General features: G+C 44.6%; 4 long non-coding RNA genes across 4 annotated transcripts; 3 read left to right on the top strand and 1 right to left on the bottom strand.

Annotated features, from left to right (window-relative positions):
* The first annotated feature begins 11,826 nt into the window (after positions 1-11,826).
* LOC308057389 lies at positions 11,827-16,457 on the top strand. Its single transcript, XR_013925247.1, has 2 exons — positions 11,827-12,182; positions 15,963-16,457. It is a non-coding gene; the product is annotated as an uncharacterized lncRNA (long non-coding RNA).
* Positions 16,458-26,643: 10,186 nt separating this feature from the next.
* LOC308057388 lies at positions 26,644-32,211 on the bottom strand. Its single transcript, XR_013925246.1, has 2 exons — positions 31,822-32,211; positions 26,644-27,253 (listed from the first exon to the last, which is right to left on the bottom strand). It is a non-coding gene; the product is annotated as an uncharacterized lncRNA (long non-coding RNA).
* A 6,107-nt stretch (positions 32,212-38,318) lies between these two features.
* LOC308057376 lies at positions 38,319-44,736 on the top strand. Its single transcript, XR_013925238.1, has 3 exons — positions 38,319-39,110; positions 41,064-41,277; positions 43,441-44,736. It is a non-coding gene; the product is annotated as an uncharacterized lncRNA (long non-coding RNA).
* Positions 44,737-52,156: 7,420 nt separating this feature from the next.
* On the top strand, positions 52,157-56,063 carry LOC308057373. The gene is made up of 3 exons (XR_013925237.1): positions 52,157-52,318; positions 52,998-53,233; positions 53,992-56,063. It is a non-coding gene; the product is annotated as an uncharacterized lncRNA (long non-coding RNA).
* The last annotated feature ends 11,675 nt before the right edge of the window (positions 56,064-67,738 follow it).

Below are 67,738 nucleotides of genomic sequence, written 5' to 3'. Positions count from 1 at the left end.
CTTTTCTTCTGACATATCTAAATATCTGCTGTGGATCTTTGGCACTGAAAAAAAACCCTGCCAATTTTGATAAAAGGTTTATGATTTTTTTCCTTCAGATGCTTTTAAGAAAATGAAGTACTTGTTGGAGTAGTGGAACTTGTTTTGAGGCTTTCAGAACATATCTGCCACTGAAAAAATAACAAGAAAAATGATTGTTTAATTATTTTTTAAAGTGTTTAAAGATGTTTGGTTCTGTTCCTGCACAGATAACTAGAACTTTCTCAGTATTCATTAGGGAAGAACATTCAAGGAAAAGAGATTGAATATTTCTCCACAATTTGACTCCAAATGGTAGCTCTTCAAGGAAATAATCATGGCACACTGGCAGGTCTCGAGGGGAAGAGTTTGACCCTGTCATGGCCTTAGCCATGTTTTCTCATGAAAAAATAATTCTCTGTTCCTAGCATTTTTTCATCAAGAGAATGTATTTAAAGAAAAAAAATACAAGTTTTTCTATACATACAGAAAGTACGATTGTGTAAAGTGTAGTAGAAATTCATTGTCCTATAAGAACTGTGCATGTGAAAGTTCTGATGTTCTAATGCTTACAATCCTTATAATTATTTTTTTCTTAAATCTAAAACTTACAGAAAACCATCTCCAAGAATGATTCCACATTTTTGTCAAAAATATTCATAAGAGTTTTTCTTCTGTTGAAATATAGGGGGTATATCTACCATATCTACTAGCCTGGTTTTTGAAGAATGTAATGTGATTGAAGCACTCTTTGGTCATTTTCAAAACTGTTTTTTTCTTCATTGAGGAAGGCCTCAGGCCCATTTTTCAACCTGATAAGGAATTCCTATTGTCTTTTTGGGATGGGGGGATAATAGGCTGTTGAAAAAATTGCATTAGACCTGCAGAAATCTTACAGACATTGATGTACTGATAGGCAAGACCATCTAAACTCTGCCTGGCACCTTCATTACTCTTGATTTGTCTGGGTCTCGCCCAGCAGGATTGATACTTTAGCTTGACAAATATTTGAGTAATTTGCTAAAACTATCACCTGTATCTGTTGAGAAGAATCTTGCTTTCTGTTTGCAAATATTGCTGTAAAGATGGATAGCTGCATAAGATCTCAATGTACAACAAATCCTATAGATTTATAACAGTGCAAAATTGGATGTAACTAATCCATGGGAATGAGGAGGCTCAGAAACTCTAGAGGAAATCCCTACAGAAACTTTCCAAAATTACGTTTAAATAGCATGAGGGAACCTAGAGCCGTAAAACCAAAAAGGGATGGAAAAAGGAATTTTTTGCAACCTGTGGAAAAAATTTAAAATATTTCTTGTGCCAACTTTGCTATTAGTACTGACTCATGTTGACAGCCATTAGTAGATCAGAATTTGTAGATGCTTACAGGGTTACTTGCTGTTATATTAACATTTGTATGTCAGGCTGTAATTCTGTGTGACATGGTATTAAAGCTGAAAGTCCTGATAGGAAGCTTACAAACTCACTAAAAACATTGGGAAAAAATAATACAAATTGACAGTAGTCCAATATTGTGTGTGTGTCTGCCACGAAAGTTGAAAGGCTTTCTTTGCCAGCCAGTAAAGCTTCTACTTTAATTCTAATAACTGAGAGAACCGGAGTACCTGGATTCTGGTTTCGGTAGTGACCTTACTGTTTCCCTGCTTATATATAGCACACGGAGCTCTTGCCTACAGAGGTAGTAACTGGAGGCAGATGAAGATTAGAGAGGCCCTTGTTACGGGGACTGTTGTCCTCTAATAAGCAGAAGTGACTCTGATATAATATGTTTCAGAAAATTTGTTTTATAAAGATCTCTGGTAGCTCACTGAGGTAAAAAACTACAGGTAATAAACAAAAGGGATTTTGGGGGGGGAATTCTTCCCCCAGAAATGGGGGAGACATAAATATCACATACAGAAGCCTAATCAAGAAAGTTGACCTTTTAATTTTCAAATTTTCAAGCCCCAATAATCTGAGTTTGATGAAAACTATTTTGGAATTCTTTCAGTCAAGCAAATTATGTTCCCATGGTATGTACGTCAGCATGTTATAGGATCTTGCATTAGAAGCTAGAAGACGGCTAAGGATTTGTTGGTTCAGGAAGATCCTTTGTCAGTGCCATTATAATCTGGCCTGAAGAGCATCCATGGTTTGACAGAAAGTTCATATTGGGTGAAATGCCCATAAGGTTCCTTGACAGCGAGCATGGCTATAAGATGTGGGATTTTTTTGAGGGGGGAGAAGGGGACCACGTGAAAACCATCTTTACCTCAGAAGCAATTTCAAAGTCAAGCAAGCAAGTGCTGCAGTCTCCACGTCTTGGTATCTGAGTAGGCGGAATAAGCATTTCCTAAAGTGATTTTATGTGAAGGCTATCTTCCGGTTTGGTGTCTTTCTCATATATTGTTTTCACAAGTTAAGACTAGTGAAAACTTACTGTGTGACACCCTTGCCCTCATGAAAGAGGAGGCAGAGACTCGCCGGGCCGACCCTGTCTGTGATGCGGTGGATGTCTCTGTCCTGCAGGGCAATGGGTGGGAGTGAGCCATCACCACCCCCCCGCCCCCGCCCCCATCCCCCCTGGGCAGCAGGCAGTGAGCACAGGAGCAAAGGCATCTGGAGGGGCAGGAGAGGAGCGGCAGCGAACTGCTCTCCCTGCCTGAAATCCTGAGGCTGCAGAGCAGGCACAGAGGCTCTGCAGGAGAGTTTTACTGCAGGTCGATGCTTGAGCGTATTCAGGTGAGGGAACAGCTGGGGAAATGGGAGGTGAAGAACTAATTGCTTAGTGAAAAGGCTGCTTATTCCGTCTGACGTGTGGTAACTCGGGGTAAGTTATAAAGCGGGGTGGTTATTGCGGTGCCGGGTGCAAGGGGGGTCGCTCCTCCTAACTTGCACGCGTAGTTTTACTCACGATACATATTTACACAGTGAAGTTGGTTAGTTCTGCCCAAAGCCTACACCTACGAGCTACTTATCGGTTAGTTGCCTTCTCGCTGCAGTTTAAAGGTAGAGTTCATTTTAAATTTCCTCCGCATGCTCCCCGGGCGGGGGGGTTCACTCTCTTCGGGGGGCCATTTGAGTAGGAGGTCGGGATCTCCCCCACCACAGTGATTGTACCCCGGTGTCCTTGAGCCTTACCCCTTCAGCAGCCCGTTTTCTTCCAGCAGCTCGCAGGCCCCTGCCAGAGGCTCCGTATTCACAGGCCGGTGGGGCTCAGCTCCCCCTGCCCTGGCTGCCCCCCGAGGCGCTGAGCGGGCGAGCCCCAGCCCCTCTCTGCAGGCAGGGAGGCTCCTGCCCGCCTGCCGGTGGCTGCTGGCCCCGGGGCGGCTCCTGCCTGCAGCCCGGCTTTCGGGGGGCACCGCGCTGTCTGGGGTCGGGGGGGCACAGCCCTGAGCGCTACAGCTTGCCTACCGGCAGGCAGAGCCGCTCGGCGTTAAGGCCAGCGTAGTTTTTGTGTGTGTTTGGTCGTGATTTGGCTTCCGGAGAATAATGCTTTTGAGGTATGATGGCATGAAATCATGATTGAAACAGAGCAGGCATCTGCAGGAGAAATACCAGCTTGGGTGTAAGTCGGTGAACCGTTTTGCCTCTCCCCAGCATTACCTTTAGTGTTCGTTGTTGGAGGGAAATCTGTCGTGCCAGAGGTATTGTTATAGTTTAGCTGTCCAATGAAATGACAGAGACTGGCCAGTCAGAAAATGTGATTTATTAAAGCAAGCGACAAGTAAGCAAAACAGCGCTGGGCGGCCGGGGAGTCTCCTGCTCCACCAACGGCGCGCAAATTCAAGCAAGCTGAGCAGCTCTTTTTCTCTTCCCCGAGGTCGCTTCTGACACCCTCAGTAGCCCCTCTGCTGCTTCTGTTGTGGTGGTTTCTTGTCAGACAGGACGTTCCCATGTTTGGTGTAGCAAGATCACATTGTGGACATGTCTCTTCTTGTTAAATAGGAAGTTCTTAAGACCACCACAATGGGTTTGTTCCTCTTGCTTACCTTGGTCGATCGGCAAATTACCTTTAGTTACTTATTACAATTCCCCCCTTCTTTTATTTGTAAGTAATTTGCTGATCAAACCTAGACAATACCTCACAAGCTGCATCTAATTCAGGATTTTCATTTGGTATGATTTTCATCTCTAGTTCCGATTGCTTCATCACCATTAGCTGCACTTTTTCCAACCTGTTTTTCACAAAAGTTACAAATTTATTAATGATACAGGGTCCGAAAGTCAGAACCAATAACAACATTATGAGGGGTCCCACCAAAGTAGAAATTAAAGTAGTCAGCCAGGGTGACTGTGGCTGTAAAATTCTTTACCTTTTGCTTTTTCTTGTTACCTTTTTTGTTCTTTAATAACTCTGTTGGGTCCCACTGCTTGTGGCGTTTTTAGTTCATGTTTCTGAATAAATATTAAGACCCCTCTATCAGCTCCAGGTTCCCAATATCTTATTCCCCAGGTTCGTCCTAATAGCCACCCGTGGTCATTAGGCTGCAGGATTTCTAGTACATAACAAGCTTACAGTTGCCAAGATGGGGGTCCTCTACGTGTCTATCCCAGCTAGGAGCTGGCGGATTGCATCCTCTGGGTCCCCATGTTATAGTTAAGAATCTATTTTTAATGGCTACGTCCCAGTTTGAAGCTATGGTTTCACATCCCCAATATGCACAGTAATAGTGATTAGGGAAATTGCAGTAGCTTTTCCCTGGATTCGAACTGGGGCAGAGATAAAAAGGTTTTATTGTTCTTTCTCGTCAACTGGGTGGGTCTAGTTCATAAAAGACTAAATCTTCCAATTTAACTTGGAATTTTGGGGATCTGGCTGTCACGTTATACCGAACTTCTATTGAATCTTCCCATCAACCTAAGGTCCAATTGAAGGGTAATGCTCATTTTCTTTTTTTTTTAAAGTCATGGTAATCAATACCATTAATAGGATACCAGCTTTCATTTCCCCACTGTTCAGTACCTCTCTGCCTTCCTCGTCTACTCTTTTGCAGAGAGCAACGGGATATCAATATCTTCTCAGCAGCAGCAGGTAGTCTTCAGGGGAATTTTGCTGTTATCCTGTCAATAATTTCCAAGGTCTAAAGAGTTAGTTATCTCTTAAATATATTTCCACCTGTTTGGTTGTTCTGTCCATTTCCAGGCGAATCTTATAGTACGCTGTCTTAAAACTCTGTACCAGTCTGTTTCATGTACTTCCCAAAGTTCAGGTACTGACAGTTCCCATCCACAAAATAATTTACAAATTTCCACTTGATCCTCTGGTCCCCTGGTACGTATTGAATCATTGTGACATTTCATACAGTAAGGTTGTCTCTTAAATGAAACACAGGACCAATCTCTATTACAATTTAGACATCGGCAAACAACCCAACATACATGTCTGGAAGTGGGGTGTTTTAAGCAGCGTATTCCCCGGAGATCTCCTATTCTGGGTGATTCGGGTATCTCCGTCTCTGTGTTGTTTTGCTGTCAGCCAGCAATGTTGAGACAGATAGCGATGTCCCAATAACATCCTTCACACCGTCCCGTGGCTCAACATTGCTGCTCCGTGGGTGGCATAGATAGAGAGAGAGAAAAGATTCTGCCAACTATACAAAGGAGGTTAACAATCTTTATCTAAGCATTAAACCCATTTACCATTATCAATAAACAATAACAGGCAATAACTACAAATGACTAACAAGAACTATAAATCCCTAACAAACGTTAGCTAACAACTCAAAACTCAAACATGTCATAAGCTAATTTCAAAACATTATCATAACAGGATGACATAACAAAACACAATAAAACATTTCTTAGCATATATAAGGTTTGTTTGTGGGGGTTAAGAATCAAGAGCCAAGAGGTGGGCATTTAAAGGGGTAAATTTTCATGCCCCTTTAAGGTTAGGCTGCGCATGCATTTTCATTGTGCAGTTTTGGTCAGGGCATTAGCCTGAATCTTGACCAGGAGGGTCACGGACCAATTTGTTTGTCTCGCCACAAACAGTCCTTATCATTTTGGAAAAGATGGGAGCAGGAGACGACACAGTCTGTACGGTTTTGCTGTTCAGCCTTTGTCCCATCGTGACTACAGTACCCATCAGTATGTGCTTTTGTGAGTGTTTTTGGTCACGCCGGTACAGAAGAGTGCGATCTCTTCCTCGCAATCCGCCCTGAGAAGTGGAACCCGTGGGATACCAAAGCAGAGTGCGAGAGACTGTTATATAAACAAAAGAAAACTGTTGACCTCCAGCAGTTACCATGTGACTTGTTATTTGTTTCTGTTCATTTTCGTTACCTCGTGAAGAAAAATACCAAGGACCAGACACAGACTATCGTGGAGGGAACAGATGGAGTTACCACCCCGACATTATTCAGGACTGTGCTGGACTCACGAGTGAAGAAGCCTGTTTTCCACCTCACATGAGACTTTGCTGGACTGTTATTCTGTTATTCAACTTCTAGTTCATGTTTGTTAAGAAATTGTTATTTGTTGTTTACTGGCTGTCAAATGATTCATTGAATTTACTTTACATCTAACACACGGTTTTCAAAATAAATCAAAAGGGTTGGGTAATACATATAATAATAACCTACAAAAACAAAACCTAAAACCAACACTTAAAACTATACATTCCACTTAAGTAATAAATGAACTATAAATACTATAGTTTCTATAAACATTCTTTTTTTGTTGTTTTTATATATATCTATGCGTCACTATCATGGCTAGACTATAGGGATTTCACATGTGCGGTCTTTCCAGATTGTTCCAGTACATTCTGTGGGGTTTAAAATTGCGCATGCGCATGTTCAAAGGCATACACGATAAAAGATGGCTGCTGAGTGTCCAGATGAAGTCCTGGACCCATTTCCCGAGCTTACCACTCCGGTAAGTTTGTTAATGGTGACATTTATGGCACTATGGCCAAATGACAGGTCCTTGCTTTCAATGCAATGTTTTCTCACCATCAGACCGCCACGTCACCTGCCAGGGAGGAAGGGTCTGGAGTGCGCATTTCCCCCTCTGAACATCCCGTAAGGTGAGTGTTTTTTAAACGTCTAACCTGTATGGTTCATTATAAAGGGGAATCAAACCCCTTTTTTTTTTCTCGTTGTTTAGGCACAGGGTGCGTTTTTCTACTGTCACACGTCAAGAACTTATGGTGGAGGTGGAAAAGTATAAAAGACGTTACCACATCCCCGTCTGTGCGTTCCTGATGGTTGTTTTCTTTGCTATTCTATGTGTATTCTTAATCGGCCTACATTGTTGTATGAATTGTTAATAGTTACTTATTCCCAGATTCCTGTTTGCTATTAAATTGTTATTGTGTTAACTATATAATCTGTATTGTTGACTGTACATTTTGGCGTACTACTCAAATTTGTTTAATGCCATTGGGTGAAATCATAGTAGCAAATTGCATGTTAGTTATAACGCGTTGAATTAATCTTACAAAACATGGAACAGCACATGGCAAAAACAATAAGGTGGCTAATCCACATAACAAATAAAATAGGATTTGTTTTACCCAGGGGCTCCCAAGAAGCCAGGAAAACAAGTCAATATTCCAGTCTTTCCAAGTTCGGATGTGAACATGGGCTAACTTCCCTGTCTCTGATGTGATTTGTTTAACTACCTCACCATTGCCATCAATTTTCAAGTAACAATTGGAAACATTTCATTTACCACAAACACTTCCTTCTTTGGCTAGCAGGTAATCGAGAATCATTAGAATAGTTTGGCTCCTGATCTGTACTTACAGTTTGGATTTTACCATCTGGTATTAAGGATGATTCCTCCTTTCCTACCTCCTCTGCTGCTGCAGAGTTTCATCTGCACATCCCCTAACAAGTCACTGTGATGGTAAAACACACAGATTTACATTAGTAGAACTGCTACAGAGTGTATTTTATTTCAGTTTTTCTGCCAATATCCCCCATAGCCCTGCTGACCAAGGGATATTGTTTTACCTGAACTAGGCAGGCCTTCCCCTATCATTTTTACTGGAACAGGTAAAGCATTTTTTCCTTACCTGGAATTTATTTCCAGATATACCTGGTTAAAGATTTCTTTTACTTCAGGGAGGTCCTCTTTTCCACTTAAAGATTTTGGTGAATTTGGCATTCTTACTTGTTTTCTTAGTTTGTACTTTAAAGGTTTCAGGATGTTTTCCTGGTGGCCAGCAGCTCCCACAACTGTAACAAATTATTTTCACTGAAGTTTAACACCAAATAAGTTGGGTTTGTATTCACTAAAAATTCCACCTCAGTTTTCCTAGTCCCTAGTTCACCAGAACCCCTTGCTGGTTCTTTAGCTCAGGGCAATCTCGCTTCCAGTGTCCACTTGCCCTACAATATGCTCATTCACCTCTGCCTGATATTCCTCCTCGGTCTCTGCTTCATCTCCTCTACCAGTTCAGCACGACCCAGCTCTTCTTCTCTTACCTTCTGTACACGTCCTCTGTTCCTTCTATCAACTTTTCTACATCACGATTACCTTGGTAAAAATGAACTCGAACCTTTATCCAGTCCTATTCACAACCAACTTTCCAACATCTAGATTTCCCCATCAGAGATTCACCTTTACTCTCCTCAGACCCGCTGCCTGCCCTAGAGGGGCCGTTACCGGTCCTGTTGTGCTGCAAATGCTGCAGCAATCGGGGTGACATTGTCAGGTCCTTCTGCTCAATCCTCAGCAACAGCAACCCCCTCCTCCCCACCATCGGAAGGGTTCGGGGCAGGAGATGCTCTTCCTGCTCTGCAGGTTACACAAGCCTGCCTCTGCTACAGCACTTCTGTTTTAACTCTTTCTTACCCTGAATGCAAATCTGCTCCTTGTTGCTTTAAGTCTGCGTTCTTACATACCATGCCTTCGCAGGCAAACAGCAAACACCCTGCCATGCGTCCCGCAGGACTCAGCCGCCCCTTCGAGGGGCTACGGGGCTTTGTACAAACTCACCCCAATACCCTAACACTTTCACAGGGTCTAGATAGCAGCGGGAGGGGAGTGAGGGAGGTGGTAAGGGCTGGGGGGGGGGAGGGCGGTGGAGGTATATACGGAGGGGGAGAGGTAGGGATCTCATCCTCACTTCTATTCTTCTTCTTCTTTCCCCCCCTTTGTTTTCTTTTAACGGGAACAAAAGGGCCCTAGTTTCAGACCCTACCCATAAGGAAGCATACTCACTTTCCTCCAGGCAAAAGGGGTCTTTTGAATTCACATATATATTCAAAGCCTGGCATATCCAGTCTTCAGATGCCCCGAAGACCGGTCAGTAGAGGTGGTCGCCCCTAATTTGTTTCCCACCCCAAACTTCCATACAGTAGTGTATCAATCTTACTTTACTCTTACCCTGCCTAGAAGGGTACGCATCCCAAAATTTTATCATTAGTCCTAGCAGACTCTCCGGTGGTATCTGTGGGAGCCTAATCTGGACCCCAGAACCACCCATGGGATCACAGGGCTTTGCTTTTCCTCTGTCCCGTCTTCCGAGGCGCCTTCTTTCACTCACGCACTCGCTTCCCCTGGTTCGTGGCGCAGCCCCCCGCGGGGTCTGGAAAGCGCACTACTGAGGGTCTGCACTCACTTCGCCCTCCCTGGGCGTCTCACACAAGCCCGCTTCAGGATACCCAACCCCAACCGAACGGTTAACCGGCCTATACTCACGCGTCCTGCGTCTTCATTCGGGCTTCGTGCACAGAGGTTACGGGGTAACCGGTTTTATTTGCTCACTGTCACATTTGAGGTTCGTCGGTAAAGGATTTGGCGTAGAAGCACCCCGACAAGGGCCGCTTATCCAGTGGGGCGACTCCCCTGCCACGGACCTCAGGGCAGATTGCCTTTATCCGAGTCACAGCACCAAAATTGTTATAGTTTAGCTGTCCAATGAAATGACAGAGACTGGCCAATTAGAAAATGTGATTTATTAAAGCAAGCGACAAGTAAGCAAAACAGCGCTGGGCGGCTGGGGAGTCTCCTGCTCCACCAACGGCGCGCAAATTCAAGCAAGCTGAGCAGCTCTTCTTGTCTTCCCCGAGGTCACTTCTGACACCCTCAGTAGCCCCTCTGCTGCTTCTGTTGTGGTGGTTTCTTGCCAGACAGGACGTTCCCATGTTTGGTGTAGCAAGATCACATTGTGGACATGTCTCTTCTTGTTAAACAGGAAGTTCTTAAGACCACCACAACGGGTTCGTTCCTCTTGCTTGCCTTGGTCGATCAGCAAATTACCTTTAGTTACTTATTACAGTACCAGCCCAGGAGAGAGGGGAGGCTGCTGCAGCCCCCGCCCCGGCTGCGGCCAAGGAAGTGTGTTCCAGTGGGCACACGCGTGCCGAGCGGGCATGCCCACCGCACACACGTGTGCATGCAGTTCGGGTCAGCGCTAGGTTATGCGGTGTGCATACCCGCACAGGCAGGCAGAGGCAGCCCCCAGCCCCCGGTGCCTGTAAGCACGCTGCAGGGGGCTGCGCTTTTCCAGCCCCGAGTGGGCACCGGGGCCCGGGGGGCAGCGATCTCCCTCGGGCTCTCGGCAGAGGAGCTCGGCAGCAGCCCGGGCTGCGAGAGGGGGGCGGCTCGGGGGGCGGGGGGCCACCCGGGGCGGGGTGCCACCCCTCCCGGCCGGCGGGCGGTCCGGCAGGCGGTGCCGCGGGCTGGAGCGACCCCGCCCGCCCCTCCCTCGGGGACAGCCGGCGGCTGGAACCCGGTGGCCGCCCCCCGCCCCCCCGCGCCGCGGTGCGCTCGCTGCGGGGTGCGCCGGCGGGGCCGCTGTGCCCGGGCCGCAGACCCCGCACGGCAGCCGGGGAGGGCTCCGCCGTCCCCCCCCGCCCTGCCCGGGGGCGGCTGCGGGAGCGGCGCGGGCGAGCCGGGGGAGCTGCGGGTGACGGGCGCCCCCCGAGCGGTTGCGGAGGACGGGAACGGCCGCGGCAGAGGCCGCGAGTGCGGCGTGAAGGTGCCGGTCAGCCGGAGCCGCCTCCCGCGGGGGGCCCGGGCTCGCTGCCGGGTCTCCGCGCGGTCGGGGCTGTCGCTGCCGAGGTTCGAGACGTTTCGCCGCCGCCCCTCGCCCCGGCACGCTCCTGCGACGGCGGCGCTGGCCGTGCCCGGCTCGGGGCAGGCGTTTGCCAGCCGGAGACCGGACCCCTTTTCCGGGAGAGGCCGGAGCGAGGCGGCGAGCGCCGGGGAGCGCGCAGGGAAGGGAGCGGGCAGCCCTCCGCAGGGGGCGAGCCCGGGGGCTGCGCTGCGGCTCCGCACTCGCGGCTCCGCCTCAGCCGCAGGCAGCCCCCGCAGAGCCGCCCCCGGCCCCGCGCCGCGCCGCAGGCAGCCCCCGGCGCCCCGGGAGGCACTGCGGACCGACGGCTTGCACATCGGTGGTCAGCATGTAAGAAACTATGGACTAGGATATTGTTTATTAAGATTTATGTTAAGCATAATGTAAAGACTAGGCGCCAGATATCCAGGATGCCTCTTGTGAAAAATAAGATAACTGCCAGATGTCCAGGATGCTGCTTGTAAAAGAGAAGATAACCGCCAGACAGAAACAAGACAGACGACCCCATATAAAGATATATGAGTAAGGGGTTAACACCTCCACTACATCCAGGATGCTGCTTGTAAAAGAGAAGATAACCGCCAGACAGAAACAAGACAGACGACCCCATATAAAGATATATGAGTAAGGGGTTAACACCTCCACTACATCCAGGATGCTGCTTGTAAAAGAGAAGATAACCGCCAGACAGAAACAAGACAGACAACCCCCTATAAAGATATATGAGTAAGGGGTTAACACCTCCACTACTTCATAAACACGAAAGTAAAAAGTATAAAAAAGGACTGTTTAAACTGCTCAGGGCGGCAGTTGGTGGAGCGCAGACTCCCCTGCCGTCCAGCGCTGTTTTTGCTCATATTCTACTTGCTATAATTAATACAATTTTAATTGGATTATGATCCGTTGTGGTCTCAATTTATAACAATTCCTGGTGCCGTGACTCGGATAAGGAACAGTGGGCTTTGGTCCTCCGGGGAGGCACCCCGCGACATTTCGCGGCCCCGCGACCAACAGCTTACTCCAACCTTACCGACGAACCTAAATTCTAGAATAATGAGCAAAGGAGAAACCGGTAAAATCCCATAAAAATTCTGTGCACGGGAGTCCGGACGAAGACGCAGGACGCGTAAGTATATTGCGAATTTGTTCGCAAGGTTTGCCGTTCAGGCGGGATTGGGTTTCCTGGAATATAACGAGTGAGAGGTTCGATATACTGAACCAAGCGAGTGTGGACTCTTAAGTACTGCGTTTCCCATCTCCCGCGAGGGACTGGGCCAGGAACAAGGGGAGCGAGTGAGTGTATGTTTGTGGATATTCCAGAAGATGGGGGCGAAGGGCAGCAAGCCTTCGACTCCCATGGGAAGGGTACCCACTGTACCTAAGAATACCCCTCTGGCATATATCTTGGACAATTGGAGATATTTCCCTGGAACCCTAGGGAAAGATAAGCAGAAAGTGATAGAATATTGTACTAAGATATGGGGAGGGAAGAGGATTTCTAAAAATGTCTTTTGGCCAGTCTATGGGTCAGAAGAAGATTGGGTAAGACAGCAATTAAACCTCTGGGTTAATAATAAAAAAACCCCTTAACCCGGAGGAGAGTCAATATGTGGAGGTGTGGCTAAAAAACCGGGAGCTAGACTTTACCCGCTGAATAAAATAAAAAAACTAAACAAAAGAAAAAGAAGGGAGAGTTAGACGAAACCCTTCTAACCCCCCCTCCTTACATTCCTCCTCCTGCTCCTGCAGAGGTCCCCAGAGCGCCCATTCCCCCACCAGAGTCGGAACAAGGGTCTCCCCCTCTTCCTAGACGCGTAACTAGAAGTCAAAAAGGGGCAGCTCAAATATACCCCCTAAGAGAAAAGCCCATGGGGGGGGACCTCAACCTGTGATCGGATATATTTCTGTGCCTCTAAATTCGGCTGACCTACGAGATTTTAAAAGGACCGAGATGGGAAACTTAATTGAGGACCCACTCGGAGTGGCAGAAAGATTAGATCAATTTCTGGGACCAAACCTTTATACTTGGGATAAGATGCAATCTATCCTTTGTCAATTATTTACTACCGAGGAAACCCAGGGACCCCAAGCAGATATTAAATGGCCACTCCAAAGACCTAATTGGGATAATCAGGATCCGGCGCATAGAACTCATATGCAGGACCTGAGAACTATAGTAATTCAGCGGATTAGAGAAGCAGTACCCTAATTGTTACTGTGATTTTGGCTATATTTTTTATAATAATAGTGAGCTCTTGGTGTTGCTGTAGAAAGATACCTGTGTGTTGCATTTTGTAAGTAGTAATTCTGTAAGTGATAAGTGTGTTCTGTGAGTGTAAGCTGGAATGTGGAGAAAAGTGGCCTTTTAATTAATAATTACAAGGTTATTAATAATTGTTATACTCATTTATGCTGGAAATGTGAGAACATTTCTGTATTCAGTATATTACAAATGTTGGTATGTGGTTATTGTCTTGAACATCCAAGGGGTGAATGTGAACCTCTGTATGTTTTAAAGTGTATATGGTGTAAAGAATTATTATATGTATGGTGGCGACAAGAAATTGAATGCCCTGACTGTAAGGTTTGGACGCCTTGGGATAAGAGAGAGAGCTGTAAGTGAAATTAGAGTCTCTGTGGCTGGGATAGCGATTGAGATAATAGTAAGAAAGGTCACTGGAAGGAAATGGGGGGGGCAGCTGGGGGAAGCGTGAATAAGAGAACTTTGGCTAAGTACTGCAATCAGTGGTGGCCCCTGTATAAGTTAGGGGACAGAGAAAATGGCCCTTAAACGGCACACTGAATTATAATGTTTTGCTAAAATTAATGTTATTTTTAAGGCGAGAGGAAAAATGGGATGAAGTAATGTATGCTGGTATGTTTTTCACTCTGAGGAATCACCCAGAGTGGCAAAAGAGTGTGGTATTAACCTAGCTCCACAAGATCCCTTAATATTAGCAATGGAAAAGGATCAGAGGGGAGGTTGTGGTTCCTTCTATGGAGCAACCAGAATGAAACACGTTGTAAGATAAAAAAACTTGTGCTAATGTATGTAAGATCTGAAGCCGGGGGGGGGGGTGGAGAGTCAAAAAACCCTGTGAAAGTGTTAAAGTATTGGGGTGAGTTTGTACAAAGCCCCGTATCCCCTCGAAGGTGCGGCTGAGTCACGCTGGATGCATGGCAGGGTGTTTGCTATTTGCCTGCGAAGGCTGATACGTAATAACACAGACTTAAAGCAACAAGGAGCAGATTTGCATTCAGGGTAAGAAAGAGTTAAAACAGAAGTGCTGTAGCAGAGGCAGGCTTGTGTAACCTGCAGAGCAGGAACAGCATCTCCTGCCCCGAACCCTTCCGATGGTGGGGAGGAGGGGGTTGCTGTTGCTGACGATTGAGCAGAAGGACCTGACAATGTCACCCCGATTGCTGCAGCATTTGCAGCACAACAGGACCGGTAACGGCCCCTCTAGGGCAGGCAGCGGGTCTGAGGAGAGTAAAGGTGAATCTCTGATGAGGAAATTTAGATGTTTGAAAGTTAGTTGTGAATAGGACTGGATAAAGGTTCGAGTTGATTTTTACTAAGGTAATCGTGATGTAGAAAAGTTGGTGAATACAAAACCAACTTATTTGGTGTTAAACTTCAGTGAAAAGAATTTGTTACAGTTGTGGGAGCTGCTGGCCGCCAGGAAAATATCCTGAAACCTTTAAAGTACAAACTAAGAAAACAAATAAGAATGCCAAATTCACCAAAATCTTTGTTGGGAAGAGATTTATTAGAACATCTAGACGTTTAAAGAAGGGGAAATGAATCCAAAAGTTAAAAATGATCAATTAACTAAAATGTTGAGCTTATCTTTAATTCAACAGAAAAGTGGAAGAGAAGACCTCCCTGAAGTAAAAGAAATCTTTAACCAGGTATATCTGAAAGTAAATTCCAAGTAAAGGGAAAAATGCTTTCCCTGTTACAGTAAAAATGATAAACAGGAGGCCTGCCTAGTTCAGGTAAAACAATATCCCTTGGTCAGCAAGGCTGTGGGGAATACTGCATAAAAAAAAACTAAAATAAAATACACTCTGTAGTAGTTCTACTAATGTAAATCTGTGTTTTACCATGACTGTGACTTGTTATGGGATGTGCAGATGAAGCTTTGCATTGACAACAAAGTACAAAGAATAAGGCTGGTCAAGTGCCTCCTACCACAATCAAGGGCAAGACTGGGTTGGCCTCTGTGTTTGCCACCAAGAAGGATCTTGAGCTCTGCTGCTGGCTGCAACCCAGTAGGCGTTGAGCGGTGGGGACATATGCCATGCCAGACCTTGATGTGAGGAAGGGCCCCCTCTGTTATAAGAGGGTCGTCCAGGAAGGAAGAACATAAGATGGCCCATTAAGGCACTGATTTGGAAATTGGAAACCGCCTGGCCGACCATGAAGCCATACAAGTAGCAGAGGAGGTAGGAAAAGAGGAATTATCCTTAATATCAGACGGTAAAATCCAAACTGTAAGTACAGATCAGGAGCCAAATTATTCTAACTTATTTGAGGGATGGTCGTATAGTGGTACCATCCAATTTAATATGGACCACAGCCGTAATAGAACATAATAAGATGCATTGGGGAGCTGATAATTTATATAAAAGTCTAAATCAGAAATTGATAGGGCAGAACTTGTATACTGTAATAAAACAGGTGACTCAGCGATGTGAAATGTGTTTGAAAATTAGCCAGGGCAACAGTGGCAAGTTGATTTTTCCAGACTCCCAAGAATTGAGGGGGTACCAATATTTATTAAATGAATGGACACCACAACGTATCATACAGTATTATAAACCTGCAACTTGGAATCCTAATGAACTTATTAACGGCGCTCGAGAACCTATCTACAATCTGAATCATATCATTCATCTACAGGCTGTCTTGGAAATTATTACTAATCAAACAGCTAAAGCTTTTGATGTTAAATGCAATTTATCAACACAGGATGGTTCTGGACTACCTGCTAGCCAAAGAAAGAGGTGTTTGTGGTAAAGTAAATGTTTCCAATTGTTGTTTGAAAATTGATGACAATGGTGAGGTAGTTAAACAAATCACATCAGAGACAGGGAAGTTAGCCCATGTTCCCGTCTGAACTTGGAAAGACGAATATTGACTTGTTTTCCTGGCTTCTCGGGAGCCCCTGGGTAAAACGAATCCTATTTTATTTGTTATGTGGATTAGCCACCTTATTGTTTTTGCCATGTGCTGTTCCATGTTTTATAAGATTAATTCAACACGTTATAACTAATATGCAATTTGCTATTATGGTTTCACCCGATGGCGTTAAACAAATGCGAGTAGTATGACAAAATGTACACACAAAATAACATTTTAATAGCCAACAAGAATTTGGAAACAATTGACTCTTAACAATTCAGATAACAATGTAAGCTGAGTAAAAAAAAAAATAGAATAGCAATAAAAACAAGCGCCAGGAACGCAAAGACGAGGATATGGAAACGCCTTTTATACTTTTTCACCTCCGCCATAAGTTCTTGACGTGAGACAACTGAAAAACGCACCCTCTGCCTAAACAGCAACAGGAAAAAAAAAAAAAAAAAAAAAAAAAAAATTTTGATCTTCTTTCTAATGAACCATATAGGTTAAACGTTTTGAGAACACTCACCTTACAGAATGTTCAGAGGGCGAAATGTCCACTCTAGACCCTTCTTCTCTGGCAGGTGACGTGGTGGTCTGGTGGTGAGAAAACCTTACATTGAAAACTGGGACCTGTCATTTGGCCATAGTGCCATAAATGTTACCATTAACAGACTTACCGGAGTGGTAAGCTCGGGAAAGGGGTTTGGGACTTCATCTGGGCACGCAGTAGCCATTGTTGATCATGCGAATGGTCCGTGTATACCTTTGAACATGCGCATGCGCGATTTTAAAGCCCCACAGAATGTGCTGGAAAAATCTGGAAAGACCGCGCATGCGAAATCCCTATAGTCTAGCCATGATAGTGACGCATTAAAAAAAAAAAAAAAAAAAAAAAAAAAGAACGTGTTAAGAAAAAGTGTTATTTTTAAGTTTTGGTTTTGTATGTTATTATTATATGTATTACCCAACTACGCCTATTGTAATTGTGACGTATTACCTTGTGAGTGTTATGATAAATGTTGGGATTGTGGAAAAAGGTTTATTTGCAGTGCCAAGAATGAAAGTAGCGTCTAATAAACAATAATAGGATAAAAAGAAAAAGGGGGGATTGTAAGAAACTATGGACTAGGATATTGTTTATTAAGATTTATGTTAAGCATAATGTAAAGACTAGGCGCCAGATATCCAGGATGCCTCTTGTGAAAAATAAGATAACTGCCAGATGTCCAGGATGCTGCTTGTAAAAGAGAAGATAACCGCCAGACAGAAACAAGACAGACGACCCCATATAAAGATATATGAGTAAGGGGTTAACACCTCCACTACATCCAGGATGCTGCTTGTAAAAGAGAAGATAACCGCCAGACAGAAACAAGACAGACAACCCCCTATAAAGATATATGAGTAAGGGGTTAACACCTCCACTACTTCATAAACACGAAAGTAAAAAGTATAAAAAAGGACTGTTTAAACTGCTCAGGGCGGCAGTTGGTGGAGCGCAGACTCCCCTGCCGTCCAGCGCTGTTTTTGCTCATATTCTACTTGCTATAATTAATACAATTTTAATTGGATTATGATCCGTTGTGGTCTCAATTTATAACAAGCAGAAGGCAGCTCTGCGCCTTAAGTGGCGACGTAGAGAAAAGATGTGTCTGCAGCGAAGCACGGGAGAGGGTCCGGAGGACAGAGCGTGTTGCAGGCACTTGGCAGCACACGGCCTCGGGAGGGGGAACAGACGCCATGGGTCAAGCTGGGGCATAAGGTAAGCTCAAGGAGAACCAGTTGGTTAATGGGACCAAACAGAAATGACTTGAACTGTACATGAACACTTGAGTGAAAGTTAAGACCGCTGTGCCTTTAAATGGGGACGAGGCTCGTAAGACCCAGTGAGGATTAAGTGTGACTAAAGGTCATCGTAAACGGTTTTTCCAGGTGTATAAAGTATTTTCCTGTCGCGACGAGCTGTGCTAGCTTTGTGGGTTTGCCCCCCAGCTCCCGTCCCCGCAGAGACGCGTGCCTGGTCCCTCGGCCGTGCGGATGCTCGATCCGTTGCACGGTGGGCGACGGGATCCGGCCGTTCGACGGCAGCATCAGGTCCCGAGGAGACGGTCGCTGCCAGCCCCGGCCGGCCTCGGCGCTCGGCGGGGCTGCGCGACGTCCCGGTGCGACATGTCCCTTCCCGGGGCTCGCCCCCCGTCTGGGTGCGAGGGGGGTGGCGTCCCGGCGGGTGGCGGGCCTGCCGGGGTGGGAGATGCGGCTCCAGGTGCTTTGCCCGCCGGCCCGGACGGTGCTTTCGCCTCTCGTTACGCGTTCGGGGGAGGCAGGAGGGTCGCCGTTACCGTCAGCGAGCCCGTGCTGCTGCCGCTGCCCGGCGTCGGGGCTGTGTGGCATCCCGGGGTGGCGGGGAGCGGAGCGATGCGCCTCGTCCTTGCAGGGTGCTGAGCTGCCCTTCCCCGGGGCCAGGGCTCGCTGCCACTTCCAGCTGCACAGGATTTGGTCCCGCAGCCTCAGTGTGAGGGCTGGATTTTCGCGAAACGAGGAGGAGCTGCTGGCACCTTCTGTACTGACGGGCGGCTTGATTTCTTGCTGTGCTTTTCGTACATCTTTAATAGCCCGGTGGAGTACAAATTGTAAAGGAAACTTCATACGCAGAGTTTTAAAGTTTGAAGAGAGATTATTCACCCTCTAGCTGTCATGAGGTTTCACCTCTCTTCCTGGCAGGACTGATCTTCCAGTTAGAAGTGAAACAAGGTCAAACGGTTAAAAAAAAAGGCTTCCTTCTGTCAGGGCGAATCTAAATCAATCAAATTCCCAGGCACCAAAGTGTGTTGTGTAACAAATGGGAGTGCAAAGGTAAGCACGTAGCTTTGCGTGTGCGAGAGCGGTTGTGGGACTTCTCTGTAAGTTCTAACACCTTGCTCTTTGCGCTGTTCTGCAAATTTGCCTGGATTTTAAGTATGGACAGAAGAGGGAGAGAACGAACATATGCATTTGATTTGCTTAATAGAAAATATCTTGGCAGAAACACATGCTTGTGCTGTGTATTCTGTTAGAGCTTGGCTTTTTAAAATACTCATGTGTTCTGTCTAATGAAAAGCTGGTAGTATCTCCCATTCACCTAAGAATATGTTCAAACATAGCTTGAGATATGCTGCTAATCACGGTAAGAAAAATGTATAGCTTAATATCAAACTAGCTAAAGTGCAGTCACTGGGGAATATCTCGGTGCTTGTAAACTTTAATTTAAAGAGTGCTGTGAGGCTGGATTACCCGATAACCAGTACAATTGAAACAGCAGTATACCCCCTCTTTTTTGAAGGAAGACTGTAGGTCGTTTTGAACAGCATAGAATCATAGAATCATTTAGGTTGGAAAAGTCCTTTAAGATCATTGAGTCCAGCCATTAACCTGACACTGCCAAGTCCATCACTAAACTGTGTCCCTGAGCACCACATCTACACATCTTTGAAATGCCTCCAGGGATGGTGAGGCCACCCTGAAACTTCCCTGGGCAGCTGGTTCCAGTCCTTGACAACCCTTTCAGTGAAGAATTTTTTCCTAATGTCCAATCTAAACCTCCCCTGGGGCAACCTGAAGCTGTTTCCTCTTGTCCTATCCCTTGTATCCTTGTTGGATCTGGTAGAAATGATCCCCTGATGGCAGTGTGTAAAGGATTAATTTAAATTCCAGATTCTGGTTGCCTGGCATTAGCAAAAATAAAGCTTTTCTGTTATTTCTCTTAACAGTTAAAAATTAGATGCAGGAAAAATAAAGAGAAACACCAAGTACTGAATTCCTCCCCCCCCCCCCCCCCCTCCATTTACATTTTGGTAAGAGGGAACTAATTTGCTCTCCTATCTGTTGTGCATCCTGGTGCTGAGCTAATCTTTTCTATGCCCTAGATTGTTATTAGCCTTGCTTGCTTATTACTGAAAGATTTACTTTCTAGGACTCCTTTTAATTCCGTTTGCTGCTACACTGCCTTTTGTCTTAAATGTTATTTTTTTGTAGTGTCCTTTGAAAGATTCTTGGCCTTTTCTAACCCGGGACAAATTTATAGTAGCCTGATCGAGTTTTCCTAATCATGAATGATCTTCCCAGCAGGATATGTTCTTTGTCTTCTTCCTAACGTGATTCAGGACACACTCTGTTTTAAAGTGCCCTTACCCTTGAACCATTATGCTGGGATTTAGTGTATTGACCCAAACTCTAGTAGATTTTTCTTGAGGCTTTTCTGTGTCACTTTGCACAGCACTCGTAAGATACCCGCTGTCAAAGTGCTTGCACTTTAGTAATAACACCTTGGCATTGTTAAAGTAAGTATGTTTAAATTTTCCTTTGGCCGACTCATCTGTTTTAATTCCTTAAGTATTCAGATTTGTTCTGAGACTGACGCGTGGAAAGCAGACTCCACAATCTGTAAGATTGTAAAGTAGGTATGTTTATTCAGCGCTGGGCAGCACGGGGACGGGGGGTGGGTGTGGGTGGGTTAGTCCTGCCAAAACCGTGTGCGCCTGACACGAAAACTTGCTCTGTTTTTATAAGGCATCTCATTACATATTCATAATGTGTTGTAATGCGCCTATACATATGCATTACCTATCCCCGCTTCATATTAAAATTAGTTCTGCGAGCTATTTCCATATTTTTTTCTCGACTGAGTTTGCGCAGTGTCCCCTGGTGGTGGTCGTCAGGGGTCCTGAGGATGAAGGCAGGCGAGTCTTGCTAGTTACCCCCACATCTGGCGCAGGCTCAGTAGCGTCCTGGTTTTTGTCCAAACCGCAGAACTGGCTTTAGCTTGTTCTTGCAAGGTTGTAATTGTTCTTTTGACTTATGTGGTCATAAAGCTGGACTTATAAGGTCATAAGGCTCTTTACTCCTGTATACCTTATCACAACACCCAAACAAACCATGTAAGATCTGGCAAACAGCTAAGCAGACTATTATAATCGTTAAAACTTTACCCTAAACGGCCAAGCAGACTATCATTACCCTAAACAGCTAAGCAGACTATCATAATAATCATTAAACTTTACTCTGTCTCTTAACCTCTTCTCTCTCAGTCCCCCCTTTTCAAAGAAATTAGTAAATTCTTTTACTCAGACTCGAAGTATTGATTAGATTCTAATTTTTGTCGCAGTTGATTTCTCTTCCATTCACTATAGGAATTTCCAGTTCCCTTAAGCCACCAAAATCCACAACGGATAGCTATACCAATAATTAAAAGTAGAAAGACAATCACAATGATCATTACAAATAATTGTTTTAACCATGTTAGATTGGGCAACCAGGATGTCAATTTCTCCCATAATTCAGAAAAGCCCCAAGAAGTGTTATCTTGTGTCACTTTATGTAGAATATTTACTTGTTTCCTAATTTCTTGGAGGTCCTCTGTAATTCGCCCGCTTTGATCTGCATACATGCAACAATCTACATTGATCACAGTGCATACCCCCCCTTGGAAGGCTAATAGCAAATCTAAAGCCATACGATTCTGTGACACTATTTTTGATAAGTCAGTAACTTCCTTCTGAAGTGCCAGGAGAGCATCAACTGTCCTATTTTCCACTGTTTCTATTATAGCTGAGATGTTTATTATTGCCTTTTCCAACTCACTAACCCCTAAAAACGGAATGAACCATCGCGCAAAACTGTGGAAACTCGTTGGTCTGTTTATGAGGGGGTTATTTACAATGTTCCGTTTTTTCCTTATGGGGGGTCGTGTTGACCCGTCAATGATAGTAATATTGGGGACCAGACCTCCCAGAGTGCATGCTCCTCGCCATCCTATGGGCAAGACTTTACGAGCCATTGTGCCGCACAACCAATACCACCCTGTCCCTCGTGGGGTCGGGAGACCGGTATAGTTCAATTTCAAAAATCCCAAATCTCTACCTGTCATATTTAATGTATGACTTCGGTTACAATTTGGGTGTTCTCCCACGAACAGTCCTTTTCCCGAACTTACCAGGCAGTTATCCCCCAGTGTGCTGGTCTCTTTGACAGTGATTTTTAATTCTCGTCCCCACTTAACCTGAGGGTCTGTGCTCCAGATTGTATTTCCCCAAAAGGAGCCGTCTTGGCGGTTCGTCAGGGGAACTGGCAGTGGGATGCCTATTAACGGTATCTCATAACCAGAATGTCTTGGCATTTGGGTACAGATCCAACAATCTGTCTTATTTAAAATTTTGGTGATGTTTTGAATCGCCTGAACATACCAGTTCTCTCGCCAGGCCGCTGTGTCTATCACCTGTGAAATTATCAGAATCATATTAAATTTAACCCACATCCTATCTTTTTAGCTTGAGCTTTAACGGCCCTTGAATTTCTGATGTCCAAAGCTTTTGTGGCGACTTCTTCACACGGGTATGATGAATCCAGGCATTCTGTTCTTTAATTTTGACTGCTGTGAAGGAGGTGAGGAGTACTTGGTATGGTCCTTCCCACTGTGGTTTCAAGGTTTTTTCTGCAAGAGACTTTACATATACATAATCTCCAGGTTGGATATCATGTACAGGCCCATCCAGGCCCCTTCCTCGGGTCCCAGTTACATGTTTTCCAGTTTTATTGAGCTGCTTGCTCAATGCCACCATATAGGAAGTCATAATTTCATCCCCAATTTGCATTGATGTCCCCTTTTGTATTCCATAGGGGCGTCCATACAGAATTTCAAAAGGGCTCAGTCCTTCCCTCGCCCTCGGTCTTGTCCGTATACGCAAAAGGGCTAAAGGGAGAGACTGAGGCCATGGCGAGTTTGCTTCTTGTCCCAACTTTACAATTTGCTGTTTGATTAAGTGGTTCATTTTCTCCACTTGGCCACTCGACTGAGGGCGATATGGGGTGTGAAGTTGCCAATCTATACCTAAATGGTGGGTGGTTTGTTGCACTATTTTTGAAACAAAGTGTGGTCCTCTGTCAGAGGATATGGTTGCTGGAACCCCAAAACGCGGTATTATTTCTTGTATTAGTATTTTAGTTACCTCCCGAGCCTTGGCAGTTCTGGTTGGGAATGCTTCTGGCCAACCTGAAAAGGTATCAGTTAATACCAGCAAATATCGGTACCCCCCTTTTCTTGGAAGTTCTGTGAAATCAACCTGCCATTGTTGTCCAGGCCCATTACCCTTTCCAATCTGGCCCATTTCTAATTTGGGAGTATTCTTTGGATTAGTCTGGAGGCAAAGGTCACACTGTTGAGTCACCTGTCTCACTATGGTATATAAGTTTCTAGCTACAATATCTTTTATCAGATGTTTATACAGAGCCTCCATTCCCCAATGTCTCTTCCTATGTTCTTCCCGTATTAAGTGCCACAGTAAATATGAGGGGACAATTAACTTTCCCTGTGGGGTATAAGCCCATCCCTCTTTATTATATGATCCTTCTAAGTCTGAAATAAGTTTCTGATCTTCCCTAGTGTATTTTGGTTTATCTTGTAGGGAAATATGCCTATCGGGGATTAAAGCCCCTGCTACTTTTATTTTTGTTTTGGCTACTTGTTTTGCCTCTCTGTCCGCCAGTTCATTCCCTTTTTCCAAATCTGAGCTCACTTTCTGGTGTGCCTTAATATGCATAATTGCCACTTTCTCAGGGAGTTGGACAGCTTCTAGTAACTTCAGAATTTCTTCTGCATGTTTGATATTCTTTCCTTGGGAGTTCAATAAACGTCTTTCTTTTCAAATTGCTCCATGTGCGTGTACAACTCCAAAGGCATATTTTGTGTCTGTGTAAATGTTTACAGTTTTGCTCTGAGCCAACTCCAGGGCTCGAGTTAGGGCAATTATTTCTGCCTTTTGTGCGGAGGTGTTCATGGGCAAAGGTCCTGACTCTATTACCTCTTGACTGGTGGTGATGGCGTATCCTGCGTGTCGATTGCCATTCAGGACATAGCTGCTCCCGTCTGTGAACCAGTTTTCTCCGTTTTCTATGGGGCTATCCTTCAAGTCTGGGCGACTTGCGTATGTCGCTTCAATAGTTTCCAAGCAGTCATGATGCACTGGTTCTCCTGTGTTTCCGCTGAGAAAAGAAGCTGGGTTGACAATGTTAGTAACCACGATTTCCACATCATCCTGTTCCACTATTACAGCTTGATATCGCAGGAATCTTTGTGGAGATAGCCAGTGTCCACCCTTTGCTTCCAATACTGCCGACACTGCATGGGACACAAAAACAGTCATTTTCTGGCCCAGGGTGAATTTTCGGGCTTCCTGTATATTTAGTATCACAGCCGCAACTGCCCTTAGGCATCCAGGCCAGCCCTTTGCAGTCGCGTCTAACTGTTTAGAGAGGTAGCCAACTGCCTGACGATACAGACCTAGCTCCTGTGCCAATATTCCTAGGGCAATGCCCTGTTTCTCGTGAGAAAAAAGGAGGAACGGCTTACCCACATCTGGGAGTCCTAAAGCCGGGGCTGACATCAGAGCCTTCTTTAGTTGTTCAAAAGCTTGTTCAGCCTCTTTATTCCATTCGAGGTGTTTCTGCTCAGTCGCTGTCAGCGCATATAATGGTTTAACAAGCCGTCCATAATTGTAGATCCACAATCGACACCACCCTGTCATTCCCAGAAAGGTTCGCAATTCCTTTACCGTCTGGGGTTTTTTAGTTTGGCATATCACCTCTTTGCGGGCCTGCCCCAAAGTTCTCTGTCCCGCACTGATCTCATAGCCCAAATAATTCACTTTACGCTGCATTACCTGGGCCTTCTTCTTGGACACCCTGTATCCTTGAAGCCCTAAGAAATTCAACAGACTCACCGTCCACGCCATACAATCTTCCTCTGTGTTGGTAGCGATCAGAATGTCATCCACATACTGTAACGATTTTCCTTTCTCGGACGGGGCTTCCCAGGATTCCAGGTCTCTCGCAAGCTGATTGCCGAAGATGGTAGGACTATTCTTAAATCCTTGCGGCAACACCGTCCAAGTGAGCTGGGTCTTTCGACCACTTTTAGGATTTTCCCACTCGAATGCAAACAACTTTTGACTGGCTTCGTGGAGAGGGAGGCAAAAGAAAGCATCCCTTAAATCTAGAACAGTAAACCAGATTAATTCAGGTGCCAATACAGTCAGTAGGGTATACGGGTTTGCCACGACTGGGTAGAGATCCTCAGTAATCCTGTTCACTGCGCGCAAGTCTTGAACCACCCTATATGACCCATCGGACTTCTGAATAGGTAATATAGGGGTATTGAATTCAGACTCACATTCCTTTAATAGTCCTAGCTGCAAAAATTTTTCTATCACCGGCCGGATTCCCTCCCTGTCCTCTTTCTTTAGAGGATATTGTTTAATCCTTACCGGTCGTTGACCTTCCTTTATCTTAACTTCAACAGGTGGAGCATTTTTCGCTCTTCCAGGCACATCAGTAGCCCAGACTCCTGGATACACTTGGTTCAGAATTTCCTCATCAATTTTCCCTTCCGAGGGGAGACTAGTTAGGACTAGACTTAATGCCTGTGTATATTGTCGATCCTTTACCTCCAGAGTAATTTCCCCTTTTTCAAACGTGATCTTTGCTCCTAATTGTTCCAACAAATCTCTCCCCAAAAGTGCCTTTGGGGAGTTGGGCATGTATAAGAACTTGTGGATACCCCATTGTTTTCCCAATTTATACTTTAAAGGTTCGCAAAAATACGCCTTTTCACTTTGACCAGTTGCTCCCTGTACTACAACGTAATCATCTCCTAAAGGCATTAAGGCTTGTTTCAAAACCGAATATGTCGCTCCTGTATCTATCAAAAACTCCACTTGTTGCTGCTTTTCCCCTAGCTTAATTATAACCAGTGGATCCGCTAGAGTAGATTCCCCAGGTTCCCATCAGTCTTCTATTACATTGGCTATCTTCACGTTCGCCGAGGTTTTCCGACCCCCTTCCCTGTTTCTAGGACATTCCCTTTTCCAATGACCAAAGCCCCTGCATATAGCGCACTGATCCTTTTCTAATCGAGACGAATCTCGCCTACCACCTCTCCGTTCCCCTTTTTCTTGAATGGCAGCTATCAATTTCCTTTGTCCCCGCCGATATTCTTCTTCTCTATTACTAAACACCCTCCATGCTTCATCCAACAATATTTCCAAATTTCTACCTTCTGTAGAACGCAGCTTTTGAAGTTTTCGCCTTATGTCCCCTGCAGATTGACCCAGGAATAAAGAAACTAATTGCTGGATCCCTACCTCAGACCCAGGGTCCAGCGGCGTGTTACGGCGCATCACATCCCTCAGCCGATCCAGGAACTCAGACGGGGACTCAGAAGGAGTTTGCTTAACTGCATATAAAGCTGACCAGTTTATAGTTTTGGGAATTGCTCTCTCCATTCCCTTCGAAATCCATTCCTGATATTCCTGTAATCTATGCATATGTGCCGATCTATTAGCATCCCACTTTGGGTCTTGGAGGGGGAAATGTTCCTTAACATCCCCTCCTGTAATTTTATAATGGTCTTCGGCCAAATTTCCTGCTGTTTTCAAAACTAGCTGTTTTTCAGTTTCAGTCAAATATTCCAATACTAATTGTATATCATTCCAATCGGGATTGTGTTGTTTTACGATAAATTGGAAATGCCTGGCTACACTTATCAGGTCACTTCTATAATCCTTTGCAATCTTTCTCCACTCTCCCAAATCAGCAGTGGAGAAAGGCACTTTAATTAGCATTGTTCCACCATCTGGCCCCACTGCCTCTCGGAGGGGTGCTTGTAAAATAGTCAGGGCAGACTTCTGCCGAGTGTGGGAAGATACAGGGCTATCAGGAGGATTTGAAGCTCCTTCCGAGTCCGCATCCTGGTCCCGTGCCCGGGGGGGAGGTTTAAACAAGTCATTTAAGTCTTGTTCTGGGGCTTGGTGAACTTTGTCTGCCTTTGTACACCTCTGCCCAATGCTGCAGGAAGAACAGCATCTTTTTAGTTTACTTCTACCCCCTTTATTTTCTCGCTCCAATGCGAGTACCATAGGGTCCTGTGGGGGTGTTATCCCACAGTCCCTTTGCCACTCCGGATGGTTTCGCAGCGTGAAAAACATATCTGCATATGACACTTCATCCCATTTCCCTTCTCTTCTCAAGAACAGCATAAGCTGTAACTGCGGCGAATGAAGAGACGGGACGCAGCTTGATGCAAGCAAATGTCAATTTATTGTACAGAAGCACGAGGTTTTATAGACTTTCAGAAGCTGCGCTTTTAAACTAATTGGTTTTGAAGCTAAGCCTTGCATACTAGGCAATCCCTGATTGGTGGTTAGCTGCCAGCGATTAACAGCAAGGTGTTATCTTTCCTTGGCGCCATCCATCTCCCACTCCCCTGTGCTCTGCAAACATGCCTCATCATGTTAATTGTTGTCTAGACAAGCTCGAGCACATTCCCCTCAGCTAACTGATTGCCACGCGTGGTCCTGGTTTCGAGACCGCTCCTGCATCTCCCCCTTCCTGTTGCATAAAAAGAACCTTTGAAACCGAATGAGTAAAAACAAGGTATAAGTAATAGAACAAATAAAAAAGCAACTAAGACATATTATCAATGTCAAAATAACCCGCTGTCTCTGTTCCGTACAATTTTACAATTTCCCCTTTTTGTTTTTGAACAGCTAGTACCAGGTTTGCCATGTTCTGCAGGGCCCTTGCAAACATGACAGCAACCAAGGTAATAGCAAACAAACAATACTGCCAATTGAGTGAATGGATGCCAAAAAGGCTGACATTTTCAAAGATTTTCATAACATGTTAATGCAGTGGGGCACCTAAAATCCACGCAGCACATACCATCAAAATCCTCACAGCCATGTCCTTGAACCAACAACAAAAAGCAGTGGCAATTTTGACTCACATTCTTAACTGCCTACCAAACAAGGTGATTTAACTCTTTAATGCTTTCCCTGCTGTTACTCTGGATAAGAGAAGAACCGCTGCGACACGTTCCCATCATAGCCTCCTACTACATTAGCATCTACAGAAAGACAATGATCGACATTCAAAGTGTAAACAGTATCATCTTCTTTTGGATTAACATTATACATAGGTGGAAGGGCACACCAAACAAGAACTGGTTCAGTCAAAAAATTCGAAACATAGTGTGCCTTCTCTGAACATACCTCTGGGGTCATTCCCTTCGTTCCCTCTTTTTTTATGCAAAGAGAAACACTTTTACCATAACAGAGAAGCCCCTATTTACATCTCTGAGCCCGGACACAGACCGCAGCTGTATGCTCCACCAGGCTCAGGGCAGAAATCATTCATGTAGTTACATAGCTATATATCTCTACAAGCATGCAGACACCTATTAAACACTAGATAATCATGTTTATCTTTCCTCTTCTCCTTCACAATACCTAGCTGTTCTCTCATCTCTTGTTAGGTCACATATTCTCCAGCTTCCTCTCCTATCTCTCTCTTCAGACATTCTCTAACCTCTTTTTTGCTTGTTAATTGCGACGAGGCAAAGAGGGTGTGTAGCTGGGTGACCATGACCTGCTTTATGTTACAATCAACTAAACACTGAATACAGGAAAAAAAAGGCATGGGAGACATAAGGCAAACATCAATAAGGTGGTTAAAGATAATTATAATAAATCCTGTAATACTTTTGAGTCATGGCCCAAAGTTTCCCAGCCGTGAGAAGAGACCAAAGGCATCCCACCCCTGGCTCTGTTGCAGATCTTTGTTTTAAGGCTTTTGAGTTTTGTATACTTTTGTAAATTAATTCACAGTGGTCACTCAGATTCACGTAATACATCCTATCAAAGTCTTCACACTTGTGTCCCTGTGCTAATAATAAAAATCAATAGCAACTCGGTTCTGAAGCAACATATGATGGACAGAATCAACATCTGTTAATAAGCCAGAAAAAAAATAGTATTTGTAGTATTACTTTGTTTAGCAAGCTAGCAGCCTAATTTGCTAAGCAAGTTAAAAGCGTGTACTATTCTTACAGAAGAGATTAGAGAAGCAAAAATCTGTTATGCTGCATTCCAGAACTCGGCCTCAGAATTAGTCTGCTGTGAGTTCCGCGTTACAATCATTTGACACATGTTGGGGTTGCGATTGTGAAAGTTGCCCATTTACAATTTTCATTGGCATTATCACAGCTAGTTGTTTTAAAAGCAACCCTTGAGCTTCCTGATGTTCAACTTGCTGCAAAATATTCTGAAGCCAATCAATCAAGTTAGTATTAAAGTTAGTGACTCTCTAGGACCCTGCAAGACTGTGGCAAGACTCCCGCATCCGGACTGCCTTAATAGCCATTCCTTCATTTGCAAACAGTTGTCCCTGGGATACCTTGCCTGAGTCACAGAATCGGCACAATTAATTTCTCCAGCCAACTGCTCATAGTTAACAGCAATTCCCCGATTAAGGTTTTCAGTCAAGGCCACTACACGTAGCTCACAAAAATCAAATAACCACATCATATACTGTATCAGTTAGTACCATACAAAGCAATGACTTCCAATCATGCAGTGTGAGCGTATAAGGCTCTGCCATCACTTCAAGAAGGGACATAGCAAATGTATTATGAATCCTCCCTTCCCGCACTGCTTTGCTTAACTCTTTAACAGCCTCGTATTGCACAGGCTGCCACTCTGCAGGTTGATTTGTCTGACAAAATACTGAACATGCCATAGCGACTCCCAAAACCCATCACTGAAGTGTTTCCCGCTTGCATTCCTGTCACCAATCCCTCAGACTCCCTTTCACCCTCCCCAAAAATACAATCAATGCATCAGGAGAGACAAGGGGGTGGGGGAAAGGTCTAGCTCCTTTTCCAGATCTATAGGACCTGGATCAAAAGGTTTATCAGTGTCAATGGAATCATTGTCCAAGTTGTCCTGTTCCCGTGCTTGCTCCTGTGTTGTGAGGGTCGCTGCAATCAGTGACAGAAGCTTTGGGGGCAGAGGAGGTGTGGACGGAATCGCCATCACTGACGGTGTCTTGAGAAGAGTCGTGCTGTCGGTGGAATTTACAGCTTCCTCTGGTTTAGCACCGTTAGTAGAATTAGTCCACACTTGGCAAAGAGTAGTCAGAATTTGCCACCAAGATGCTAAATGCATTCCCGACACGGAGCTCCCCTCCGCGGCAGCATCATACAATTGGCTGCTGTATGTACACACTTTCATTCTTTCAAAGTCTCTAAAGTTTCTTGGCTGCTCACCTGTCTCGATGAGTACAGGTGTTATCCTCGGGGTTTAGGTTGTCCGCCTGGTCCAGCCAGCCAGACGATCGTTCAGCCAAGCCGTCTCCTCCGGAACGCAGCCCTCTTCCACGAGCTGTCTTTTTTATCAACCAGCTCCGTCCTTATTCTTCCAAGGCTTCGGAACACCACCATAGGGGTCACCATTTGAGGAGACTGAGGCACGGACTCCCGGATCTGACTAGAAGACCCTTCATGAGTCCATATACGTCTCTTTCTGGGGACGAAGCCTGATTCCCCGTTACGGATTTCCCACAGCTCACCTCTCAACTCCGGAGGGATTTCAGGCCGGCTCCCGCTTCCTTTCAGCGGATCATTCAAAGTTCTGTGGGATTTGCTGCATGTCGCTCAGATAGGCGATTCGAGAGCCCTTCACGTCAGATCCTTAAACGCATCACGTCGGGGTCACCAATTTGCGGCGAATGAAGAGACGGGACGCAGCTTGATGCAAGCAAATGTCAATTTATTGTACAGAAGCACGAGGTTTTATACACTTTCAGAAGCTGCGCGTTTTAAACAGATTGGTTCTTGAAGCTAAGCCTTGCATACTAGGCAATCCCTGATTGGTGGTTAGCTGCCATCAATTAACAGCAAGGTGTTATCTTTCCTTGGCGCCATCCATCTCCCACTCCCCTGTGCTCTGCAAACGTGCCTCATCATGTTAATTGTTGTGTAGACAAGCTCGAGCACATTCCCCTCAGCTAACTGATTGCCACGCGTGGTCCTAGTTTCCAGACCGCTCCTGCATGTAACAAAGTATTATAATCCAATGTTCCATTAAATGGCCACTTAACTTCGCCCTCTAACTTATACAATGGCCACCACTGATTACAATATTTAATGAGGGTCTTTTTACTTTCTGTGCTTCCCTTCCCAACAATATCCTTCCAATGGGCGAGTATACAACCCAGAGGACTCTTTTTTAGTATCCCTCCTTGGGTGTTACCCATTTTCAATATACTCTTAAGGAATTTAAACTGACTTTTAAATTCTCTTTTCACGCCTGTCAGCCACAGTCTCACTTATTCTCACTCAATTCCACTCTCACGGACGTCCATGCACTCAGAGAAAATCACACACACATCACTTCACACAAACACTATGGTTCGACAAATTCAAATTGGTAGTCTATTCCAAATGCCTTTATTGCCATAACCAAAATCAATACCAAAAGAAATCTAACATAGCATCGCTCCAGTTAACAACCTTTTAGCAGCTGTAAATATTTTGTGAATTACCAGAGGTCCGCTTACCCCTCTCCTGCTTCTCCTGGTTACCTCGAACTCAGTCGATCTATCCCCGAGATCGCTACCGGCCGCTCTATCGGCCAGCGAGTTTCCCAATTGCAGTCCCAAACCCTATAGGTACCCAACCCACGGGCACTATGCTGCACGCCAGACGTCTCTGCGCAATTTATCAGCAGCCCCGAATGTGCGTACGCTCAAGTCCCTTCGTTAAACATACCGTTAAATCTGCAGCTTCAAGAGGCTGTTGTCCACTCCCGCGGTGATCGGCCGGCAGCGGAGACTCCTCCGAGTAAAATGCTCGGGGCGCGCCTAGGAGCGTCCGCTCCGCAGTCGGTCCCGCAGCCGAGTGGAGATCCTCCTGGCTGGCTCGCCAGAACTGACGTGCGGAAAGCAGACTCCACAATCTGTAAGATTGTAAAGTAGGTATGTTTATTCAGCGCTGGGCAGCACGGGGAGGGGGGGGGGGGGGTAGTCCCGCCAAAACCGTGTGCGCCTGACATGAAAACTTGCTCTGTTTTTATAAGGCATCTCATTACATATTCATAATGTGTTGTAATGCGCCTATACATATGCATTACCTATCCCCGCTTCGTATTAAAATTAGTTCTGCGAGCCATTTCCGTATTTTTTTCTCGACTGAGTTTGCGCAGTGTCCCCTGGTGGTGGTCGTCAGGGGTCCTGAGGATGAAGGCAGGCGAGTCTTGCTAGTTACCCCCACATCTGGCGCAGGCTCAGTAGCGTCCTGGTTTTTGTCCAAACCGCAGAACCAGCTTTGGCTTGTTCTTGCAAGGTTGTAATTGTTCTTTTGACTTATATGGTCATAAAGCTGGACTTATAAGGTCATAAGGCTCTTTACTCCCGTATACCTTATCACAACACCCAAACAAACCATGTAAGATCTGGCAAACAGCTAAGCAGACTATTATAATCGTTAAAACTTTACCCTAAACGGCCAAGCAGACTATCATTACCCTAAACAGCTAAGCAGACTATCATAAAAATCGTTAAACTTTACTCTATCTCTTAACCCCCTTCTCTCTGACAGGTCGAGGAAAGGAGCACTTGTTCTTTACAGAGGATGAAGTAGCAGAAATAAATGTGTAAATAGGCATGACCATTAGGCCATTAGGGGTGTTTCTATGGGTATGTCTGCTATGCCCAGAATGGTGTAAGAACAGTAATCCGCTTTGCAAATTTGGCTGTATGACCATATCACTATGTTTAGAGGTGCAGGCATCAATAGATGCAAGTGTTTTCACAGAATTAAGAAAACCATCTTGTCCATGCAGACCAGCCATAAATGATGCACAGAACAACAAATGATAGAAAAAAAAATGTATTTTCAGATGCATATGAGTAAATAGAGTATTCTGTGCTGTCCTGCACACGCATGTGTGTACATGTATTCGTAGCCAGTGAGTCGTGGCTCCTAAGCCTGATTTAAAAACTAAATGAGTTCATTATAATCCCCTCCCCCCCAAAAAAAAAAAAATAAAAAAAAAATCTGAGGAATCAATCTAATCTGCTTTACTAAATAAACGTATGAAAATGCTTACCAGGGATAAACCTGGGGACTCTACATATTTCTCTCTTTTTCCTCCAACAGAATGAAATCACCTTTGAGACAATAAAGGAGTTGGAAGAGGAGCCAGTGTGTCCCATTCAGTGTTCTCTGTGTATCTGCGTGCACCGCTTCCCCTGTTTGGTTTCTGATCTAGACGGGAAGGACAGGGAGGGTGTAAGGACACTGCAACTCTCTCTCCAGAAGATTGGCTTTTGTGCTGGCTTCAGGCAGTTCTGAGCTCTTTGGGGCTTAAATCTCCCAGAATGGGTGTGATGTTGAGTTGTCTACTCCAGGGCAAATGGAGAGGAGGAGGGGCGCCTGGAGGGAGGACCACTGGCTCAGGGGACACCCTGAGCATCAGAAGTTGTTGGAACCACTGATGACTAGAGCTGTGACCAGGAGGGACCTCTCAGATTTCTCTGCATGTGGTACCCCAGTTGCTGGGACATACATTAAGCAGAGGTTGTGCGGTGTGGTGGGAGGGTGACTTGGTTTGCAAAGGGGGAGCTCAGGCCAAACCCCTGCCAGGCAGGTAGAACTGCAGATCCTCCCTGTGCTTCGCGTTCACCTTGCCTATGACAACGTGCCACAGAAAAGCTGAGCACAGCCCTTTGCTGACGCCCAGCAGCTTGTGCTCCCTGCTGTGCCCCTCTGAAATGTTTTGGTTGATCGTCATTTCATGGAGAGCTCTATTGTCCCCACAGCCAGGGCTACTGCAGCAGTAGCAAACCAGGGCTTCTAGTTACTCCCCGACGCCTGCCTTCCTCCCCCTCTGCATCTCCCCAGCTCTCACAGAGGAGGGGTTGCCAGTGGTGCCTTCTTCAGGCAGGGCAATCTGCAGCTTCCATTGAATACCCTCCTTTCCTTTGAAAGCCCTGCCTCCTTCTGGCGGGTGGGGTTTGCTCATTTCCATGGGCGCTTTTGCAGGTGGTGGTGACATGGGAAGGAAAGGGACATACAGTGCTGGAGGTAAAGAGCCGCTGCGCGTCTGTTTACACCGTGTTTGTACAGCTGAGGTGGATACAAATCGGGGGTGGCTTTGCTGGAGAACTTTGCCAGGGATATAACTGACCGCCTGTTTGGGAGTCCCAGAGCAGCACGTTCAGTAACAGGAGATCGCTGCACTGCCTGCCCTTGCCGTTGCTCTTGCGCATGCGGCAGTAAATACCTCCTCTGCACAAAACTGAGTCCGGGTAGAGTCCACGGAGACAGTTTTGGTAAGAGTCCCAGGTGCTGCAGAAAAGCAGTCTGAGGTCTCAGCTGAGCTGTACTGCTTCAGAAGGGAGATTAGCCATAGATAGGTACGTGCTTTCTTTCTCAAAGAGGGGAAGGATGGTGTGGGATAGTCCTTTGCTCGGTGGTCCTGTGGGCGTGTGCACTGGAGAGGAGCCATCACAGGCCACCTCTTCCTGAGCAAGCCACCACTGTGGGAGGCACTGAGATGCTCAGCAGAGGCAGTTTAGGAGCGACAGGGGTGGTCTGTCCTGCTGCTTGGAGGTAATCCGCTCCATACAACCCTGAGATGCAACGTACCCCGCTAGAAGGAATCCCAGTAGAGGTGGACAAAAAGATGAACACGTGCAGGTATTGCTCCCCAGCAACATGCGAAAAAATTCATCAGCAGTACATATCCTGGCATGTATCCGTTCATATGGAAGGTGAATATTTATGGTTTTTAGTGTAAGTCAAAAGTTGTTGGACAGTCTGGTTTGCCTTGGAACAAAACCATACAACTAAATTTCGCGAAGCAACCCGTGTTTCAAATCCGTGGACAAGGTGAAATGCCATGTGCATGAGAGCGTTTCTCATCAGCGCGGATCTTTGCTGTCTCTAAAGCAGTGCAGGCTGGGGCTGTGGGTGCTACTGGAGATACGCAGCCCGCCTGCACTGCAGGAAGGTCATTCTGGTCTGACTGTCAGATGGAGCTGTATGTTGTACAATATTGTACGTGTTGTGCCAAGCTTTCTGCAGGTAAAGAAAGAAGCAGTCATGTGTTTGACAACAGCAATCATAGGTGATGCTGTGAAGAAATTCAGGGAAAATCTGCGGCGCATGGGATTTTGACTACAACCAAGCTGTAGTTCTGACTTGTCTTGGTCACTTTAATTAGTAATGTGTCATTAATTTAAAAATAACCGGTGCAGTTAAAGAGCATGGGTGTTGGTCAGAAATGCCTGGTTTCTCATGTGTAAATTCACCAAGTCAGATGCACTGATGCAAGTGCCTGGATGAATCGGTAAAACAGGGCTGGGCTAGCCAGGGTTGGCACGGGCAGCGTGTGCAACATGTAGTTGTTTAGGCAATAGCTCTAATTCAGAGTTATGATGGAGGTGCTGAATGTGCTTGGTTTTGAAAGCACGCAGTGTTCGTTAGCTTCAATGGAAACTGCAGGATCCTGCTGTCCAAATCAATGAAACTGTGAGATACAATCCACTGTTCAGGAAAGTCAGAATATGTTTTTAGGTAAAACCGCTGCTGAAGCGATAGCAGCGATGGAGCGTGTGTAAAAGAGCCTAGGGAGACCTGCAGCCTTCTGGAGCCAGGCAGAGTATTTCCTGTTCACTTTAGCTATTGGTCACGAAGGGAAGATGCTTCCTACAAATTGGGGTTTGTTCTAATGGAAATAGGTGACTTGTGAATAAAGAGGGCAGTGCAGAGTTGTCTTTTTTCCCCATTTTTGGAAAACAGAATGCATTATTGTTCCAGTTTAACAGTAGGTGGCACTTGGTTCCAGTGCAAGTAGTTATCTCTTCATTGCCATAAAAAGAAATCCATAGAACTCTATCGGTTCTGATTCTGAATCAAAGAATGAAAATAGCTTCTGAACAGGGTCCTGACTAATAATTCATGTGCTGTGATATCTGCATGGTGTTTCTTCATTGCCTTTCACTAAAATTCCTCTTTCCTGTGAAACCAGTTGTGTTTGTGGGTTTGGGATCTTTTTTTCTTTCCTCCCCTTGTTCGCGAACTGCTTGATTTTTTTCTGGTGGTGTTACAACGAACATTGTGCAGTCCTCCTAACGCTTTGTCCATCAGTACTGTTTTCACTTTTTTCTTGTTCATGTTTTAAGAGACACTATTGTTTTCTTTCTAAGGGCTGTATTTTTGTTATGTCTTGCATCATGAGTGAATTCAAAGTACTTTCAATGGCATAATACACTTTGTAGTGTAGTTTTGTGAAAATGCTTCTCTATGAATTAAAAAAAAGATCATTTTATATTATTTCATGGGTAAACCCTGAATTAATCAATCTTGGATGTGGTGTTTCTGTCTTCTAGAAATACGTGAAGCTTAACTTTATTTTTATAGGTTAAGAAGGAAAAAAGCAAACAAAGATGTTCAAAAGTGCAGGCCGTGGCAAAACAGGAATGTGTGGATAAATTAAATAACATCACTAATCGGCAAATGAAACAAAAGATTACTGTAAGGAAGAATGACTGTTTGAAAATGGAGAATGAAAACACGATAGAAGAAAAAGACAAAAAGAGTTTTTCATCTGGGGAGAGCTCAAAATTGATTAAAATGCCAATGAAAGGGTAAGCTAAGGAAATAATCTCTAGCTCTTATTTGTAGTACTATGTAAGTGTTTTAGGTTTTCTGATACTGTGGTAGTTGAAGTAGTTTCCTCAGTGGTGAAAGCCATAGTGAGTAGTCCACTGCTTCTCAAAAAATGAAGAAAAATTCTTTTTAGACAAAATGAAGCGCACGATGGAGGTTCAAATTTATTGCCTGCTCTAAAAAAAGAAAAGGGGAAAACAAAAGAAAACGCCCACCTAAATTCCTGTGATTTCCATGTCAACACTGAGGTAAAATGCATCTTCAAAACCAGAACTGAAGACTGGAAAAAGCAGTTATTTTTGTAGGAAATGGCCACCTAGAAAAGAAAAGTAGGAACTTGGGGTTTGCTACTACTCCCTTTTCTAGGTGATTTTAGTGATCTCCGTGCAGTTGGTGTTTTCCTTTTCATTAAGTTAATATGCCCTTTGTCGGGAGAGGGGAAAAGATGATATTACCAAACCAATCTCAAAAGTCTAAAGAAGGCACACGTATTTTTATGCAGACCTAAGCAGGAGCTTTTTCTGTCTGTCCTTCAAAGGAATCTCTGCTCTAGATGCTTTCTGTAACGTGGCTGTTGGATATAGTCCAGCTTAACCTGGATCCAGCTCACATTCCACGTGTCCCCCTCACTCTAGAGGAAGGGTTTTAAATACTTGGGCATATTCCACGATCTTTACAGTCAAGTCTGTGATTTTATCATAGCTATTTTTTGTCTCGGTTGTTTCTGGACATCATCTTAAGTATGTCTGTTTCACAGAAATATTTTTTTATAAACCTACTCACTTGGTGGTTTTTTTTTTTTCTTTCTTTCTGTGTAATGCAGTAAAATTGCCCTGAATGCCAAAGGTGCAAAGGAAAGTAAAAGACAGCCTTCAAAGCAGAAGGCTCATCAGCAGATGAGCTCTTCCAGTGGCAATCATGGTCAAGTACCGGATGATAGCACTTCCAGTGAAACATCTGAGGATGAAGGAAGGTATGCATATAAGGTATGTTGAAAATAAAACTCACTTAATGATAAAAATTGGCCTGAGAGCTAGAGGCAAGTTTGGGGTTTTGTTGTGTGTTTAAGGTTTTTTGTAAACCTGATGCATATGAAGATTCTTGTTCTTTCGTGTGACCACCTGATGTTCTTTCTTGTTCTTTCTTGTTCTTTCCTGTGACTACCTGATGCGCTTTGTGTTGACAAACACTTCACTTCTGTTTAGAGTGCTTTTGAACATGCTGGCCAAGTCAACAATAAGGTCACGTGCACAAATTCTGATTAATTACATGACTGTGTGTGCACAGGCATAGAAGTATTTCATGTGTTTAAAAAGGGTGAGGTATCTCAGTTTTTTCACTGCAGGTATCTCAGGATTTTTTGCCCTGCTCCCCGCTCCACCTTTTCTCTTGCAGCTGTGTACCCTCCTGACTTCTTGCCCACCCTGAACTTACTTGTGTGGGTTGTGGCAAAGTGAGAAAGAGAAGTTGTTGACACTGTTCAGCCCTAGCTAAAAATCTGGTGTGTTATCAATGCCGTTTTGGTCAGAAATCTAACACACAGCCCTGTGTGGGCTGCTGTGAAGAAAATAAACTGCGTCCCAGTCAGACCCAGGACACCAGAGAATCCAAAATTACAGTTCTTTGACCTGTAGGAGAAGGATTCTCGGTACTGAAGAGAGCTAAACCCCTGGTATTAAACAGGGAATGCACGTAAGCGTATAGCTACATGTCTGTAGCTGTAAGATTTCTGTCACTTTGCGTGAAGTTTAGGGAACAGTTATTTCAACTATTTGCTTAATATCTTGAGGAAAAATTAGCCTTCCAGTAGACATTAATAGCACACAATAATTGTTTCAGTCTTGAACTATATCTAGCAAAGTTACTATACCAGATTTTAGTTTAATTCAGTTCTGCAATTAAGTTTTCAAAGCAACTGTAGGTATTATTCATAATGCAAAGTAAGCATTTCAGTACTGAAATATATTTCTTGTTTTCTAGACCTGCAGCAACAACCAGGAGTGAAAGGAACGAGGTACTGTAAAACTAGTTTCTTGATAAACAGTCTCTATCAGCTTTTAATCACTTAGGTGGGAGCAGTGTTTATGTAGTGATCAACCAGATGTACAAATTGCTGCTGGTATGCAGCTTTATTGTATTTGAGACAAATCTGTGGGCTGTGAAGGAGAGAATGAATCATTCCTGCATTTGTAATGGTCTGTAATACTAGACAGTGGAATTACAGAAAGTACTGTATTTTTTGTAGGTCAGCATACCAGTGGAAGTAACTGATGACCCTGGTTTAACTCACTCATCTGACCCACCTTCAGAGGATGTCCGGTTACAAGCTTCAACCTACAAGGAGACTATGCTGCTGTTGGAAGAGCTTAGTGTGGTTCATATGGGTATGTTTTCAAGTCTCTGTCTTCAGCTGTTACAAGTTCCCCTTAAAACATGATTTCTTTGTATGCACTCCTAAGTATGTTAATTTCATATTTTGATATAGTATCTCTTTGTGACTAGAGATCCCCCTCAAAAGCTGTGAAACTGTCACCTGACCTGAGATGTTGCCTGCATTGCCAGCCGACGTGCCTTACGTTATCATTGGTTCTCTGTCTAGTCAGAGCTGGAGAAGCAGTTTCTTGCAAAGTACAGTTCAGCTCCTTCTAATGCGGTCATCAAAAGTCAGCAAGAGCTTTTTCTTCTTTATATCCCCTTGATGTGGTTTAAGCCCAGCCACACCTAAACACCTAAGCACCACACAGCCACTCACTTGTTCCACCCCAGTGGGGTGGGGGAGAGCATCGGAAAGGGAAAAGTGAGAAAACTCACGGGTCGGCATGAAAACAGTTTAATAGCAAAAGCCACGCACGCAAGCAAAGCAAAGCAAGGAATTCATCCAGCACGTCCCATGGGCAGGCGGGTGTTCAGCCATCTCCAGGACAGCAGGGCTCCGTCACGCATAACAAATACTTGGGAAGACAAAGTGCCATCACTCTGGATGTCCCTCCCTTCCTTCGTCCTCCCCCAGCTTTATATGCTGAGCATGATGCCGTGTGGCATGGCACGTCCCTTGGGTCAGCTGGGGTCAGCTGTCCCAGCTGTGTCCCGGCCCGGCTCCTTGCGTACCCCCAGCCTGCTGGCTGGTGGGGTGGGGTGAGGAGCAGAAAAGGCCTTGGCTCTGTGTGAGCGCTGCTGGGCCGTAAGGAACACATCCCCGTGCTACCAACCCTGTCTGCGGCACAACTGTAAAACATGGCCCCGTACCAGCGACTGTGAAGAAAATTAACACTATCCCAGCCACAACCAGCACACCCCTCAACAGCTAATGACAAAGAGTACAGCAAAATAATGGCTTTGCTTAAAAATAATAAGTACATATATATAACAAATTTCAACTGTCATAAGATGCTTGCATATATGCACAAGGCATTATATAAACATAAGCATCGCTTACTAGGGCTCTTAAACTATGCTAAAATTTCATCAGGCAAGTGTTAACCTTGGCCGAAGGCCAAACTCCCCGCCCAGTGCTGCCACTGCCCCTCATTTACAAAACGGGGTGAAAAAGCTTGTGGGTCAGTGTGAAGGCAGGGCTGTCACTTCCCAGTGACTGTCACTGGCCAAACAGACTCCACCGATTAAAATACATTTGGATAGTGAGAAACAAAGACCCCAAACCTGAGAAGGACACGTCGGCACCCCCCCTGCTCAAGCTCTGCTGCGCTCCTTCCCTGCCACCTCCCCAGGCAGCACGGGGAGGCTGCGGTCTGCAGTCGGGACGTAGCAGTTTCTCTCTGCTGCTCCTTCCTCGTCCCTTTTCCCTGCTCCAGTGTGAGTCCTCCCCCAGGCTGCAGTCCTTTGGGGAGAATCTCCTCCAGCCTGGGCCCTCCATGGGTCGCAGGTCCTTCGGGAAGGATCCGCCTGCTCTGGCACGGGGTCCTGCGCAGCACTGCGCTGTGGGTATCTGCTCCAGCATGGTTCTCTCAGGGGCTGCAGGGGAATCTCTGCTCTGGCACCTGGAGCAGCACCTCTCCCTCCTCCTTCGCTGACCTGGGTGTTCGTTTGCGGGGCTGGTTTTCACATGCTTTTCCCCTTCCCTGCCCGTGTGGTGGTTTCACCCTTTCCTACGTTTGTTTTTCCTGAGGAGCTGCCAGCACGGCTGAGAGGCTCAGCTGTGCCCTGCGGTGGGTCCATCGAAACCGTCCATGTCCAGCACGGGACGACCCCTGGCTCCTTCTCACAGGGACCTTCCCGCTACCGAGACCTGCCACCTGCACCTAATGCAGCAAAGCATTGAACAGCTTGTACATTGGGCAGTATTTGTGCAGCTTTGTGTCTTTTCTGTCTCAAACCAGGTTCTGCTACTTTGTTGAAAATGCAAAACATACTTCTTGAATATGAACAGAGAATAGAACGTCAGAAAAATCAGTATAAAGCGCTCTCAAGAGAAGTAAGGAAATTGGAAGATGAAAGGGAGGAGTCACAGTTCAGAGCGGAGAAGACTCAAGATTTGAAATCCGTATTGGCTCACCAAGCAGCAGAATGGAAAAGTGATATCCAAAGCCTTAAGTATGTAAATTGTGGTCTGATAATGTATTATCTTGTCAGTGGTTTTGTTCCGAAAGACACTGATGGTGCAGGCACCAGGATGAGAAGTTTCCAGTCTTTTGGGTTTGGGTTTTTTGAATCCCGTGGGTCAGTTATGCTATGAAGTAGATAATGGGAGAGGGGAAAAACGTCCGGTTACCAGCTCCATGTACAGTCTTCTGGATGTTGTTCTAACTTTGTTTTCTAGCAAGAAAAGAGCAAGAGAGTGTGTATGGGGAAATCAGATTTATAAGAGAGATTTGAGAGATGGTTGGGTGGTGGTTTTTTTTTTTTCATTTTGTCCTTGCAGCTTCAGTTGGCCTATAATACTAGGATTTCTGGTAACTCCACCCAGTGCAAGTCAGACCAGAGCTTAGAGCATTTGTTTGCTTACCTGTTTGTTTGTTGGAAAGGTCAAGTTTGGGATTGCCCCTTTCCCCACACTCCTGAGCTAGACCCGGAGGTGTGAGGTTTCTCGTCGCTGTTGACATCACGTCAGACAGGGGTGGCCAGCAGGCACCGTAGGCAGTTCAGCAAGGACGACTGCAGAGCCCTGGCCTGGGAGGGGAGATCTCCTTGTGGTGATCCCCGGTGGGACGGCGTGGCTGGGGAGCGGCCCAGGCAGAGAGCGAGCTCAGCAGGAGCCACCGTGAGCTGGCAGCTGGGGCGGCCCGCAGCGGCCTGGGCTGTATGGAGGGCAGCAGTGCCAGGGCCCTGGGGGCAGTGAGTGCCCACCCCTCCGCAGGGCTTGCTGAGCTGTGTCTCGAGCCCGGGGCCCGGTGTTTGGCCGCCCAGCCCAGGAGATCTTGCCCAGTCTGTGTGAGGTCGGCAGGGAGATGCCGGGCTGGCCCGGGGGCAGGAGCACCAGCCCTGTGAGGGGAGGCTGCGGGAGCTGGGCCTGGGGGAGTTGGGCCTCCCAGCGCGGGGGAGGGGGGTACGAGGAAGAGAGGCCGGTCCCAGCTTGGCCTGGGTTTGACTTCAGCAGGTGTTCAAAATCCTCAAACATCTGTCAAGTATAAAGAAGTAGTATTTTCATTCTAAGTGAATTCTCCAAGCAGCGTTAAATTTATACTTTCAAAAGTTACACTTTTTGCGAAATTACACTAGAAACTACATGTAAAGCTTTCTCCTTGCAATATACGCCATTCAAATACAAATGTTTCTGTCAGTCTTTCAAGTAATTTTAGTGGTGGTTGATTCTTGTTTTGCAGCATTTCTAAAGCAGGCTTTCAATTGGCAGTTCTTCCCTTAGGTTGACACTTGATTTTTTTTAATTTTTTTTTTTTGTCCACTATTGTGAGTATATGGGAAAAAATAGTCAAAATAATGATCAAACACAAAGCTGCTTCCTTGTTTGGGTACCGTGGGCACACCATGGACCGTTTTTTACCATGTCGGTGCTCATTGCTGATTGTTTCAGTTGGTAAAGAAGCTGACCTTCCATAAGGCTTTCCTTGTAAGTCAGCTTCAAAATGAAATTGCTGTAGTTTCTCCCAGAGGTAGATCCAGCTGAGGTTTAAAACTGTTTTTAATCGTATTCAGCTTAAACCCCATGCATTTCTGAATCTGGTTTTGAACACTGACATCCTTCTTGAGTAAACAGAAGCTGCTTGTTCTGCCTGTGGGCAGCAGTTGTTTTAGACTTACAGAAGGCTGCTGAAAAATTGTCGGGTCTGCCATAGGTAAGTGGCGTGCTGATTCACCAGTATTACTTCTGGTCACTGAATCCGTAATATGTAGGCAATGCTCAGTATACTAAGAAAATGTATACTAACCATAGTAAGTTTACGATGCTTTGATCTGATGAGACAACAAACTCCTTTTTCAACAAAATGGCTGTAATATGAAGATGGGTTTTTTTAATTTTATTTTTCTAGTGTGCACACTGGTGTGTGTTTCCCTATACAAACTTACAAATAACGGATAAATCACTCAAAGTTTTTTTTCTCTATCTTGTACAACTGATACCATGCACAACGGAATGAAGTTAGAATTCTTTAAAAAGTTGAAAAGTACAGTAAAAATATGAACTCTGAAAACATTTAACATTTTTTATGGTTTGAGTTGTCTCTGCAAGTTCATCATGTTGGAATATCTACTTTTATATCAGTGCTTTTGTTTCTCAAATCCTCCGTTAAATCCCAGATGTTCTTTGAAACAACAAGAAGAAAAGAGGCTCAGAGTAGAAGTGCTGTGTGAGAAAATGAGAGAAGACCTCCGAAGGAAAGAAGATCAATATTGTAAAGAGATGGAGGAGAAACAGAAACTTGAGTTACACTCTAGGAATTTAGAAATGGAGTTAAGAACACTGAGAAAGCTCTTGAAACAGGTATATTAAATAATGAATTAAACTCTTTGTCTTATTTTCTGCTTCTTTTCAATTGTATTCCAGTATGCCTAGAGAAGGAGGCGCTTTGTTCACGGAAGAGGCGTTGGATAACAATTGTCAGGTTTTGAGAACAGTAGGGTACAGTTGGTTCACAATTGGGCTGTTCTTTTTTTTTTTTTTTTTTGCTTTGCAGTTTATTATTCCTTTTTTCCTTTTTCAAAATTGAGGTTTCATTTGTATTTCAGGCAAAGCCTTACATTTTTTTGAATTACTACAAAACATCCTGTATTTCACCTTCTTAAATTTTCATAAGAAAATTTAAATTTATTTATTTATAGGTGGATTATCATAACGGTGGGGAATCAAAAATGTTTTCAAGTATGCAAGGGAGAATGGGAAGATGTATTGCTAGCTCTGTTTTTTCTTCAGATGCAAGCAGTTTTATTGTATTACTGTAGGTTGAAGAGGAACGTGATGAAACACAGAGACAGCTCTCTCAGGAAAAGAGGGCCAGAGCCCTTCAAGAAGGAATTTTGAACAACCACCTTGGGAGACAAATGGAACTAGAAGAAGAGACAAGAAGATCTATAGGAAAAAAATCAGAGGTAAGCAGATTTTTTTTTCTAATAATAAATTAAATTTCACCATGTTTGTTTTAAAGTCATAATAAATCTTACATAACTTTTTCTGTTTCTTGATGGTTTATTTACTGTTTACCAGTGTAACTTATCTGGGTAAATACCTTTCTTGTTTTCTCTTATGTCTAAAAGTTCTGGAAAGCAGCATCACTCCTGTATGTACCTGAATTACTTGTGCAAGTAGGAAACTAATAGAAGACACTGTTTACACCGTTTCTTAACCTATCTGTTATTTTCCATTTCATAGACATTTTGTCATCACTTTTTAGGCTTTCTAGCAGTGAAACACCTAGCTACCTATGTCAAGGTTGACCAGGAAGAAAGTTGTTTGACAGTGTTTGTGTTTCCATTGCTTTTTTTTTTTTTTTTTTAAATTAGTTATTCCCTTATTGAACTTACTTCAAGTATGCCTTTCTTTTCCACCTCCACATAACTAAAATTTTATGATCGAATATCAGCAATGAATTCAACTCTCTGTAAAAGTTAGAGTAACTGGAGGAGAAAAAGCAATCATAAGCACTGTATTAAAAAAGATCTTGAAAAGAGTTTACAGAATTTCCTAAAGAATGTGCAGTGCCTGGAAGATCTTGAAAAGAGTTTACTGAATTTCCTAAAGAATGTGCAGTGTCTGGAAGCCTTTTTGTTCTTGGCTGTGCTGCCCAATAAATGTAGAGTGAATGTGTTTAAGTGGAAAAAAGTTATACATACAATAAAGAGGCAATATACAGGACTATTGCATTCCGGGGGTGATTGAGTTTTATAGCTAACTTCCAGTAACACAAAAGGATAAGTGTTCAGAAGACATTTGAGAAGGAAAATACCCTTTCTAGCCTTGTTTTTACCAGATCTGTAGCACAACTAATTCAACCTTAAAGGCAGTATTATAAAGGCATGCACATACAAGAAAGCGCTGTCATTTTAAAAGCTTTGGTTGCTGGTTTAAGGGGGGGAAAAAACGTAACTGTATATTTGGGATGTTCATTTAGGTTTTAAGGATATGTTGCACTTCCGTTGTGTACGTACGTTGTACATGTGCATGGGTTCACAGAGTAGCTTATTGCCTGAAACTTCATCTTTGAAGTCATGCTTTAGTACTAGAAATGTTAAAATGCAGTTTATTGCTGCAGGTTTTTTGTAGATTCATTTCCCAATTGGCTCTTTATTCATGTTCCCTGTCCTTCAGGAATCCAGCACTGACAGAGAACAGGATCTGTTGTACAAGAATCAGTTACCACAAGATGAGATTGCTATGCTAAGGCTAGAAGTCACTCAAGTAAGACTTAGGCACCAGGAGGAAGAAGGAAAATATTTAAAGGAAAATGAGACCTTGAAAGAAAAAAATGAAGCTCTCAAAAAGGAACTTAAACTGAACAAGGAAGCGTTAAGACAAATGTTTTTTCAGTTCAACACGGAGCTGGACTTACTAAAGACAGAATCTGCAGTGCTGACTTCCAAACTTGAGCAGACAAACAAAAGCAAAGACAGACTAGAGACAGAAATTGAATCATTTCGTTCCTCCCTGAACGCTGCAGTTCAAGAACTTGAACTTCATTTGTCATCAAAAAGCAATGCTGAACGAAGATTTCACAGAGAACGTGATGAATGCCTTTGCTTGCAAGTCGAGCTCCATCGTGACCTCTCTGACGTGCAAGAAACCAACAAGAGCTTGTCTCTGCAGCTGTGTAAAGCTAAAAGCAAAGCTAATAGGCTAGAAAATGAGCTTCACCAGTTGAAGCAAATGCTCAGAGAAAAAGCTTTGCTTTTAGAAATGGCAAAAAAGAATTAAGTCAAGGCCAGTGTCGGGCAAAGGAATGTGATCATGCTCGACAACTTGAGAAAGATCCAGTAAGCAAACTTGTAATAAAACAGGAGTCCTTGCAGGAGCGATTGGCCCAGCTCCAGGGTGAAAAACCTTTTTACTCCATCAGCAATGGGAAGAGATGCAGAACAAGAGGATCATGAAAGAAAAAATGGTGGATTATGTGCAGCACTGTTTTAATGACATTTTCAGCAAACTTAGAGCTGATAGGGAAAAGCAAGTTTATCTAATAGAAGAGTGAAACAAGGATTTAAATGCCAAGTGCACTGATTTAAGGGAACAAGTCTTTAAATATGAGACTGACGTAGTAGAAAGACAGGTAAAGTATATGCGTAGAAAGAACAATTTAAAGTTTGTCCATTCTTGAAATTAGTTTGTTCCTAATGTATCCGGTGTAAGTTATATGCATGGGACCAAAGAATACTAATTTGTTCTGGTTTGTAATGTTTCTCTCGGAATTGCGGAAAGTTTTGGCAACGGGGATATTAGTCCTCAGATCTAAGCAGAGAACAGAAAAAAGGTATCCAAGTCTAAGCTTTGATCAAGAAAGGTGATTCTTCTCTAGAACTTTTTTTCATCTCTTTTCCTTAGTCCATGTTATGCCCTATAGAATAGTCTTAAGTATTTGATGGTTTTGATGTAAGTATTGCACTGATGACATGAATGAGAGTGGTAGAAAAGGAGGAACCATCCAATACACGAGGGCTGAGAAATGAAGGTACAGAGAAGTGAAGTGGTTGGGGATAGATTTATATGAAGCTTCTATAGAGGGGAAAAAATAGGTTCTCTGTAAGCTGCTATCAAGATTGAAGAGTATTAGTAATGTCCAGCTGTTGATTTCTGTCTGTGTTTTGAGGGTTCTGAGGGGCCTGCCTGTTCCTCAAAGTTCATGTCAGACGGTGACCTTAAGCTCTCTCTTTTATGATGTGTAGCCACACTCCAGCAGTACTGTCAATCATTGTAAACTGTGACTTGCTTTGTATTCTTACTACCAAAATAATGGGTTCCTTTTGAAGATCATGTGAGAGAGTGTGTGTGTCTATATGTATATAGCTATATATATATATATATATATATGAGCTATGCAGATTTTTGTAAACCTAAGCTATCAGTACTTCTAAAACGAGCTGAGTAAGAAGACTACAAGAGGATGTGATTCAACATACCCTTAAAGTGTATCTCAAAGGAGCTTTCAGATATTTGTATTCATTTAATTGTATTTGTATAGTGAAGAAACAGAAGAAAGAACAATCTAACACAAAGTCCTGCCTTCAGTCACCAGAGTAATATTTGCAGTCAAACTGTGGCTCTTAGATCACAACAGATTTCTTTGGGTTTTGTTAGGAAAAAAATACCTGATGGCAGTGTGTTCCTGTGTATTGTTCAAGGAAGAACAATACCTGAGCCTATTTTATGTGTTAGGAAACAGAAATCCTCGTGAACAGCTGCTGATAGTCAAAGGTTCTCAGCTGAGAAAGATGACGAGAGGTCATCATCCATGCAGATGCCTGCTGCTGGCAGGCAAAATTTCATACTTTTGGGTTCAATCTAGACAGGTCTAATTGTATAATAAAATAAGTTAAAGGCGTATTTCATGTTCTTAGAACTTTCTTCATGCTAATTTAACTGTTTTGTTAGGGCATGTTTGGACAACTGCAGCAGGAGCTTGCTGATGCACCTAAAAAGCAATCTATGCCAGCAGCTTCACTTGAAGTTACTACACGCTACCACAGTGACCTGGAGAGAGACAAGCTGCGCTTGCAAAAGGAGTTGGAAAGAAAGTTGAAAACTAAGGTACTTAATGTCCGTAACTATATGAAGAAATCTGAGTGTAGCTGTTGAAAGTAGGAGCGAATGTTGTCCTTTTGCACAACCTTTTGCGGTGTTCTTACAAATACTGAAGTATAGAGGGAACCAGAGGAGCTTTGCAGGAAAGCTGTAGGGTGATTTTGTGTGTGTGTGTGCATGTCATCTTATGCCCCAAAGTTGTAACCTCATCCTGTCGCTTCTAGAGTATTCCTTCTTCCCACCAGCTCCAGCTGCTGTTCTTGGTTATGGTTCCTAAGGTGTGTTTTACACTCCACATCAACCTTGGCCATAGGTCTTGGATGGGTGGAGGAGAGCTTAGGCCTGTTTCTGTGTAAGTTACTGCATTCTCCTGCGCTCTTGTCTTTTCCGGCCACCTTACTTTTTCTTCTGCCACTGTTGCCTTCACAGACACAGAAGCAGAACATGCTGGCTCTGACATCCAAGGACTTGCACAGCACGTGGGAGGAGCACTTGAAGTCAAGATCCCACCTTGAAGAGCGCGTTGCTCAGCTGGACGAGGAGAAGGCTGAACTGTTGCAACAGGTGAGCCCAGAAAATTCTCCAGGCACTGAGCCAATACCCAGGAGAACCACCAGGAGAACCACATGCACCTTCTGGTCAGGTTCTTACATATCATTGCTTTCTGTTATCCCTGCCATTCAGGCTGCGAGTACCTTATCATTTGGGGGTCATGGAGGAAGCAAATAAAAGCTAGATGGGTATCTCTGTGTAAGTTCTGGAGTGGCTCTGTTGGGAAGAGTTCCCAGTGTGGTTTGCTATCAGTTGAGCACATTGAGCAAGGCCACAGTTCCCAGTTCTTCCTTGGATTTTGTGTGGTCATCTTCTGACCCCTTGGTTTCTAGGCAGGTTTAAAATGCTTGATGTTTCCAGTGCGTGTATGGAGGAGCTGCTGTATGTTTTCAGCGTAGCGGGAGCTTAAAAGCCTTGCAGAAAAACATACTGAAGGAATGCTGGGTAAATGAACGAGTGCTTGGGAAACAAGCAGCGCCTGCCAGTTGCCAAGGGGCGGCCTTCCCCTTTTCTCCTTTTCTGTAGAGGGAAAATGGAAGTACAAAGTCAAAACAGCTGCCAGCTCTCCTCTGGTGTGGCTGAGAAAACACCAAGAGGAGGAAAACCAGCATGTGGCTAAGTAAAAGCCCACACAGAAGAGGTGGAGGTAATGGCCGAGGGGAATAAAATGTTGAAGAACTCCAAAAGATCAGATTCCTCCACAAGCCCCTGCCTGCTGGTTGGTGGAAGATCCCATGAAAGCTTTGGATGGATCGATGTTCTCCCATGAAGTGCATACCTACGTAATCCCTACTGTTAGCAGAGGCACTGCCAAAAGTGTTCTCCAGCATCTTTTCCACCTGTTATGTCTAGAAGAGGATGGCCTTTGCTTCAGGCGAGGGCATCTGTTTCTGTAGTTACATATTGGTCTATTTGATGTGAAACCTGAAGGGATGGATGGAATAGCCTCGGGAATTCCGTCCCATGGCATTCTGTGGAACGTGGCTAACGGATAGAGACGTCCGGCAGCTTCTCTGTGGAGAGCGCTAGATGCACAGACTGTACGTAGGTATTTTTCCTGTGCTCTGTGTGCGTGATACATCTTTCTTTTCTCTTTTGAAAGTGCGAGAGTGAAAGAAAGGAAGTGAAGAAGCTGGTAGAGTTGAAACGCCCAGTTGAACTACGTCTGGCCCAAGAAATGAAAAGAAACCTCGATCTGCAGAAAGGTGTAAGAGGTACGGCTTTTTAGCGTGGTGAAGAGGTATCCTTGCGTAGGAGTCATGTTTTATTAAACTTTAGTGTAAAAATAGGTGTACCTAACTGTGAGCAGATGCCAGCCTCGCGTTAGTTCTTGCAAGGTACTTCTGTACACCAGCCCCTAGTTTTCAATAGCTGCCAAAACAACTGCAGATGCAGGTTGCCCTGCAGTTCTCCTGGGAAAAAGGGAGTCTTTCATTCCTCTTTTCAGGTGAAATCTGGACTCTCCAAGTGTATGTGGCGCAGGAATACTGTTTTTTCCTGGTAATTCCTGGTGTGTCAAGTACATTAAAGATAAAGCAAGCTGTGTCTGTGCTGTTTACATGAGAGTATGTGAAAAAGTCCAGTTTTGTTCCTTTGCTTCATTGTTTTCATGACTAGTTTGCTGTGCAGGTTGAAGAGGCTGCTGAGCAGAGCTACGAAGGAGCTAAGGGTGTATGAGGCGAGAGGGGGACTGTCCCAGCTGAATTTGCAGGGAGAAGTGAAGAAAATGGTCAATGAAATTGGCAGATTAAGAACAAAGGTGAGCTTTATTTTGTTTGGGTTATTGTGGTGGTTTTTCTTTTGTAACCTTTGTTCTTTCTTTATACTTCTTTTCATGTTGTTGATTTTGACTACTTTTTTCTTGGCTGTATTTCTGAAATTATTTGGCTGGTTTTTGATGTTCCTTCTATGGTCACAGTAGTAGGCGACTGTAATACTGATGTAGCTCTTAGGGGTAAAGATGGAAGTGTTACGTACACAGCAGTATCTGCGAGGGCACATCAGGGGTAGGCTGTCCTGCAGAGGAAGGGCAAAGCAAGAGCCACAGCAAGGCTGGCAGGGTCTGTGACCACACAGGCCAGGGATCAGCCCCACAGGCCCTCACCAAGAAGAGCAGAAGAGTTCTGGGGACAGTTCTGGGGACAGTAAGCAGAGTCCTCCAAGAGTGCAGATCACCAGGCCGGTCCATAGGGATGGGCAGGTCTGCAGTCCTACTGGGACGTCACGTCCATGGGTGAGGGCCAGGGCTGAGAGCAGTGAAGGCCCAGCACAGGCCTGGCTGCAGCTTGAGGCCGTGGCAGCATCGTCGGGCTCCGATGGATGCATTCCCTCTCGGAAGAGAGGGGAGTAACGCCACCATCACTCGGAACAACTCTGTGCAGTTGGCCTTGCCCAAGGTCACCCCCTGAAGCCTGTCTCGGGCACGAGTTGAGCAGGAGGCAGGTGGGGGTTTGCTTTTCGGAATGGTGTCTTTGCTTCGCAGGGCACAATGCAGTGTGAGGTGATGCGGAAAAAACCCTGTAACTTGTTGCTTACTAGTAGCTGACTCGGTCCGTCTTTCCCTTGTCATGGAGACCCACAAATGCTTTTGAGGTTGCTCTGGCTGTTCGGTAGCGTGGAACCTTTTAGCTGCTTCTCCGCTCATTACTGAGATAGCTGTGTTTCAAAGTTATGCTCCTTTTTAGAAGATATTATTGTAGAATGAGTCAACTGCCTTGAGAGTGGCTCATTTGTAGTTCACAGGTTAGCAGCATATTTTTGTTCCTGTTGGAAGAGTTATTTTGAATGACAGGGAATGGAATTACGTTTGGGCAATTTTAAATAAGTGTAAAGTTTCTACGTATTTTAGAGACTTTCAAGTGTTGACTCTGGTGGTTTCCCCCTCTTTTTAAAAAATAAAAGATGATGGGATATCATGTTTTATGGTTAATAGGTATAGACGATGGATGTTTCTGGAGGGGGAAAGAAGGGGATAGAAGCTGTAGTTGACCATTGGGACCTATGGGAACTCTGATTATTTCCTGGAAATCTTTTGAAAACAAACCGTAGCTTTGACCTAAAGAGACTGTCTTCTGCCACCACTGCTGCAAAAGTGGTGTTCTGAACTACTACTTCCAGATCTATTAGCGTAATGGAAGGAAAGGGTATCTGTTTCTTGCCTTGTCAGTTCTGTGACGAAGCTTTGACCGTGTGACAGCATGTGACAGTTCCTCTGAAGCATGATACATGGGTTTTTTTCTGATGAAACCAGAATGTGGCTGCGATGTAACTGGGTATGGGTGTGTTTGATTTCCTATGATCGTATGAACATCTCGCAGAAGAATAGCCCTAGTGCTTTTCAGCCTAGCCCTGCGGGTGTAATGCCGCTGGTTTGGTACCTCTTGGTCTGTGACCCACTGCAGAACTGAGGAAGGATGGGAACCTGAGGAATGCTGTCAGAAATGATGTGAAAGCTGTTCTTGTTTTAAAAGAAGAGCCTGGTTTCAGTGTTAAAACAAAAGTGAATCAGCAGATGATAAATAGTCTTGATGGCCAAGACTTTACCTCCTTTACCAATTTTCACAGATTTGACTTTTTAGATCCCTCTGAGTTCCCTGTTTTTTCCCCTTTCCTGTCTACAGGTCGATGAACTTTCCCAGCAGCTGGAGATAGTCTAAAAAAGGCATGCAGCTAGAAGCACAAAATCATGATTTGCGAGAGTTGTCCACCATGCGTGGGAGCCATGAGAAACTGGAAAAGAGCAAAAGCCAGCTGAAAGAAGAGGTGGCTAACCTCAAACACCATATGGAGACTAACATGGTGGATCGCAGCCAAATAGAACAATACAAAAGAGAGGTGGAAGAGTGAGCTGAACAAGAAATAAGACAAAAACTGCAAGAAGTCAATCTGATTTTGCAGGTAAGTTAATTTCTTATGTGTGTCTGTTATAGACTTCTGTTTTGGTTGTCATTTTATAGGGGCGGGGGGTGGTGCCTGATTCCATGTGTTACGCTGTACTTCTGTTTTTCCTGAAGGGCAGTGGGAGAAGGGAATATGGTTGGGCAAGATGCTTTCATGTGCGTGCAGTGTGCCTGCAGGCCCTGAATCAAAAACTTGCCAAGGTAGATTTTCATTTTGCAGTTCTTGGAGGGGTATCACTGTCCACTGGTCTGTTCTCATTGTTTATCCTTGAATGGGTATTGCAACTTAGAGTTGTCACAGCCAGGCATACACATCTTCCTTAGTCATTGCACAAGGGGCAACGCTCAGAAAAGAAGTCACCAAAGCTGCAGGGTGGGGGCTGGGGGTGCCGCATCTCCATAATTTCTTTGAGGAATGCTATGCCCTGTCCTACAGAGATAGTGTTCTTCCATCAGTAGCTTTGATGAGTAATAGTGCTAAGATGGGAGTTCTTTCTGAATGAAAAGAATCATTTGGTGTGGTAGTTCCAGGGTTGTGCCCTGGTCGCTGATGGCAGTGAGGAGGCACAGTTGCCTTGCTGAATAGAGCTGGGCCCTTGAAATTGGGTGCACGCAATTGACTGGCGAGGAGAGTTCTCTTTTTCTTTGCGGTGGTTGAAAGTGTGTGTCTACTTCAGATGCAGGCAGCCTCCCAGGACAGATTAGAACAAATCAGAGCCAGTCGTCATGCTTTGCTGACAAACCAGCTAGAACACAGAATTGGAGACCTCGAACGTGAATTGGACAGGATAAAAAATACCCAACGAGACAGTATTTTTCAAAAAGAATCCGCACAGGCAGAAGCGGAAAAGTACAAAGACCTGTACCTGGAGGAAGTTAAAAATGGAAGATGCCTAGGAAATAAACTGGAAGGGTAAGTCCATGCATTTTTGTGGTGATAATAAGATACTACTTCTTCCTCAAGCAGTTTTCTTCGTTAAATACCTTTTCTACATCTGGTCAGCATTATGCGTAAGATAGCATATTTGTGATGAAAGTACCTTAAGGCTCCCCCCTGTTCATTGGAACTATCTTCATTTCTCTTCAGTGTTCCAGCAGTAACACCACCGATCATGGGTGTTAATAGGATATTTTTGAAGTTGAGTTTGTTTTAACAGGCAGCCTTTTTGCCAGTCTCTAATCTCCTCTTCTTACTCTAAGTATGGCAGAAAAGATAATGTCATGTCCTTTACTGCTTGAATAAGGATAGGCCCTTCAGAGAACGGCATTTGATGCTATGAAGAAGAACAACAAAAATCTTTTGGCTTCCATTTTAGCCGCATGTCATAGGTTTCAGCTTTCTTTGGGAAAGGAAGGGTAGCCCAGAGTTCTTATGCAGGTGATGTACCTTTCAGGAAGAGCTATGTAAACACACGGTGTGCACAGACTGCTTTGAGGCCTTAATGCTGAGAAGTCCAAAGTATTGGTTAACTCTTGCTGCTTCTTGCAGGTAGTGTGGCTACCTAGAAATAGGCTCTTCAAAAAACCTCAGATCAAATTATGGACGGTTTTTTTGGACTCTCTTAATCCCTTCCACTTTCAGAAGTCAAATAATAGTCAAAGACCTGGAGGGTAACTTTGCGGAGGTGTTATTACCAAAGATAATTCTTTGTATGCTTCTGAATGTTTCAGAGCTAATGAGAGACGAGCAGAAGCCAACGCTAAGCTCCTTCAGGAGTGCCATAGAAGCAAACCTTTAATTGCAAGCAGCGCTGTCAGTGGTCCAGTTCTGTATTCAACTGAACTGGGACATACTAGCAACGATCTGGCACTGAATAGAAGTCTAAATCTAGGAGGAAGCTTCCTAACCCCAACCGTGAATACGTTACCATCAAGAAACAGAGTTGAAGCCTATGTGGCTAAGGTAAGCGTTTTTAAATACTGTTCTCAACTAGTGTTGAAGAGTATCTGTAAGCAAGGTTGTGCTTTTCAGTCTAAAGTTAGAATCCATTTCTAGTTCCAAACCATATGCTCTAATATGCTAAACCAAATTGCTCATCAAAACAGTACACAACTAGGTGGTAGAAACGAAGACTTCTGGTCATCAGGGTTATACAAATCTCCAGAAGTGCTCAAAGACCAAAAAATACTGAGTTCTAAATGATGAACTGCGTAACAGTTTTGGTTTTTTTTGCAAGTTCTCTTTTGCAAGAGAAACTGTGATGAAGAATACTGTGGCATAGGAAGCTCCCAAATAAGCTCTTCAGTAAAATTTAATGCGGATGCCCCATCCCTGGCAGTGCTCAAGGCCAGGCTGGGTGGGGCTTGGAGCAACCCGGTCTAGTGGAAGGTGTCCCTGCCCATGGCAGGGGGCTTGGAACTGGATGATCTTTAAGGTCCCTTCCAACCCAAGCCATTCTGTGGATGACCTTTTTTAAAACACCTAACTTTATGATGAGTGCAAAATCCCATCAGACATCTTTGTTTGAGACACCTTTTCCTCCTTCACTGATGTTCATGCTAGCAGTTTCTTCACCAGAACTTGTTTTAGTACAATACCAACAAAGGGATGCTTCAACAAAAGGATGGTATGAACAGGACATGTAACTTCTCACTTGAGTGCGGGACGTATGCTATGCCTAGGAGGCATTTGATTTTGTGGGTCCTGCTATGTGGTGTTATATGTAACTGCTCCTCAGGAAGTCTACAGAGCTTTCTAATTTGGTAAAAAGCTGCAACCTCTGCGTACCTCTGGTCAAAATATGCCCTGTAATTAGCAGTCAGCATGATAGCACATCCCTTACAGAATGGTAAACGTGGTATCATGAGAGTTGGAAACAGATGTCAGTCGTTGTTATCCGTTTCCCACCTAGCATAGGACTGAGGCATGGGCAAGCTTGCCTGTTCAGTCAGTGTCTGTCCCTCGCATATTCTGTTGTTGAATGAATGTGAGAAGCATTTGGTCACTTTTAAGCCTTCCCCTGGTTCAGTGGTCCCACCTACACTGGAAAGAATCCATTTAAAATAACGTGTCTACATACTGCACCTGGTTTAAGAAAAAGAAAAAAACCAAACCAAACAACAAAACAAAAATAGACAAAGCAGTGTGTAGGTAATGCGTAGCAGCGGCAGTTAAGAGATGAACTTTTCTGTATCATTGTGAATGTGTTTTTTGTGTCAGAGGGGCGGACAAAACACTACCTAAAGAACGTGGGAGGCAATTAGTACTGTACCACCTGCAGGGATTATTCTGCACGCAAGCAGCAGAAAGGAGGCGAAATTCAGGGATCCACTGCAAAACTGAAGTAAGGAGAAAGCCAGGACAAGGGAACAAGAGGGACAGGGAGCAGGGAGCACGTGAGGGCAGGGGGAAAAGAGAGAGAGATGGGAGCGAGATGTTACAAGAAGAAAAAGGCAAAGGAGGAAACCATCCCACTTCTAGGAAAAAAGCTGTCCTAGTTTAAAAGAAAAGGGTTTAACAGTTGTGGTTTCTTTTTTTGAAGAAGAAACAGGAAAAAAAGAATAACCTCCCTGTTACTAAATCCAGCTGCACATCTCTTTATGATATTTCTTCCTGTAATCACCAGTTAGGGAACAACTGAGACTAGTTGTAGTGGCACTGCTTGTAGCCTCAAGTCACCTGACGTTCAGTGTATTCAGGGAAGTCTTAAAACCTGATCTTCTCTGGAGTCCTTCAGAAGAAAGGAACTGAGTTCTCAGAGGTGCAGTAGTTGCTGGAGGACTAGGTGAGTATTTCACTTAGAACTGCGGGCTGAATTGTTCTCAGTCGGGTGCAGTATGTCATGTGCATAACATGCATCTGAGAAAAGAGGATTGAATTGGAACGTAAGACTTTGAAGTCGGGAAGTAACAAAAGGGAAAAACTGCATGTATCCCTCTGCATACAATAACGGGTGGCAAATCTCAATCAGTTTCCAAGTGCAAAATCACCAGATGCACAGTCTGTGCTGTCATTTCCGCAGGAGTCCCGTGCCATTCAGGAGGCAAGTTGGAGCATGAGGGAAGAAATCAGAGATTATAGTTTTAGTCTATTTTGAAATGCTTTGCTGGTTGTGCTGCCTGGTATTCTGTCTGTTCACCAGACTGTTTCAAAACAGAAGAATTTCTCTGACTCTAAGCCTTTTCTTCACTTCACTGTTTACTTCAGTTATGCCTCAGTTTTGTTTTCCCACTAACCTGGTTCCTTTCTACAGAATTTGCCTTGCCTTTAAATTCAGGATGCGCAGTGCTGCCTTGGCTGGAGATGACAAATGCTTCTGCCACTGAAGCTCTAAATGATGGGGAGTTAAGAAGCTGAAATTGCAGTGTGCCTCAGGCAGTCCTTTGAGGCTTCTTTTTTTAGTCAAAGCTCTCTGCAGATTTGGTGTTCCTTGTAGTAGCTTCCTCAAGGTGAGAAAGGCTATTGGAAGTAGGGAACATGCCAGCCATTCTGAAGAGGAAGATGTTTGTGTAAATTTTGTTTGTGCAGAAGCTTTGAAATAGCTTCAGGGGCAAAGAGGTGAAAATAGTTCACACTGCTATTATTCAAAATGATGGTAATCATTGGTCCTGCAGCTGTTGGAAGAAAACCTGGTAAATGATGCTGACAAGAGGAAGAAGTGCTCCACTAGCAAGTGGACACAGTTTCTCCTTTAGACTTAACTAAGGAATTTGGTGTTTAAAGGCTTGAAAGATTGCACCGTTTTCCTAAACATGAGGCATGACTATCAGTGATTACACATAGAGCCGTACATGTTGAAGATGGTCATATCACAAGTTCAGCAAAAAAATGAGCGTGTTATTCTTAAAAAAGCATAAAGAAATGTGTTCCATTACAGTATAGCCCCTTCCCCTTTATCAAATATATACGCTACAGAAATGAATAACCTTGAAGTGCAAAAGGATCTTTAAAAATACAAAAAAAGTTCATATTGGCACAAGCTTATTAACCAGTAGAATCCCAATCACATGCAATGTCTTTGGGGTTTTTTGGTGGTTTTTATTTGTATTAGAGCTTCAGTAATGTGGAATAAATTACAAGTACTTGACAAATTCTGTGCATGTAATTAGACAGTGACTGTAGCAACTAGCAATTCAGTATTTCAGACCTGCTCCCTTAGTCCATAGACTAAGGCAAGGAATGTCTCCTGCAAGTGCTGCAAGGAGGTTTTGGGACTGGAGTCCTGTTGTTAGGTTTAACAAATGTCAAGCTTAAATCCTCAGAGCTGTGCCAAAGGCTGGTGAAAATGAACATGGGTGTCTTGACAGACAAGAACAGTGAACTCTGCAACCAGGGTGAATCAGTGGATAAATGAAACCAGTTTAATGTGGGAAGGGAAATGTCTGCTTCCTACTTCATCTTCCAATTTCTGTTCCATTTCTGATTTGGCTTTCTGCACTCTTGTAGCAGTCTTTGTTGTTAGCTTTTTTACTTGCTTCATTTACATGTAGGCCACGTTCTTGTTTCTCACTGAAGACCTGTGAACTTCAGGCCGTTTTTCTTTCTTCTTCAGCTCCTTCATCAAAAATCTGTCCGTCTCTCTTCTCTGCAGCCAGATACATGGCAAGGTTTGCAGCCAGCATTGTTTAATGTTGGGATGGTATTTTATACTGGAAATGTTGTTTATGCTGTTAGGTTTTGATTAAAACTTACTGATGTATTCACATTTTCCTAACACTGCACATATTTTGAACTTTAGTTTGTCCAAGTGAAAGAATGACTGCTGCAGGGGACTTCTCTGCTTTATGTATTTGTAATGCAATGGCTTCTGTGGTAGTTAACCATCTGTGAGATGTAATGCAATGGCTTCTGTGGTAGTTAACCATCTGTGAGATGATAGTCTATGGATTTAATCTGTTATAATGGAACTTTGAGCTCTAGGAGTAGGCTGGTTTACCCTCCTTGCCACTTCTGATATACAAAAAGTTCTTGGTGGTCGCAGCAGTTGTGTCTAGGAACTCAACTTCAGAACAGTACGGTACTCCAGACTCGGAGCATCATCTCACGGAGTCTTACAGGATCCAGCTTACTCTGTGCTAAAGCAGCCTGTGTGGATAAGTAGTAAGTCAACACCACTTTCTGAAAAAGAACTGTTGAGAAGGTGCCTGCTGCAAATGAACACCTGGTGTGTTACCGCCTGAAGAGATGTGCAGTGAGGTGAGAAGTACCTGCTCAGGAGGTTTGGGACACTCAGCTGTGATGACTTTCCCAGGGGTTTGGGGGGAAGGAGAAAAGTGGAGGCAAGTTAAGGTCCTCGGAGGTGTATTTTGCCTGGCTCTTCATTCATTCCCTTTTCAGAAATCAGTGTGTTGGCTTTATTTCCACCTATTTCTCTTCCCTCAGACATGGATGAGAATCACAAAGACATTGATGGAATGAATAAGAGGAAAACAAGACCTTTTTCTTCTCTTGATTGATTTGTACATGTTGCGGAGGGTCCTGTGGACCTTCTAGTCATTGTGAAGACTCAGGAAACCAGGGAACGTGGTTTCTTCTAACACCACTAACTACTACGACTTTGCTTGGGATTGGTCCTGGGTTTGGGCCGTATTTTGGTCTAGGCATTAGTTTTCCTGCTTCTTTCTGTTACCTGTGTCTCGTCTCAGGAGTTAGGGGGTCCTTTCTCCCCGGAATTTTGCTTCTGCTTGTACCTGCTGGAAAACAATTAGAGATTTGGGGGGTCCTTTTCCATTGTTCATGCAGCTCTGTTGGCACAGAGTATTTCAATGAAGTATCACGGAGTGGTGCTTCTCCTGCAGGATCTGGTGATTTTGGTCCCAGCTTTCCCTGTGTTCCTGGAGAGAGAGCCCTTCCCTCCACTTCGCTGGTTTACAGCCCTGCTCCTTTGACCCTTGCAGTTACTGCCTGTTACTGCTCCTTTTGTGAGGGTAAGCAGAGTGGTTTCCTTCCTGAGGCTCTTGCTCTCTGTGTCCTGTTGAGTACCCTGTGCAGTGTTTCCGTTCTTCTTGTTGTTGTTATGCTGCTAGGTGGGTCTGCTCATTTCATAAAATAAATGCTCCTTCCCCCAGGAATTCAGTACTAAAATCAAGAGAGTCGCAGAATGAGTGAGGGGAAGGGGCCTCTAGAGATGATCTAGTCCAACGTCACCCCTGCTCAAAGCAGGGTCAGCCACAGCAGGTTTTGTCACTGTTCTGTCAGCCAAGTGTTATACATCTCCAAGGATGGACACTCCACAACCTTTTCTGGCAACTTGTTCCAGTGTCTGTCCATGCTTACAATTTTTTTAAAAATAATAATTGTAAAAATCCTTGTGTTAAAATTTCCTCTATCTGGATTTGTGCCTATTCCTCTTGTTCTTTTGCGTGGCACGGCTGAGAAGAGTCTGGCTCCATCTTCTGTACTCCCCCCACCAGGTATTTATACACATAGATAAGGTCCCTCTGAGTTTTCCTGTTCTCCAGTAAAGAAACAGTTGCAGCTCTCAGCCTCTCCATATAGCTCACGAGGTCCAAGCCCTGCAGCATCTTCATGGCCATCGTAGCCCTGGAAGCTGTATGATATCTGTTTGGAAATTCACTTCTGTGTGTCACAAATTTGATGGAAAAAATGTAGGAGTAGCAGGTATCATCAAATGTAAACAGCAGCATATAGCGCTTGGACTGTGACTCTTAAATTAAGAGATGTGATTCCTTCTTGTGAAGGCTTCTGAAGGCAGAATCATAAGTGAGAATATTGGTAACAATAATTGGTAACAATAATAATTGGTAACAATACCCACATTCTAGGGGAGAAGAGGCGTAAGTGCTCCTTTGTAGTGATCCAGGCTGATTCCAGCTACATAATAAACCCCACAGCACTCGCTGCGTAGAAGCTGTAGCTGTGGTTATCTTTTCTTAGTACACAGTTTGCAAGAAAAAATTGTGTGTGATTTTATGTTTTTATAAATGCGTGTCGTGGTATTTGCAATAACAATAAAGAAGTTTTGGCATCATCTGTAGGAGCTCTTTCAATTTCCCATCTTAAGGTGGAGAAAAGAAGAATATTGGCACACGCTTTTTTCTATACAAATGGTGTATGTCAATCCTGCAGCAGCTGCTGGTGCAGCTCTTCTCTCTGTGAAGTTGCAGAAGCCAGCCTCAACTGGCTGATTTGTCCCTGTGGGTGGCATTTGTACCTATCTCGGCATGTAGCTGACATTCTGTTCGTGTGTTTGATGATAAACTTCAGCCATACCTTCACTGCAATAACTGCGCTAGGCTTTCTTGCTTTCTTCCTGTGTATTTTGTTAAATGCCCAGTAATAATCCAGCTGGTGAGTTACAAATTGTTTTGTTAACGTTGCTGAGCAATGAGGCAGCTGCAGCCCGACGGACCAAAAGTTTCTCTTCAGTAGAAATCAAACCCCAAACCAAGATGTGTCTACTTGGAATTATATTTTTAGGTTTTCTCTCATTATGTGTGGATTTTAAGAATGTTTTAGAAGTTTAATATTAGAAAAACGTAACTTAAAATATTAACTGTATTTTCTGTATAATTCTAGGTATGGCAGGAACTAGATGAAAAAATCGCTAAAGAACTTAAACAAGGTAATGTGTCACTATGTTAGGGGCATTTTTAAGGAAAAAGAGGAGTGTTCCTACTCTTGAACATAATGGCTTGAAAGCTGTGAAGTTCCTGTGCTAAGCACAGGGAGGTTTTTCTGCTAGCTTTCCAGTTTAGACTTGAATGTGAAAACTTCCAGCTTACCAAAAGATTGTGTAGAATGTTATGCAGTTGCCTGAAAAAGACAAGTGCAGAGAAAACTAACCCACTTCCTCTACACGGGTGCACTTGGCTTAAGCTGAAGTCACGTTTTTCTAGAGTGAATCCTTGAGCACAAATATCAAACATAAAAGAAGCCCTGAGAGAAGATGTTTATAGACTTCAGCCGTCACTGCTTCTTCCATGTGCATCAGTTGCATTCCGCACTAAATCATACCGTGCACATTCTCTGCTGTTGGACCTTGGTTTTTTGCTATTTCTTATTCATTGCTTGTATTTGTAGCTTATGTTGCAGTCTTTTTTGAATAAGCAAGAAAAATATAATCAGTGATGAAAGATACCCTTTCTTTAGGAAAAAATGATTTAGTAGCACTTAGGCAAACATAAGATGAGTTGAATGCTTTTAACACATAGCATGAAACATGCTCTATAATATGAGGCCAGGTGTCGAAAGCAGAATTCCACCTGTTTCAGGGTAGTCGTTCCTCCAGAGTCACTGCTTTGCTTTGCAGTGACTGGTGCTATTTCAAAGCAGGTGGCCCCTGCGAGAATTTCCTTCTGTTCCTGCATGCTTTTAGTAATACAGAGAGTGTTCAGCTGTAGCTTCACAGCTCGTTCCGTGTGTCTGAATGGACACAAAGCCGTTGCATTTCATCCGTGTGCATTTTGAACCTGACTGTGCATCTGCTAGGTGTCATAGAGTGCGTTTGGTTTCAGGACCTTGTCTGAAAAATGTGGCTGGAGAAGAACAGGAAAGGTGGGCTTGCTGTCATTGAGTATGTGTTTTTGTGGAGGAAAGAGGGTTTTGCCAGGGTGAGTTACAAAGACGCCCCTCAAAGAAAGTGCCAGGCTAGGAGACTTGTCCTGGCCTGACTGCATTGCAAAGGTGTTTGCGTTTTCACCGGCGGATTCTTTTTAAGTTTGTCACAGAGAAGGCAGAAGCTGGTTTTTAGGAGTAGAGTTCCAATAAATCACTGCTTTGAACATTCAAGGAAAACAGATACTGGAGGTTCGAGAGATCTGCAGGGGGGCTCAGTTTAGCACTGGTGTAAGCCGGAGTCATTTGTGGATTCCCTGAAGATGTTCGCTGTGTAGCCTATAGAATTTCTTTCACTGGCTTTAGAAATACTGTTGACTGGTAAGCAAATGTGGAAAAAGATTGTTTCTTCCTTTGTGCGTAGCCCTTTGATTGTTACGATCCCTTGGAAGTTTTTAAATCTCTTTCTGGATTATAGTCTCTCCAGTTATCCATGATGTTTTCATAGTGACTGATTTGGCCCTGTCTAGTGTAAAAGCAACACCGGAATCTTGTTTCTCTTCTCCCTAGCCACTGCTGAACTTGAAGCTGGATCTGCTGGAGCTTCTCCCATGGTATTTTCTGATAGATCTTCAAAAAGTATCCACGTTGGACCAGGATCCCCTTTGCAGGGCAGTACAGGAGTACCGCGATGTTTTAACCAAAAATTACCTGATTTGAACAAAATGCTGGGAAAAAAGCTCCGGAAAGGATTTTGTTTACATAGCGCGTCTATAGTTTCTCATCCCACAGTTCAGATGTGAAAATGTGTTTATTGCAGTCCGAATGTGAATTCTATTAAATGGATGTCAAGCACATTGCACTTGCCTGTTGGTTTATTGATGCATAGGTGTTTTATTTTGCACTCACTCTAAGAAGCACACCTATTTTTTTCTGACTAGCAGAATGACTCACCTTGATTCTTGAGCGTGACAGAATTGTCAGAATGTTTCTTATTAAGGTAGATGCATTATTTTTTCTCCACTGATGTTCTGTGTTTTAACAAAAGCATTCCCTTTGTTCTGCTTAATCCTTTCACCCTATGTGTTTTTAATGTTTCCAGTGTTACTTTAATGCTTAGGACATCGTTTGATGTGATTTGAGCCTGCTGCTTCAGTCCAGATGCCGTGACTGTTTCTGCCGATAAAGTGAAATCTTTACCAGTGGTCATGCTGGAGGACAGGGCACTTTACGTTGCTGTCACCTTATGCGCCTTAGGTTTAACATTACTGTGAGTGTGTAGCAGTGCCAAGAGAGTTATGTGATGGGTTTGGTATGTTTGTTTTGGATCACAGAACCACAGAACGGGTGAGGTTGGAAGGGACCTCTGGAGGTCATCCGTTCTAGCTCCCCTGCTCAGGGAAGACCACCCAGAGCTGGTTGCCCAGGACCATGCTGGCTTTTGAGCATCTCCCAGGATGGAGCCTCCATGGGCAGCCTGTGCCAGTGCCCAGTCACCCTGATCGGAAAGAAGCATTTCCTGATGTTCAGCCCCGACCCTCTGTGTTTCAGTTTGTGCCCATGGCCCCTCACGGTATTCATCTTGGGGTTTGTATTAAAGGTCGCTGCAGCTGTAGACATCCCCAGTTACTACATCAGCAGCTGTGCTGTACCTGAAACACTTCATGTGCGGGAAAAATGAATATTAAAATATTAACTTCCAGTCTCCTCAGTACTTTCCAAACCTTGTATGATAGGACAGCCAATCTTTTTGTTGCTGCTAGCAGCTGATGATGTGGTGGCTGTAGCCCAGATGGTAGCCAGTGTTCTGGGACATTTGTGTCAATAAAAGAAGCAGTTTTACTTATTTCAGGGAGTTACCTGTTACTGAAGATCTGTGTTGTCATTTCCTGTCCACAGAAGTCAGTAGTGATCAGAAGATGACAGAACAAAGTCCCAGTTCTGGGAAAGGAAGAATGGTTGTCCCGAGATCAATTAAGACTGGAAAAATCTGGGGGTTTTACCCACTAATTCAAGGACTTGAGTTAACAGGCAGTGAGGAAAGCAATGAATGTTGCTGTGACGCTGTTCCTTTTTATATGAATACATATTTGTGAAGTTAAAATACTGTATTTAATTCCAGATATTCTGTTTCAGCTTGAAATTTAATAAACTTTGTCATCTAATATATGTCTTTGTTTTATCGTTTCCCTTCTTGACATCGCTTTCTACCCCTTTCCCTAACCGTACAGCTCTCCAGAGCGCTCTGCTCCTTTCAGCTCTGTTCACCGCTGCACCTTCAGCCTGTCCTGGAGGCCAGGCAAAAGGCCAGCATGTGTGTATGTCCTTTTCCACAATCGTGTTAAGATCAGTTCCCAGACTTTCCCTGTATTTTAGAGCAATCCTCCTTGTGGTTTGGGCAGAAGGTAGCAGGTGAGCTTCTGGTGGCCGTGAAACGCTGGGAAATCCCACAGGTTTTGATCCCCTGCAAAGGAAAAAGGTGTAACGAAATTTCTCCAGCCTGCACCAGAGTGGTCAAAGAGAAGTTCAGCTTTTGCTACTTTCTAGTGTCTCTGCACAGAGGAAGCAGGGACAGAACATCTTGACATTCACGTTGTGTTGTCAGTCACTGTGATAAACTCAGACGTGACCTGTGCTCAAGTTTCCTCACCGCTCTCTGCCACCAGCTCTTAGTGAGAGGGGAGAGCTCTTGGCTGGTGGAGCAGCAGAACAGAAATTCGGTGTTGGCATCTGCCATAACCGGCATTGATAGCAGTTATGATGAGGCGTGAGGGGGTACAGAGAAGTCCAGGCAATTCCTGCACTCGAAAGTCCATCCCCAGTGTCACTGTGGGGACACTCCTGATGAAGCAGGAGAGGGCATGGCACTTAGGGGAGGCTCTGAGGCCTGGAAGACAGGGAATGTCTGTCCCATCTTCAAGAAGGGCAAGACCGAGGAGCTGGGAACTGCAGCCTCACCGTGCTGCCTGGGAAGGTGGCGGAGCACGTACTCTGGGAGCTGTTTCCAAAGATGCTGGGGACAATAAGTTGGTAGGGAGGAGTCAGCATGGGTTTGCAAAGGGTGAAATCATGCCACACTGACCTGGTACCTCTCTAGCGATGTGTGAGTAACTGAGTGGACAGAGGAAGAGCAGTGCGTGTTGCTTACCTTGACTTTAGCAAGGCTTTCTCTGGCTTGTGCCCGAACAGTCAAGTTCAGGTTCAGGAACTTCCTGATCTCTTTCCAAAGAAGAAAGCAAGCGTGTTTCTTGATTTCTTTGCTCAGGTACATTAGAAACCCTTTGGGGTCAGTAGCTACAAGCAGGTTGCAGATCTTTGCAATCAGTTGTATGGAATAAACAACTCTGTTTCAGAAAATCTTATTATGCCAGTTGCTTTTTCCTCATGAGCAAATGTGTCAGGAGTTTCCCAGGTTTTGCTGTCTTCCAAATACCATGTTGAATGGTGGCTACAAAACATTAGTTTTTCAGTTACTCATTGGCAGAGTAGTGGTTGAGTAGTGCTGCTGCAGCACTAGTATGTCTTCCCAGTGAGTCCTGACCTCTGAAACATCCAGGCTTTTGCTTATAATTAATTGCTGATCGCTGCCACTGCGCTCCACTGATGCTCTGCAGAGGGAACATAACTCTGGTACCCTATAAGCACGCTGACCGCCTGTGTCCTGTTTTCATCCTGCCTTTACCTCAGAGGTACCCCTCGCCACACTTCCCTGGGTATAGAGATAAAGCACTTGTGACTGAAAACAAAGCAGCTGCACGTTCTGTGTGCCTAGAAAAGCCAGTGGTAAATGCTGCTTTACTGCTGGCTCCCAGCGAGAAGTGGAGGTTACTGGCTGCTGGGCAAACCAGCGTTAACATCGAGCACAGCAGCGAGGGAAAGCCCGGTCCAGTCATTCACTGCAGCGATGACGTGTCTGTTTTCTGGTTGCCAGTGAGAAACCTGCTCTCAAATGTGGGTGGCTGCTCCTTGCTGCTTGTTGGAAACAGCCCCCACTGCCCTGCAAGTGGTGCGGTGTCGTGGTTTAACCCCGGCTGGTAACCCAGTGCCACGCAGCTGCTCGCTCGCTCCCCCCTCAGCCAGAGGGATGGGGAGAGCTGGAAAGGAACGCAAAACTCAAAGGCTGAGGTAAGAACAATTTAATAATTGAAACAGAATAAAAATGGAAGAATAGCAACAACAGTGACAATAATAGTTATAATGAAAAGGGAGAGGGAAAGGAAGAAAGAAGCACGTGGTGCACAACGCAGCTGCTGGCCGCCCACCGGCTGATGCCCAGCCAGTCCCCAGGCAACAAGCCCCCTGCCCAGCCAGCCCCCAGGTACACAGAGAGCAGGCGTGCCGTCCCATGGCATGGAACACCTCTGCGGTTGGTTCGGGTCAGCGGACCTGGCAGTCTCCCCTCCCCAGCCCTTGCGCCCCTCCAGCCTTTTTGCTAGCGAGGCCTGAGGAACTGCAGTGCCTCACACCAAAGCCAAAAGACAGCACTGCGCTAGCCCCTAAGAAGGTAATTAACGCCATCCCAGCTGAAACCAGGACGTGCTGCTAACACATCTGGCAATACCCGAGCTCACTATGCTGAAGCAGAGCTGTATCCTGTTCCATAAAACAGGGAACTGATCTTCTGTGCAGGTGTCTATCTTGCATAATTTCTGTCTAAGCGTCTGGACCAGTTACCTAGCGTCGTAGTACCTGACCACGCGCTATTCGCACACAGCGAGGGCATGCTGAGGGTTGGTTGTTTCGGTTTTTTTTCATTTTGTCTGTACAACGCAAACAGTGCAGGCAAATCGCATGTGACCAAGGGAATTTCAGCTTCTCCCTGCACCCCACTGCCAGTGTTCCTTGCACTCCAGAGCAAGGAGTTCAGACAAAGGATGCCTTTCTTAAGCAAGGCAGAAATGTATGAGACTTTGAACAACCAGCATGCCAAGAGATGTTTCCCACTACCAAACCACATCTCTTCAACTATGCCTATTAGTGGAGCTTTTTCTCTAACGTGAGCTTTGGTTTCTTTCCTATCCATCACACCTTCAGCTCCAGACCACAGTGTCAGGCATTCTACTGCTAAATCCAGCAGGCTGTTGAGGATGTGACAGTGCAGAAACACGTATAGCTCTGTATACAAAGATACGTGCATGCAGATGTGTCTGCAGACGGAGATACCTAGCTAGATACAGGCACACACAGCGTGGATCTCTCTAGCAGCCTACTGGATTTGGCAAGCCCCTTCCTCTGAGTCCTTAGTTTGGGTTCCCGCCCACCCTTGGGCCTCTCTGCTCCCCTGAGCTGGTGCAGATGGGCCTGTGAAGAGCTGGCAGCTCCTCTGATGGGCCTGGGTCAGCTGGAGCAGGGTATTATTCCGTGTCCCACCCCACCTGCACCACGGTCTCCCTGTCTCTTTTGTGAAGGCAAGCAGAACAGCTTTTCTCACGTAACACAAGACTTAACTCCTCAGTGCCTCAACACCTTCCAGCATGCATGTGGGTCAGATTTCTCACACTGTGTCACTTGTACCCGTTATTTACCCATAAACCCCCAAGAAATTGGCAAGACAACCTTTGGCTGTCCCAATCTCTCCTCATACCAGTGTCTGTTAACTTAACATTGCTGTTGGCTAACTGATTTCTTTTCACTTCTAAAGCAGGTTAACATCACAGAATGCTTAAAGAAATAGCAGTGTGAAAGACAACTTCTTGATCTGCTTATAATTATAACGTCTTTGCATGCCTTTTCCTAGCACAGCTAGTTTGAGAAGACTATGGAAACCACCATCAAACAGAGCTCCTCTACGTGACAGCCAGCAGCGTGGCAGCACAAGGTGCAGGTGCTGGGAGGTATCAGGGTACCTAGAGAAGGCCCCTAGGACAAGGGGTGGGCAACCAGTTGTTCAGCTTTTACTGTACCATCGGTTTGATTTATCCCTCCTCTCGCCCGCTGGTTACATATTGCCAGTAGCAGATG

The sequence above is a fragment of the Falco punctatus genome, assembly GCF_963210335.1.
Source record: "Falco punctatus genome assembly, contig: scaffold_28, whole genome shotgun sequence".
NCBI lineage: Eukaryota > Metazoa > Chordata > Aves > Falconiformes > Falconidae > Falco > Falco punctatus.
This window is presented reverse-complemented; position numbering and strand designations above follow the sequence as displayed.